Source organism: Phaseolus vulgaris, chromosome 11 (genome assembly GCF_051622355.1).
Source record: "Phaseolus vulgaris cultivar YP4 chromosome 11, ASM5162235v1, whole genome shotgun sequence".
NCBI classification, from domain to species: Eukaryota; Viridiplantae; Streptophyta; class Magnoliopsida; order Fabales; family Fabaceae; genus Phaseolus; species Phaseolus vulgaris.
This window is the reverse complement of record NC_143508.1, coordinates 28,149,091-28,221,179: the sequence shown is the minus strand read 5'-3', so window position 1 is coordinate 28,221,179 and position 72,089 is coordinate 28,149,091. Positions and strand designations below refer to the sequence as shown.

Genomic DNA, 72,089 nt, shown 5'->3' with positions numbered 1-72,089 from the left:
CCAAGAAGTGTGCTGCAATCCTTGCGATGAGAAACCCAGTCTCGATGAAGGAGGTGCAGTAGTTAACAGGGCAGATGGTCGCTCTGTCCAGATTTGTATCAGTTGGAGGAGACAAGGGTCACCCTTACTTCCAGTGTCTGAGGAGGAACAGTAGGTTCATCTGGACCAGGGAGTGCGAAGAGGCGTTCCTCAAGCTGAAGGAGTACCTGGCCAGTCCTCTAGTGTTGTGGAAACCACAACTAGGTACTCCACTCCGCCTATACTTCGCAGTGACGGAGCGGACAATCAGTTTGGTCCTGGTGCAGGAGCAAAACCAAGTTCAGAAGCCTATATACTCTGTGAGCAAAGTATTGCAAGGGCCTGAGGTGAGGTACCAGGCCCTAGAGAAAGCGGCCCTAGCAGTGGTGTTCTCGGCTAGGAGACTTCGCCATTATTTTCAAAGCTTTACAGTGGTGGTGATGACAGACCTGCCAATCCGCAAGGTCCTACAGAAACCGGATGTGGCGGGAAGGATGGTACGATGGGCAGTAAAACTCTCAAAGTTCGATGGGCAATAGAACTCTCAAAGTTCGATGTCCAGTATGAGCCCCGAGGTCCTATCAAAGGCCAAGTTTACGCAGATTTCGTGGTAGAGTTCTCCTCTACAGATGCACACCAAGAGGAAGCCAACTTCCAGTGGGTGCTCTCTGTAGACGGGTCCTCTAACCAACAAGGCAGCGGGGCAGGTGTCATCTTGAAGGGACCGAACGGGCTGTTAAGAGCAGGCCCTACAGTTCGCCTTCAAGGCCAACAACAATCAAGCGGAGTACAAAGCCCTCATTGCAAGCATGATGTTGGCAAAAGAGATGGGAGTGCAGAGTCTATTGGCAAAGAGCGACTCCCTATTAGTCACAGGTCAGGTGAATGGGGAATACCAGGCCAAGGACCCTCAGATGGCTACCTACCTAGGGTTTGTCCAGATTCTGAAGGGGTCATTCGCGGTGGTGCATGTCCCCAGAGAGCAGAATGCCTGAGCTGACTTGCTAGCTAAGCTCGCCAGTTCAAGCAAGGGGGCAGGCAGAGGACGGTCATACAGGAAACCCTAAAGACACCTCGAACATTCACCGCAGATAACTGGGTGGGGGTGCATCAGGTTAGCACGACAAGAGGAGGGGCGAGGAGTCATTGGTCATTGACTCAGGAAACACTGCAAACTCCCAAGGTAAGCCTATATCCAGTCCTAGGGTGGAATCAATGCAGGTTTTTCGGGTCGAAGGAGGAGATACCTGGATGACGCCCTACAAGCGCTACCTGGCTGATGGGATACTCCGGCTGGAACCCACAGAATCCAGGAAAATCAAGAAAAATTCTGCCAAGTACACTCTCATTGACGGAGAGTTGTTCAGACATGGGTTCACCCATCCGATCTTGGTATGTGTAAGCGGAGACCAATGCGTACGGATAATGGCAGAACTCCACGAAGGGATATGTGGGAGTCACATCGGTGGATAATCTCTAACATCAAAGGCCATTCGTGCGGGGTACTATTGGCCAACCGTAAGGGAAGACTGCACGAGGTACGCACAACAGCGCAATGTCAACAACATGCTGACTGGCACAAGGCGCCGCCAGAGCAGCTCAGGTCGATTTACAGTCCTTGGCCTTTCCATACATGGGGAATCGATATCCTGGGGTCCTTTCTTTTGGCGATAAGGCAGATGAAGTACCTCATGGTTCCCATAGAGTATTTCATGAAGTGGATAAAAGCTGAGCTAGTGGCGCAGATCACGATCCACAAGATCCAACACTTTGTGTGGAAGAATATAGTGTGCCACTTCGGGGTACCGAAGCGCTTGGTGTCTGACAATGGCACAGAGTTTGCAAGCCAACAGCTGGGTAAGCTATGCTCAGAAGTCGAAATAAAGCAGGTGTTCGCATCAGTCGAGCACCCCAGACAAATGGGCAGGTCGAGTCTACCAACAGAGTCCTGCTTAGAGGTTTGAAGAGGAGGCTCGAGAAGGCCAAAGGAACCTGGGCAGAGGAGGTTCCTAGAATTGTGTGGGCTTACCACACCACTCCCCATTCCACCACCAGAGAGACACCCCTCAGCTTGGTGTATGGGTCGGACACGATGATTCCAGTGGAGATCCAGGAGAGCTCGCCACGCTTCCAGAACTTCGTGGTTGAAGAGTCCAACGAAGAGAGGAAGGTGAACCTGGACCTACTGGACGAGGTCAGGGAGGAAGCAAGAATTAAAGCTGAAGCATTGAAGAGAAGGGTGGAGTACAAGCACAACTCGAAGCTTAAGCCTCGCCAGTTCCAGGTTGCGACCTGGTGATGCAGAAGGCCTACCCATATCAACTAGAGAACAAGCTGTCCCCCAAGTGGATTGGTCCTTTCAGAGTAACAGAGGCCCTTGGGAATGGAGCATACAGGCTTGAGACGCTGGAGGGAGGCGCGATTCCTCGTACATGGAATGCGACCAACCTCAAGTTTTATTTCAGTTAAACAGTAACATTGTACATTGTTCTTATGGGGCGTTTTTTTTCCCTTATAAGGGTTTTTTAATGAGGTCACCCTATAAATTTTGAATGAAGTATATTCTCAAATTTTTGTACAATACATATACGAACTGTTCCCTTGCGTTAGAGGTCTCGAGAGAGGGAAAGGTAGGTTCGTAGAGAACACCTCCCCCCTCGAGTGAGAACACTAAGGTTGAACGAAATAGTTCACTAGTGAAATCCTCCTTTGCCTTTGAGCGAAGATGAGGTCAGTTACAAACTGTTCACCTTGCGTTAGAGGTCTCGAGAGAGGGAAAGGTAGGTTCGTAGAGAACACCTCCCCCCTCGAGTGAGAACGCCAAGGTTGAACGAAATGGTTCACTAGTTAAATCCTCATCGCCTTTGAGCGAAGACGAGGTTAGTTACGAATCGTTCGCTTGGGTTAGAGGTCTCGGTGGTAGGAAAGGTAGGTTCGTAAAGAACACCTTCCCCCTCGAGTGAGAACACCAAGAATGAACAAGTTTGGTTCACCAGAGAAATCTTCCCTCGCTATTGAGCGAGGATGAGGTCAGATACGAGCCATTCACTTGCGTTAGAGGTCTAGAGTGCGGGAGAGTTAGGTTCGCAGAGAACACCTCCCCCTCGAGTGAAAACGCTAAGGTTGAGAGAAATGGTTCATCAGAGAAATCCTCTTCTAAGAGGTCAGTCACAGGCTATCCCTTGGGTTAGAAGTCTTGGGAGCGGGAAGGGCAGGTTCGCAGAGAACACCTCCCCCTCGGGTAAGAACGCCAAGGTTGAACAACGCAGTTTACAGTTAAATCCTCCCCCGATCCTAAGCAAGGGTGAGGTCAGTTCAGGTTAGTATGCAAACCCCCACTACCTAACGGAATATACGGCAGCATGGGGCAGGGAAGCGTGCTACCTGAGGTTCAAGTGTTAGCCAATGGCGTTGTGAGAAGCATCAGCGCGAGGTACAACAGTTAAGCGGAATAGAAGATCGACATTCAAACAGATCAAGACCAAGGAAGTTAAAGCAGTTAAGAGTTTGAGGCATCTAAACAAGCAAGTTATAAGCGAATAATGCATTAAAAGGAGAATTTTTCGTTGGGAAACAATATACAACTTATGATGGTGGTGCCCTGGGCACGATCTGCCCATCCACCACACGATTCGATGTCACGAAGGGTGAGGCGTCCATTTTAGGGTGCACACAGGAAACCTGAGCAAGGGCGTCCTCGAACCCCGTAGCATACGCATCGACAGCGTCCTAAATCAGCTCAGCCTCACCTTTCTTGAGGTTTTCAGCCTGTTGAGTGAGCTTAGCTCCCGAGCGACCAAGCTGCACTTCCTGACTGGAGGCTCTTTCTTCAAGCTTCGCCATCATTGCCTTAGTTGTCGCTGCTTCCTCTTCCAGCTTCACCACCTTGGTGCGCAAAGGCAAGACCCTTGACTCAAGATCAGTATACTTTTGACCTTTGTCGAAGAGCCTCTTCTTGGTCTGCTTTTCAGATTAGCGGAGGCTGCTCAGTTCCTGCTCCAACACGGTTTCGCGATTGGTGAAGACTTGGACCAGTTGAGCCAGTTCTTCTTTCTTTTTCTCCTCCGCCAGAGCTAAGTCCTCTTGGGCCTTTACCTCCACCAAGGACAGTTGTTGCCTCTTCTTTGTAAGATCAGTCTTGATTCCTACAAAAAGCTTGTTTCAATATGTTTTAAAGAACTAAGTGTTTTTTCCATGCAAAGGGAAAAACAACCGATTAAAGTTTTGAGACAATCGGTTGTTTATCACTTAGCTGGCAAAGGAATTTTGAAATTGTTTTTTGAATCAGTTGTGTAACTGCTGAAACCATTTAACCAGTTAAATTATGGTTTCAACCGGTTAAAAGTAAGTTTTCATAACAGTATTTTGAAAACCTGTTTTAACTGATCCAGTTGTTCAAATCTGCCTTAAATGGTAGTTTTTCAAAGGTTATAAATATAGCCTTCTTTGAAAAGTTTCACGTGAGAGAAACATACAAGTTTTACACTCTGATTTGAGATCAAAAAGAGAGATTACAATCTATTTGTGAAAAGGAGTTTTCAAGTTTAGCAAGATTGCTTTTGAGCTTTGTTGTGATTCAAAAACTTATCATAGGGCTTCTGGTTTACTGATTCCAGGTGTTTTCTACCCTGTCTTAGTTTCTTGTAATTGTTCATATTACATTCTGTAAACGTGTTTTTAAAATCCTGTAAAATTAGTGTGATTCTGGCTTGAGGTGTGTGATGTGTTGAAAGAGTGTGAGTAGGTCTTGCGGTTTCAGGATCACCTCTTTGTGTGTGTTTGTAATATGTGTTTGGTTACATAGTGGAATACTCATTGGTTTGATTGAGGACTAGATGTAGCTCAGGGATTGAGTGAACCAGTATAAACCTTGTGTGTAAATATCTCTCTCTCTCTCAACTCATTAATTGTTTGATATTTTCGTTGCCATAAACAACCGATTAAATCGTGTTTTAACCGATTGAAATTATTATATCTATTTTTGTTAGACTGTTTGATTGACTTGATGGAATGCTTATCTGAGTTGATTGATAAAGGTTCATTCTAAAGTAAAGTAATTGCGAAAATCTTTTAGAAACAAATCACCTAGTGAGAACTAGTGTATGGTATACATCTGTTTTGGTTTAGATTACCCTGTGTTTGTTCAATGAATGCAGGATTCAAAAAAATTATAAACAAAGAACATTCCTAAAAGCATCCCAAGGATTTGTCTCCATCAAATAGGGGGAGATTGTTGAAGATGGGAAGCTTTGATGTATCAAATCCTCATGGAACCTGAAGTTGTGTTGTGTTTTAGGTTTGGTTTAGTTTGTTAGAATGTATGACTTTAAACTAGAGGGGGGCATAATGGTTTAAAGAGGGTTTTCACAAACTTTTAAGTCAAGAATGAAATTACTTCGAGAATAACTTGATTAAGAAATCAGTTTGTCAAAACACAAAGCAAAAAGCACAACACCAAAAAAACAATCGGTTGTTTCGCAGAAACAATCGGTTGTTTATACCAGTTCACAAATATCAAAACTGAAATTAAAGAGTTAAGGATAGAGAGAATGCACACAGAGGTTTATACTGGTTCACTCAAAACCCAGAGCTACATCCAGTCTTCCCATAAACCACTGGGGAATCCACTAAGCAATCAACCCTGGATTACTTACAACACAACCAAAGTAGTGACCTTGATCCCCTCAAGACACACACTCCCTTTGGTCCAGCACAACAACACTAAGAATGCTGATCTTGATCCCCTCAAGAAAACACAACACTTCTCAGCAAAACACACAAAGTTTCTTTCAACAGATACAAAGGATTACACTTGTTACAGAACAAATCTGAAATCAATACAAGATGAAAATCCTATCTCACACTCTTTGATCAATGCAATCTCTAAGCAATTCTCAACTTTTCAAAAATCTCAATCTCTTGAAAAACTCAAATATGTTTTTCTGTATATATTCAAAGTTGTTGTTTGTTATCAAATATTAACAAACTATTGATTGCATTTAAAGATTGGTCAAAGCATTAACAACTGGAGCGTAAACAGTTAGAAAAACATTTAATGCTCAGTCAAAGCACAAAACAGTTTTCTGTTATGGTACCAAAGCAAACAATCGGTTGTTTCCACGATTCAATCGGTTATTTTGGTTTTGACAGCAAGTCAACCATTGAAAACAGTTTTCAACCTTTCTAAAAACTCCTAAGTATAAAACAATCAGTTGTTTCAACAAAACAACAGGTTGTTTTTCACTTAGTTTGAAAAACACTTTTCTTTTAAAAAGATTGAGAATGTTTATGCTTTGGATTCAATCAAGAGTGAATTATACATAAAATCTACCCCAAATCCTAACTAAAAGACAGTCAGCAACAGTAAGCACATCCAGCCTTTCATCAACCTTCAAAGCGTGAAAAAACTTCGTTCAACATAGTTATGGGGTTTAGAATCTTTGTAAGATCAGTTTTGATTCCTACAGAAAGCTTGTTTCAATCTGTTTTAAAGAATTAAGTGTTTTTTCCATGCAAAGGGAAAAACAACTGATTAAAGTTTCGAGACAATCAGTTGTTTGTCACTTAGCTGGCAAAGGAATTTTGAAACTGTTTTTTGAATCAGTTGTGTAACTGCTGAAACCATTCAACCGGTAAAAATGTGGTTTCAACTGGTTAAAAGTAAGTTTTCATAACAGTATTTTGAAAACTTGTTTCAACTGATTCAGTTGTTCAAATTTGCCTTAAACGGTAGTTTTTCAAAGGTTATAAATATAGCCTTCTTTCAAAAGTTTCACGTGAGAGAAACATAGAAGTTTTACACTCTGATTTGAGATCAAAAAGAGAGATGACAATCTGTTTGTGAAAATGAGTTTTTCAAGTTTAGCAAGATTGCTTTTGAGCTTTGCTGTGATTCAAGAACTGATCATAGGGCTTATGGTTTACTGATTCCAGGTGTTTTCTACCCTATCTTGGTTTCTTGTAATTGTTCATATTACATTTTGTAAAATCCTGTAAAATTAGTGTGATTCTGGCTTGAGGTGTGTGTTGTGTTGAAAGGGGGTGAGTAGGTCTTGTGGTTTCAGGATCACCTCTTTGTGGGTGTTTGCAATCTATGTTTGGTTACATAGTGGAATACTCAGTGGTTTGACTGAGGATTGATGTAGCTCAGGGATTGAGTGAACCAGTATAAACCTTGTGCGTAAATCTCTCTCTCTCTCTCAACTCTCTAACTGTTTGATATTTTCGTTGCCATAAACAACCGATTAAATCGTGTTTTAACCGATTGAAATTTTGATATCTGTTTTTGTTAGAATGTTTGATTGATTTGCTGGAATGCTTATATGATTTGATTGATAAAGGTTCATTCTAAAGTAAATTAATTGCGAAAATCTTTTAGAAACAATTCACCCCCTCTTGTTTAAGCTATCAATTCTAACAATTCACACCATATCACCAAAGATTCTTCAATTTTTCAACAAAGAATATGTCCCTAGACAGGAATACAATGAAAGTTGGTAATGGATCAAATATGGTATTCACCATATTGGTTTCACTCATTTCAATTTACCTTATACTAATACAAACCTTGTTTTACATGAACTATTACGCGTTCCTGAAATCATAAAAAATTTGATTAGTGTTTCTAAGCTTGTTCATGACAATATGGTTTATTTTGAATTTTATCCCAACACATGATATGTCAAACATAGGATACCAATCAGATTCTACTTCAAGGAACAATTAAAAATGGCTTATATGTTTTCTCACTTTAAATACATCCACTAATTTTTCTATTAATCATACTTTTTTTTTCTATAAAACCTACAACTCAAATATGGCATATTCTGATTGGCCATTATAGTTATAAAATACTTAAACAATTTTTTCATAAATGTAAGATGCAATGTACTAAAAACATTTAGTTTTGTGATGCATGTGTCCTTGGTAAATTACATCAACTTTTGTTTACCATGTCATTAATTTACCATGTATACTCAACCCTTGCAACTTGTTTAACATTGATTGTTGGGGACCAACTTCCGTGTGTGCATCAAATGGTGCTAGGTACTACATATATTTTCTTGATATACATTCAAAGTATACATGGATCTATCTCATGCATAACAAATCTCAAGTTTTTGTTGCTTTTAAAAGGCTCAAGGTCTTTTATGAAACACAATATGGATACAAACTTAGAAGCGTACAAACTGATAATGTCAAGGAATTTCTTTGCTTACAATAATTTCTTAATGAAAATCGAATTAGGCACAAAATAATATGTCCATATACCCATGAGAAAAATAGAGTTATTGAACATAACATAAACATATTACATATATGGGTTTAACCTTGCTTGTTGTTACATCTCTCCCCATTAGATTTTGCTTTAAGCTTTCATAACAACTACTCATATTATTAATGTTTTACCAACATGTTTTGCATGGTAACAACCTTTATCAAATGCTGCTTAAAACCAAACCTAATTATACTAAGTTCAAGGTGTTTTGGTTATGCGCGTTATCCTCTTATGAGGCCATACAACAAACATAAAGTTGATTTTCGATTTAATCATTGTCTATTTCTTAGTTATAATGTACATAATAAAGCTTAGCTCTACCTAACATCCACTGATACGACTATTCTTTCTTGTCATGTTATTTTCAGTAAAGCAGTTTTTCTTTATATGGAATCGAATAACAAGTTTGTAATTGCTTCTAATACTTCACATGTGCATGTTCATAAAACACCTTATTTAGTTCTTCTTCAAAGTAATGATAATAATTTTAGGGAAACTACTTCTGTCAATCTTCTTGATTTGTCTCATTTTGATATTCAAACTCATTTTTCTCCCGAGTTATCTTCTTGTGATAGTAATACTAATGATTTAACGGTTACTTCTAACACTGATATTTTACTCCTCAACCTCACGCAAATACATCCCTAATGATTACATGTGCTAAAGCAGGATTTCTTAAACACAAAATATATAATACTATTATTTTTACCATATCTCAAGAATCGTCTTTGGTCAAGGAAGAAATCTTCACCCCTTTGGTTTATTGTCATTCATGATGAATATTCAACCCTTCTTCAAAATCAAATATGGACTCTAACCAAGCTTTCTTCAGGTACCTTTTTTATGGGATGTAAATAGATTTTTAAAATGAAACTCAATGTTGACGGGAGTTTTCAGAGACAAAAGGCTCGCATGGTCGCCAAGGGATATAGTCAAGTCGAAGGATTTGATTTAACAAAAAAACCTTTAGTCCTGTTGTGAAACACAATACTATAAAGGTGGTTCTTACTTATGTTGTGACAGCTTAATGACCAATACAGATGTGAACAATGCCTTTTTGAATGGTGAATTACAAGAAGTCTACATGCAACAACCTGCTGATTTTGTGTCACATGATCTTACGCTTGTCTATAGACTACACAAGGCAATTTATTGCTTGAAACATGCATCAAGGTCATGATTTCAGAAACTCAGCTCTACCTTACAACATCCTGGATTTCATACAATAAAGTCTCCTCTCTTTTTGTTAAATTCTCCATCTCCTCTACTATTTTTGTGCTTATGTATGTAGATGAGATCATTATTTACCGATTATTTGTCTCATAAAACCATAATAAACTCTTAAAGGATCTTGGTTCTCCTCATCAATTTCTGGACATAGAAGCCTCTAGGATTAAGGAAGGATAAACTCAATATATCAAAGTTTTAACTAATATGTTTCAATACAATCCTCAACCTTACACGTATAATATCTTTTGTTCACCTTCAGGAAGATGCCTTCAAAAGTAGTTTTTGATCCCTCTTTTTATTGATTAGTGTTAGTCCATGGATTTTAGTTTTCCTAAAATATTTTTTATTTTTTTTCCTTTAAAAGTTGAATAATCATTTTTTGTCCTGGCTTCTATTTTAAAAGATATCAATAATATTCATTTAAGAATTTAAAAATAAAGATATCACGTATTAAATATTAGTTGATCATAGAAATTAGTTACAATAAATTTTAATTTAAAAAAGACGAAATATAAATAAATCAAAATTCACTTACTTTTACTTAACTTCCAATATTTAAGTCTAAAATAATAAAAGATAAAAAAATTACACGGAGTGATTTTTGTTTTGAAGTGGCGAGTTACTTATAAGTGCTACTTCAAATTTAGAAACTTTGAAGAAAATAAAAAATGAAAATGTATGTTTGAAAAACATTATTTGAATGTGCTTAAACAACCATTAAGCTAGTTTAAGGGAAGCAAACATTTTGTAATAAAAGTGTGTGTACCGGCAGGCACCGGACGAATAGATGTGGCCGACCGACCGACCGAACTCATAATAAATGTGAGGGCGCGACAAGACTAAGGTAGTTAAGATACTCCGAAAAATAAGGAATACGCGTGTGAAGAAGATATTTTCCCCTGGGTATTCCGGAGCACGATTGGTAAAACCTATCCATAACCACCCTGAGCCCAAGAGGTAGAAAGCCCATTTAGCAATCCTATAAATACGGTGCTCAAGCCAGAGAAAGGTACGTTTTGATTCACTTACTAAACCACTCTTAGAATCTCATACTTACTTGAGCGTCGGAGTGCCTTCGCAGGTACCCTCCCCCGCCCGACCGAAGGAGACACCAAGAAGGAGCGACCGACCGAAAGAGAAGAAAACCGACACGTCAGCAACTACACTACATCGACCGACCGTGCCTGGGCCCCATCTCTCCACTCAGGTACAATTGGCGCCCACCGTGGGGCCGAGGCAAATCTTCAACTTTTTGAAGATATAATGGTTGCGACAAGAAACAACAACGAGGCTATGGCAGAACAGATGACTATGATTCAAACCCTCCAAGCTCAGATGGAGGAACTGCGACAAAAGGGGATGGAAGACCATCGCCAACATGAAGAAGATAGACGCCGCCAAGAAGAAGAAATCGCCTTATTGAGAGAGCAGAATGCACGGCTCCAGCAACAGGTCGATAATCCCGAACAAGAAGGCCAATCCCATATGGCCGACCGAACCGCCTCTCTCATACCTACACCGACTAATACCAATCCTGCTTTCAGAGCTGAAACAGTCGAACGAAAGTCCAGTAAAAGGGGTCATCCTTTTACCGACGAAATTATCACCACACCACTTCCTGACAAATGGAGAGGTCTCGCTATTAAACTCTGTGACGGCTCGACCGACCCGGATGAGCATTTAAATGTGTACAAGACGCAAATGACTTTGTATACCACAGATAATAATGTGTGGTGTAAAGTATTCCCCACGTCCCTTCAGGGAGAACCCCTTACTTGGTTTACAGAGCTGCCTCCGAACTCCATTGACGACTTTGACATCTTAGCTGTAAAATTCTCCACTCAATATGCCACCAGCCGACCGGATCACATGTCCTCCATGTCTCTCCTAGCGGTACAACAAGAAAAACGTGAATCTCTCAGAACTTTTCTAGATAGGTTCAACAAAGCATGCATGCACATCCGAGGACTCAAGCAGGAAGTTGCATTGCACCATTTGGTCTCGGCCATCCGGCCGAGCCGTTTTACTGAAAGTCTCATCAAGAAACCGCCTCAAGACATGGAAGACCTTCGAACTCGAGCAACCAAATTCATGCAAATCGAAGAACACATCGATTACCACCAACGGTTCAAAACCGTCGGATCTGGAGTCCTCAAAGATCAAACCCCGAACAAAGAAAGAGAAGTCGAGACCGAACGCACCGCCCGAATCACTCCAAGATCCGACCGGAGCAGAGGAGGCCGAATCCCCAGGTTTAACAGTTATACCCCCTTAACTGTGCCGAGGGGACGAGCCCTAGATGAAGCACTACAAACAGACTTAATTCCGATATTGAAGCAATATCAAACGCCACCGAATGCAGACACCGCTAAGCATTGTCAATACCATCGAAACTTCGGCCATACGACCGAAGGATGTCAGGCGTTGAAGGACAAAATCGAAGAGCTCATTCAGGCTGGTCATTTGAGACAGTTTGTTAAGAGGACAAGAAATTCAAGATCCCCACCACGGAGTACCGACCGTACATCTCGTGGTGTCGACCGGTCGTACCGTAACGATTACAAACGCCGAACCGACCATAACCAGGCTTCGCGGAAACGCAGTGAAAGCCCCGTTCGGCGTACACGCGCCCGCAGCATAAGTCCCGACCGAAACACCCGCCCTCGCCAACGAGTCCGCGAAGTCATCAACATGATTGCTGGACCCGTTAATTTGGGCGAACCGAACCACGAAGCTAATTATATAGCTGGAGGCTTTGCCGGTGGCGGGTGCTCAAATTCCGCCCGAAAGAAACATCTCCGAGACATCCAGTCCGCTCATGTTACCACAAGGAGGCGTCCACACATACCTCCGATCACCTTCACTGACGATGACTTTACAGCTATAGATCCAGCCCAGGACGACCCTATGGTAATCACTGTCGAAATTGACAAGTTCACAATTGCCAAGACCTTGGTCGACCAAGGTAGCTCAGTCGACATATTATACTGGGAAATCTTCAAAAAAATGCGCATTCCAGAATCAGAAATTCAACCCTATAACGAACAAATTGTAGGGTTCTCAGGTGAACGGGTCGACACTAAGGGGTATATAGACTTGTATACAACCTTCGGTGAGGAAGACGGTCTCCACAAAACAATAAACGTACGATATCTGCTGGTTAACGCCCAGACTTCTTACAACATCCTGCTCGGTCGGCCGTCTATCAACAGGTTAAAAGCCATTGTCTCCACCCCACACTTAGCCATGAAATTCCCTTCGGCCACTAACGACATTGCAACCATCCATGTCGATCAAAAAACTGCTAGAGAATGCTATGTCGCAAGTTTGAAAAGTGAGCCAGCTCGACGACTCTATACAACCAATCCGGACGACCGAGTCCCGCAAAAACGAGGGCGTTCCCCCACACGGCGTTTCGGACGACACATGTCCCGTCGTCAGATGATAGCCCTTGTTGACCTCGACCCTCGCATGGACGATCCCCGTATGGAAGCAGGAGAAGACTTGCATCCATTCCCGCTTCGCGATGATTGCCACACTACGCACATCGGTACTTCGCTGAAACCGGACGACCGAATGGCCATCGGGACGACACTTGTTAAAAATTCCGATCTTTTCGCCTGGACGGCCGCTGATATGCCTGGCGTAGACCCACAAGTTATCACTCACCGATTATCACTGTATAGAGAAGCTAAGCCAATAGCTCAAAAGAAAAGACATCTAGGCGAGGAACGACGTCAAGCCGCACGTGAGGAAGCCGACAAATTGTTACAGGCTGGATTCATTTGGAAGGCCCATTACACCACCTGGCTAGCCAATGTGGTTATGGTGAAGAAAGCGAACGGAAAAGTATGTGTGTTGACTACACAGACCTCAATAAAGCTTGCCGAAAAGACTCGTATCCTCTGCCTACCATTGATCGTCTCGTTGACGGTGCAGCCGGACATCACATCCTCAGCTTCCTTGATGCCTACTCTGGCTATAATCAAATCCAAATGCACCCGGCCGACCGAAAGAAGACGGCCTTCATGACTGATTCCGGCAATTTCTACTATGAAGTTATGCCCTTCGGACTCAAAAATGCCGGAGCCACTTATCAAAGACTAATGGACCACGTATTCCAAGACATGATTGGTAGGAATGTTGAAGTCTATGTCGATGACATCGTCGTCAAGTCCGACTCATGCAAACAACATATTGCCGACCTAAAAGAAGTCTTTCAGGCCCTCCGCCAACACCAGATGCGACTCAATCCTGACAAGTGTGCGTTCGGCGTCGAGGGGGGGAAGTTCTTAGGTTTTATGCTAACTCATAGAGGCATAGAAGCTAACCCCGAGAAGTGCAAAGCTATCTCCGAAATGCGAAGTCCCAACTCCATTCAGGAAATTCAGAGACTTATCGGCCGACTCACCGCACTATCCAGATTTGTTCCTAAACTCGCCGAACGAACGAGACCCATCGTCCGACTACTGAAAAAAGCATCCCACTTCGAGTGGTCGACCGAATGTGAGGAAATTTTCCTCGATTTGAAAACTTTTTTATCTACCCCGCCGGTCATCCAGAAACCGGACGCACGAGAACCCATCATAGTCTACCTCGCCGTTTCACACGAAGCCGTCAGCTCAGTCTTAGTGCAAGAAATTAATTTTGAAGAACGGCCGGTTTACTTCGTCAGCCGCGCCCTTCATGGCGCCGAAATCCGATACCAGACGATCGAAAAGGTAGCCATGGCCCTCATCATTACCGCCCGACGAATGCGTATGTATTTTCAGAATCATCGGATTATTGTTCGGACAAATTACCCTATTGTAAAGATCCTCACTAAGCCAGATTTAGCCGGACGAATGATCGGTTGGACGATCGAACTATCCGAATTCCATATTCAGTACCAACCACGAGGAGCGATCAAGTCGCAAGCTCTCGCCGATTTCGCAGCTGAACTCACTACTTCTTCAGCCGAGACCGAACATTCATCATGGATCTTATATGTTGACGGCTCCTCCAACGAGAGGTCGTGCGGCGCTGGAGTTGTTTTGGAAGGCCCCGGCGAGATTGTCATCGAGCAAGCCCTCAAATTCAACTTCAAAGCTTCAAACAATCAGGCCGAATATGAAGCCATATTAGCCGGTCTACGTCTCGCTCAAGAATTAGAAATCACTAAGTTAATTTGCAAAAGTGATTCCCGGCTTGTCATCGGTCAGCTTAACGACGAATATGAAGTCCGAGAAAGCTTTTTACAGCGATACTATCACTTAGTCAAACAGTCGATGAGCACCTTTTCTGAAATTTCTATGCAGCACGTTCGACGCGATCACAATACCCGCGCGGACGCCTTGTCCCGGTTAGCAACCACGAAGTGTAAAGGAATGCATCGGTCGGTCATCCATGTTACGCTTGCACGCCCAAGCATCGACCTACAGGAATGCCTGGCGACCGACACGGAATCTACTTGGATTACCCCAATCAAGCAATATTTACTCGACGGCACATGTAGTCCTCTCGGCGAAAAAACCATGAAGCTGCAGGCCGCCCGTTTTGTCTTAATCGGCGACGACCTTTATCGCCGAGGTTATACCCAACCACTCCTTAAATGTTTGACACCAGACCAAGCTTCCTATGTCATCCAAGAATTGCACGAAGGAATTTGCGGAACTCACTCCGGCGCACGGACAATGGCTGCCAAAGTATTCCGGGCCGGATACTACTGGCCGACCGTCCAGGGTGACTGCACCAATTTCGTCCAAAAATGTCTTAAATGCCAAGAGTTTGGCACTTTGTCCCATCAAAAGCCTGAGGAACTCCATTTTATGTTATCACCTTGGCCGTTCGTCCAATGGGGTATGGACATCATTGGTCCTTTCGCCCCCGGTAAAGGCCAGTGTAAATTCTTACTAGTCGGCATTGATTACTTCACCAAGTGGATCGAAGCCGAGCCCCTGACTGCAATCACCGCCCGCAATGTTCAAAATTTCGTATGGAAAAATATCGTTTGCCGCTTCGGGCTTCCACAAATCATCATCACCGATAACGGTCGGCAATTCACCGACCGAACGTTAGCTGAATTTTACGAGAAACTCCACATCAAACACATCGCTAGTTCAGTCGAACATCCGCAAACAAACGGACAGGCAGAAGCTGCAAACAAAGTCATTTTGAACGAACTGAAGAAACGTCTCGGCCCAGCAAAGGGCAACTGGACTGAAGAACTCTTAGAAGTCTTATGGGCATATCGCTGTACTCCTCAGACGACTACACAAGAAACGCCGTACAGCCTAACGTATGGCACCGAAGCTATGAACCCCGTCGAGATTGGCGAACCCTTGATCTTGATCTAAACAAGGAAAGCCTCTCGGTCGGCCTCGATCTCATCAACGAACTCCGGGACAAGTGTACAATTAGAGAAGAAGCATGCAAAATTCGGGCGGCCAGACGATACAACTCCAAAGTTAAACCAAGATTGTTCCACAAAGGCGACTTAGTATGGCGAATGCGGAGCAGCGCTCGGAAGGAAGGAGGCAAGTTCTCCAGCAATTAGGAAGGACCTTTCCGCATAGCAGATACGGCAACCGGTGGAGCCTATTATTTAGAACATTTATCTGGGAAGGAAATACCGAGAACGTGGAATGCCACGCATATCAAATTTTATTACAGTTGAACTTTAATAATAAAAGTGCACTCTTTCCTCGCTCGGTCGGTTTTTCCCTAAGGAGGGTTTACGACCGGGAAGGTTTTAACGAGGCACTAAATTAAAATCTAAATCTCCTAGTCCTTTACTCAATTCATATCTCGTTCGGCATCATAGGTATTTAACGAAATCAGAATTATATCTGCCTCATTCGGCATCAGAATTACTATGTAATCGGATTTATATATGCCTCGTTCGGCATCAGAATTATTACTTTTAACGTAGTCAGAAATGTATATGCCTCGTTCAGCATCAGAATTATTACTTTAACGTAATCGGAATTATTTATGCCTCGTTCGGCATCAGAATTAATCGGATATATATGCCTCGTTCGGCATCAGAATTATTACTTTAACGTAATCGGAATTATTTATGCCTCGTTCGGCATCAGAATTAATCGGATATATATGCCTCGTTCGGCATCAGAATTATTACTTTAACAATCGGAATTATTTATGCCACGTTCGGCATCAGAATTATTCAATTATTTATGCCACGTTCGGCGTCAAAATTAATTTATTTATGCCTCGTTCGGCATCCGACTCATTTATGTCGAGTTCAGCATCAGAATTAACTTACTATAACGAAATCGCAATTATGTATTACTCGTTCGGCTTCGCATTGTTACTAACAGAATCAACTACACCCCGTTCAGCATCCAAAATAAAAATCTACAGCATACAACCAAGGTTCAAGTATAGCAATCCGATCGTTCAGCAGTCAAATATTACATCCAAAATAAAACCATTGTACTATGCCCACATGCCGGGACCAGCAATTATCTATGTAATGGTCATTAATTCTTCAAATGAGGCATCCGGCTGTGGTCCCAGAGTCTCTGCCTCAGCCTCCTCATTGTCACCAAGGTTGGTCGGCACAAGCTTTCCATCAACCACTAACTTCTCAATATCATACCGGTCGTCCTCCAGGGGCGTACCGTGCAGACAAGCCACTTGTTGGATGTCTAGCCGGAAGTATTCTTCGCTAATGCGAAGCATAAAGTCCTGACACTTAGCCACTTCCGTCTTTAATGCCTCCTCCCGGTCGGCTCCTTGTTTCAGTTGCGCCTCAAGGTTCTTTGTAAGTTCCTCTTGCGCTTTTAAGGCTGTCTGCTTCTCCTCCAATTGAACCTTCAACCCCTCTGCCTTCTCGGTCGACATCTTAGAAGCTTGAGTGGCCTCGGTCACATCCTTCTTTAACCGAGGAATGGTAACGGTCGTCACTCTCTCAAGCTCTTCAACCACCGTCCGGCTTGCCATGAGCGCCCTACTTTGCAACTCTAATGTTTCCACCATCAATTTAGTTGTTGGGATGGTGGCAAAAACCTCACTCTCTTCGGCAGTCAGCTCCGCCTGCAAGTGAGCCGCTATATCTAGGCCGACCGCCAACAGCGTTGGCTCCGAAGCCGTACGGGATGGCCCAGCTCGGCCCTCACGACTTCCCTTCGGAGGCCGAGCCCTTTTCTTTGCAGCAGCCGAAGCACCCGCCGCAGTAACCGTTGTGGATGGCACAGCTGCCAATGGCCCGGCCGTACCGATAGAGGCCGACTGACCATCGCTGCCCTGGCGTAGCTTATTCATGTACTCATGCAAAGAAGCGTCCGCACGACTCATGATTTCTGCAAAACACACAGGAATTAAACACTATTAATGAAGTTATTCAGTCAAACCGAATTTACAATTACATACCAATAAAATCCACCCAGGGGTCGGACGACGCATATAACGAAATTATCTCCCTCGTAGGTAACTTGTGAGGGAGTTGGTCAAATACCACCATGACGGCCTTATCCAAATCCGACAGAGCCATACGAGAACTCGCGTTAAGCACAGTCGGATCCTGGGTCCAATGGAATGGAAACTTAGTAATACCATCATTATAAAAGTACTCTCGGTCGTCCGGCTCTACGAATATCTTGAAATATCGTTCCTTGAAATTCTTGTAGGACGTGGTGAAGGCCGCAAACCGCACACATCCCGGACGGCTGGTCAATGACACCCAACTTACAGGGTTGGACGAATGTGTGTTATAATAAAATAAAAACACTTCCGCTCTGGGCGTCAAGTCAAACAGTTGACACACCATTCGGAAGGCCTGCATGCACGCCCACGCGTTCGGATGAAGTTGGGTTGGTGCTATGTTGAGAAACCGTAGCACATCCATTGTGAACTCATCGAACGGCAACGTTACTTTCAAATCAACGAATAACGTACTATAAACATAAAAGAAATCTACCGGAGCATTCTCCCTTCCATGGCAGACACGGTCGGTGTACCCACATATTTCAGCAATGAGAATATCTGAAGGTAAACCCGACCGCACTACGGGGGCCCTAACTATCACTTTGTCAAGGTCGTCCGGTTTCTTAAAGACAGTGGGTGTGTTCCTAACACTCATATCTACCCAGTCATAGCTCGGACCCACAGATCCACTCGTACTTTCGTCACTTCCGGACGATGACTCCCCACTCTCACCCGACTCTCTACTCCCTACCCTATTTGAAGAAAGTTGCGACATAACTAACCTTTCGTTCACAAATTAACACCTCGGTCGGCAACTATGGTTCGTACGGCGCAATAACTCGCAATGTAGACGCTGCAATCGGAGCAACTCGGATGCCGAACTCAACGAAACGTGATCTCTTTGCAACTGGGAACGCTATTTATAGCATTTCCCTCTCACCCCCATTCGTTAGATTCCCTCTCATCCTACGACCCATATCAGCCGGAATTCGAAACGTCATTTAATCCACACCGCCGGATTCATCTCCGCCGTCTTCGACCAAAAGCAAATGTCCCATCATACCGTTACATTTAATGCCTGACACCTCGAAAGACCAACCATTACGACTCTTCGGCCTTTGTTCACCTCGAGCCTGGGGGGGCAAGTGTACCGGCAGGCACCGGACGAACAGAAGTGGCCGACCGACCGACCGAACTCATAATAAATGTGAGGGCGCGACAAGACTAAGGTAGTTAAGATACTCCGAAAAATAAGGAATACGCGTGTGAAGAAGATATTTTCCCCCGGGTATTCCGGAGCACGATTGGTAAAACCTATCCATAACCACCCTGAGCCCAAGAGGTAGAAAGCCCATTTAGCAATCCTATAAATACGGTGCTCAAGCCAGAGAAAGGTACGTTTTGATTCACTTACTAAACCACTCTTAGAATCTCATACTTACTTGAGCGTCGGAGTGCCTTCGCAGGTACCCTCCCCCGCCCGACCGAAGGAGACACCAAGAAGGAGCGACCGACCGAAAGAGAAGAAAACCGACACGTCAGCAACTACACTACATCGACCGACCGTGCCTGGACCCCATCTCTCCACTCAGGTACAGTGTGTATGTTATATATATATATAAACAGAATATCAGTTAAATTAGAGGAAAAGTATTGTGAAAATGAAAAATACAAAACGTACGTACTGATTTTGTCATAAATTTGCAGCGTTGCTTACAATTGACCATGATTTTCCATCTTACCGTTGAGATGTGACAATGTTGTCTCTCAAACTCGCGTCCCTTTCATTTAATATCAAAGGTTAAGTAGGTCCCATCTTAAGAAAAAAAAGTCACGATGGAGTTTTGTTTTTACAAATTTTTCTATATACAAATAATTTTCTAAAACTTTTCAGTTTTTATACTAATATTGCTTAGATTAATACTCCTTCAACTGATAATATTTTATTCATAGAACTTAAATCTGTCATATGTGAAAGATTCATAAATATAGTATTTTAAGATTTTAATTTTTTTATTAGAAAAAAATTAAATTATGAAGCACTAGGACGCTCCAAGTTCTATATAGAAGAAAAGATAAAGTTAATGAGTATAAAATAGTGAGGTCAAAGCACAACTAACCTAAAATTATTAAATAAAAAATAATTTTAAAAATTAAAGTAATTAATTATCCTGTTAACTAATTAAAGGCTATTTTATAAACTAAAAAATTATTGATATCAAAATTAGTTTTTATTATTAATAAAAATTTATAAAGTAATTTTTAAATTGGTGTCTAACTATTAATTATTAAAGTTTTAGCTACTAATTACTTATGTTTTTAATTAGTTTCTATTAGTATTAATTTATAATCTAAAATATTAGTAGTTAAAACTTTGATAACTAATTTAAATATTTATTTAAAAATTATTTTATAATATTTTATTAATAATAGAAATTATATTAAATATTAATAAATTTTTAATCTTTAAATTAATATCTAATTTAGTCACGGAATATAGAAAATAGATTCTAAAAATCTGAAAACTATGATATATACTAAATATTTAGACCTCGCAACTGAACTTAAAAATTTTTCAAAAAGTTGTAAAAATAATGGAAAAATTTGTGACTAATTATTTTTTTTCTCTAAATTTAATTATTATTTAATGATTTTTTTTAGTGTTGCTTCTAACTATAGAAACAAACATCCACAGTCGTGCAGAGCAAACATGCAGGGACCAAAAAATTAACACTTTAACTCGTGCCATCTGAGGTGAGGGAATGCAACCCTGACAACCTAGAAGAAAGGCTAAGTTTTGGGTGTTGATAATAAGGGAGTGTGCAACCCCTCTACAATTCAAACCATGTCTGATTTTTGCTCTTTAGCCGTGCTACCCTTCACTGCAAAACAACATAACAAAGACACAAAATAGAATGTGCAGTGAAATGAATATTGAATTGAACAACATAACAACCTTTTAAAGAAAATCATATCAGACTAGCTTTCCTACTATGACATTTGTTCACTGATATACTAGATAAAGCCGCATAAAGTAGTAAACTGACCATCCCAACTCGGAAATCTATTTGAAGCCTTAAGAGGTTGTCACAAACTCTCCACTCTCCCTTACATTCCCTGGCCTCAGAAATAACCCACTAAATATTTAATGCACAATTGTGGACTAAGACACCAATTCGAGTAGGGAAACTTTGCTTTCGAAATCTTATTTGTGATTTAGATCTAGGTTTTTCCTTGAGCTACATTAAAAACCTCATCATGGTCCAAAGAATAAATTCCTAAAGACAATATTATTTGTATGAGTCTAGTTTGACCATACAATATCTACCCACATGCTCTTCCATAAATTGTTGTCTACTATCAAACTCGGTATAGAAAACTGGGATAGATGTTTCCAAGCAGAGTTATGATGTACTGATTTTATTCCAACACATTTATCACATAATTTCCAAATCTTCCAGGTTATTGTGCATTTAAAAAATAGGTGTCGTATTGGCTCCACATCCTTCCCACACATTACACAAAGAGGGTCATAACAACACGTACTCCTTTTAACAAATTGTCACATGTGGCAATTTTATTGATAATTACTCTCTAGAAAAAAAATATAGAGTTAATGGTATAGCCTTAATACTCCATAAATCATGTAATATATCAACATCACCTCTCACCAAAGTATTTCCAATATTATTATACGATGACTTGACAATATAAATATTAGTTTTACTATCCTTCTAGGTTTAGGTATATTTTCTTCCTTTCTGGAGAGAACATTCTAACTTCCACTCTCTACCTCTCCTGCGACAAATAATCATATTCCTTAAATTGCTTTCATTAGCTCATGAATTTTCATACATCTAAGGGTATTTATTAATAAGAGAACTCTCACTCACCCAGTTATCTTCCCAAAAACTAATATGGTTCCCATTTCCTGAAGTTCAAACTATATTATTGTTAAATCATTTATAATTATTCCACTACAAGAAAATCATGAAATAGAAACCAATTTTTAGAGACCAAAATAATTAGTTGCAATAGTAACTAAATTAGAGACCATTTTAGAAACTAAATAAAAAATTGGTTTCTAAATTAGTTTCTATTATTGTTAAATAGTTTTTAAATTGGTATCTAATTAGCAACCAAGGTTTTAGAGACCAAATTTAGAAACTAAATAATTGGTAGTTAAAACCTTGGTTGTTAATTAAATACCAATTTATTTAGAAACTATTTAACAATAATAGAAACTAATTTAGAAATCAATTTTTTTATTTAGTTTCTAAAATGGTCTGTAATTTAGTTACTACTGCAACTAATTATTTTGGTATCTAAAAATTGGTTTCTATTTCATGATTTTCTTGTAGTGTTCCTTTGCTATACTCTTTCCTTTGGTCTCTACCCTACTAAGACTCAAGCTTGTGTTCTTTATTACTATCTAGGATTCTTCAAGATCCATTTTGAGTCTAACACTTCTTTCCACAACCTATCTTTTTTTGTCCTCAATCTCCACTTCTAGTTTCCTAATAAAGTTCGATTAAATGTATCTATATCTCTTATCCGTAGCCCATCTTCCTCTTTAGATTTGTATATATCCCCTTATTTAACACATGCAATTTTCTCAGTACTATGTCCCTAGACCTAATTAAGTTCTCTTTGAATTCTTTGGATTTCACTCCTAACTTTTGAAAAAATTTTAAACATAGGCATCAAAAGCAAGACAACAACTGTAGTAACTGATTTATCAGTGTTACTCTTCCAACATAGGTTAGATTTTTTCCTTCCCACTTGTTAAGCCTTTTTTTATGTTGTGTATCATACCACTCCAGAAGTGACTTTTTATGTGATTTCCTCTTATCGGGACACCCAAATATGTGAAAGGGATAAACATTTGACTATAATTGAGCAATACTGAAAATGTGTTAAGGGTGCATTGCTTTACTCCAATTCCACCTAGCTTAGTTTTTGAAAATTACCCTAATCCCATATGCTAACTCAAATATACGAAGAATTCTCTTTATGACCATTAAAGTTTATATTTATTCCTTGTAGACAAACAAGGGGTTGTCTACAAAATACAACATATCTACCTCTACTCCTTTGACTCCAATCTAAAATCCATGTAACCTACCTTTGGTTATAGCCTTCCTTACTAAGCTTGTTAGGCCCTTAACTACAATCATAAACAAGAAAGGAGCAAGGAGGTTTCCTTTCCCAAGTCCTTTACATGGAATAAATTGATTTGTAGGACTCCCATTAACTAAAACTGATATAGATGAGACTTCATGAATCCTTTAATTCATATGATCCATTTTTGACAGAAATGTAGGGAAATATTATCTGGGTGATGAAGGTTAAATTGTTACCCGATATCATGGGGTAAAATATCACTTGAAAGATAACTTATTTATGGGAGTTGTTTAATCATCATCATTCATCATTGACAAATGTAATTGAGAGGGCATTTGGGGTTTTGAAAAAAAAAAAAGAATTCCTATATTGGGTAGTGGTACTAAAGCCCACTATATTTTTGATATGTCAAGGAGCATTGTATTAACATGTTGCATCTTTCATAACTTTCTTTGTAGAGTGGATAATGACCAAACTTTGGTTGATGAAGTTGATAAGGAGTTGATGGATAGACAGAATGATAGGTCTACTACACAAGATCTAAATGATGATTATCGGGAAGACACTAATTTAAGGCACATGATAGCCTAAAAAATGTGAATTGATTGTAAAAGACAAGAAATAATTATGTTTTATAGTATTTATTGTTGTATTATGTAGTGATTGTTGTTATATGACTCATGTGTGACCTTTATTTACAAATAAATTTTTAATTCATAAATATTTGTAGTTAATTGTTTACATCCGCGAATTTTTTTTTACAAAGTTTGAAAATATTCAATTTTCAAATATTTCTATTTTATAAACACATTAACACATTAATTACATTAAAGTGATTTCAATTTATTCAATTTAAAATTGAATGTTAAATTATCCTATTTTAATTATCAACTAATATAGAAACTTATTTTGATTTAAAAAAAAAAAACAAGCTACAATTGATTTTAATTATTAGTTTTAGTGCACAGTTACAATTTCCTTTAATTTTCATGCAAATATTTGCAATTAAATTCCCATTGTAATAAGTCGTTTTGTAATTTGTTTTATAACTAATGGTTATTATTACATGCATTTTATATAGGTAATAATTTCAAAACCTTATTCACTAAAATTGATCTTTTTCAAACCCCCTAATGAATGCAAGCACGAGTGAGTTTTGGATGCATTTTCATGTGGGTAGCATTTGTAGTGATTGTGCTTATACAAATACATTCCCCTTCACATGGTCCTCTTCCCAAAAATTAGTCACTTTTATTTATTACATTGCCTCATATATAATCATAATAGTACCAAGACAAGCACAAACTTGATTCTTTGATTGTTGAACCATACCCCCACATAGTCCAACCTCTCTTTTCACTTCCATTACACATACACTATCTTTGGCTATGTCAAATTTTAAGGGCATTGTAGTTTCCCATGACTTTGTCCGTCCTTGGTTGCATGAGATAACCTTTATTTCCCTCTAAAGTTTCACCGCCACAACTACAATAAATACTCCCCACTTTCTTATTTCTAGGGTAGAATGTTGTAGTGCTGAATGACTTATTTCGAGGGTTGACTTACAAACTTTCGGACAACATTGTTTGTACTTCGATCATCAAATAACCTTCTCTATTCCAAGTATGTACACATACTCTTATCAACATGCCCTTTCAAATTTTTTTCCACATTCTTAAAGTTAAAATAATTTGTATACAATGTTATGTATACATCCAACCGTAGTTTTTCTTTAACCAATGATATATATAAACTATATTCGTATTCATAAATTCATTCAATATAACACATGCATCCTTTGTCACTATCAATGTAATAGCCAAATGTGTTATCTATATGCAGATTCAGCCCCAAAATCAATTATGGTTTTGTTCTTGCCGGTTGACTTGCCCGTCAGTTGATTCTGGTGACAAGCTCTAGTTTTATCTATCTCTTTGCGAATCTATCCTATCTCTTGTTGTTCTGGAACGTAGATCTGTTGAAATAGAGGGGACACTACCTTTTGATTGCATTCCGACGATCGAGTCAGTAAAGGGCTTATAAGAGTTTAAGAAGTAATAAGTTTTAGTCTTAGAAACTACGTACCTTTATAAAGGATCTCAAGCCCTTTCTATAACTTACCTCTTTTAACAACTTTCCATCACGAGAATCTAATCTCAACTGAAAACATACTCAACAAGAAAATATTATGTTCAAGGGCATACCCTCACGGTGTTGCAACAGAACTGAATCTTTCCTCCAGAGAGTGCATAAAATAATAACAGAATAAGCACCAGGATACCAACTCATGTACCAACATCAGGTGTCCAGTCTGTTTACGTAGGCACTCTCTCCGTGGTGCTATGCTACTTTTCATTATTCATACAACCTAACCTTTACGTGCCCTAAAACACATGGGCTTAGGTTTAGAAGAAAAACACTTACTTGACCTAGACTCCATACGCACTAAGCACACCCCTAGGTCCACAATTACCCTTCGCTAGCCGTTTAGGTTTTACGTGCGAAGGATTACCTTAATTATACAAAAATGGACTTACTCATACAATTGGGGCCCAATGTCATGGCCCGTTATTCTGGCCCAAGAGTCGAGCTGACCTGTCTGCACCATATGCCGAGGTCCTACCACCGAGTGCTGAGTTCTGAGTGCTCTTATCTAGTACAGGTTCCATGCATAATTGGTTATGGTTAAGCACCTAATCCATTATAGGCTAGACCATAATTGATTATGTCCTACGCCATAACTGATTATGCAAGGAACCATAATCAGTTATGGCACTGAGGCATTGTGTGAAAAAAAAAATTCAAACATGCATGTATGATTCCTTATTGATGAATTAAAAGACTACTCATTTACAACCAAAGGAGATTACATATTTTCATTACAAAAATATTAAATAATGAATTAATTTGTTTAGAGAACTTCAATTTCATTGACCTAATTTTTTCTAGGTCAAACATGTCTTCCTCATCTTCTAGGCCAAAGAGACAAATGGGTCCTTCTTCCTTACGAAGGGTAAGGAACCTTCAAAGCTGATATCCCAACCCCTCATCCTTTTCCCCATTTGTTAGATCACGAACGATATTTTTCAAATGAAAGAGAAATGAAAAAACATTACGCCGATTATGAGATTACAACCTTTGTGCAGCCAAAGTTAATTGATTTTTTGTTCTTTGTTATGGTTGGTTTTACATTTCTTTAAGTTTTGTCTTTTCAATCACTGGATAAATTCATGTCATGAAAAGGTCAATACTACGACGATCTTGTAAAGGTCTTCTACGCATATTTGAAACTTCTCAACACTGACGATTTAATCATAGAGGTATTGAAGAAGAATATCTCTAGATGATTGGAATAATGTTGCAAACTTGAAATATGACAAGGATCATCCTTTCGATGAAATGTTATGACCGTAACTTTGCGCTCGTTCATGGAAGAATGTAGGAAGTTTAACTATAAATGATAGATTATTACATTACGTATATGTCCATATTCTCTGTCCACGTGGCAATAATTACACATAGCTACTACAAGATGATGTCTTCATGATGTGGGTCATGAAACATAACATTATCATTAATTGGTCATACCATATCATTCGCCATATGTGAAAATGCAAGTCAAATGGCATGTTTGTACCTTACGCTCTTTTGATAACTCGTATACTCTTTCATAGAGGCTTCAATTTGAGGTTGGGGGCTAACTCTACTCTGGCCACATTTTTTCAATGTGAAATATTTAAAAATATTGAATTTGGTCAACATAAATGGTGTATGGTAGCATGACACTAGTAACCATGGTTCATATAAAACCATCACATGCAAGCTTAAACTAAAGACAAACCTAACCAAATCAAAACTAACTCAAAGAAAAGGAGCCAAGAATGAAGTTACTCTATCTGAGATTTTGATCGGGCAATCTTGTAGAATTCACTGCCAGGAATCCGATCGTGAAACTGATAAGCGAGGAGGTTAGAATCTTAGAGAGAAGGCAGAGGAAAAAGAAAATGGAATTTTTAGAGAGATGATGTTTTCTTTAAAATGAAACCTGAATAACTGGGTTTTTATTTATATACTATTTTAAATTCAATAATAAAATATTCAGGTGTCATTTTAATTATACCACTTCTACTCTAAAACTATTTTTCTCTATTCTTACAATGGTATAAAAACACGTAAGATGTTACTCTTTTAATATGTTAGTTTCTTAATTTTAGGATTTAGGTTTACGTGGTTTTAGGAAAATTTAGTATCGATAAAATATAGCTAATTTAGGTTGACAAATGTAATTAATAAGGAAATTGAAAACTAAAAACCTCACTTAAAACTAAAAAATTCACGCAAAGATGAAAATTTATTGTAATTAAATGTTGTTAACTTAAACTAAATCTTCTTAAGTTACCTTATGAAAAGTTTTTGGTAAAGGTTTAAGTAACCAATAAATAAAAAATAACATAAAAGAATATGTTTATATAATATATACATATATTTTAATTTTTATGAATATGAATTTTTTTTGCAATTTCAATTTAATTTTAAATTGAAATCTTATTTTTTTACTTAAAGATAAATCATTTTAATTAATTTTTAGTTGCAATTGTTTAAAAGACTCTTTAAGATTTAATAAAATTAAATGAATTTGTGATCGAACACCAAATTTTATATGAATAAAATGAGAAGTACATAGATAATGGAAATGTCATAATCTAATTTGGTTGAACAATTTAAAAGATTGTCTTTCTCTGTAGACAAGACTGTGTGGTGGTTTTGAGGGTCCGGATAAGATATTTGCCAGATCTCAAATCAAAACAACTAGGAATTTTTGTCCCCTAAAAGTTCAAAAACGCAATAATTTTGTCTTAAAATATACATATACTTCTTATCAAACTAAATTTCATTATTCACTGAAAAAAAATACTAATTTCTGATTATCTTTTTTTAACCAAAACATAAAATAAAACAATTTTTTCTTTTGTTCTTTGTTCTTAGATAAAGTATATCTGAAAATGAATGTCCAAATTAGTTTTAATCATTACTATTGAATATTACTGTTTATTCCCTAAACACTTCAATTATATACACGCTAAGCAATTTCTTTGATTCTATTTCCCAGAAAAATTTATTGGCCACTCATAAAATATTACAGGGTTCTTTGTTTTCGTTTTTTACCAGAATTTTGCAGACATATTTTCATCCCCGATCCCCATTTCCTTACACGTTATGCTACTGAAAGCTATAAATAAAATTATTGATTTCATTAACATTTTGAAATAATATAAACTATTTATATATTTTCTTAATAAAAATTCAATTAATATTGTTTCAGCTAGGGAAATGGGACTAAAGAACTATTGAATGGTTTCGTCTTCTTCTTTTTTATCGGTCGGCCAGTCCATACTTCAGCTTTCTCCTTCAGTCTTCCTACTGCTCCTTTAGGTTTCGGTTGCTCAGTTTCCTAAAGAATGCCGAATGGGGGGGGTACCTGCAAAAGATACTCCAATGCTCAAGTTAGTAAAGGGCGCTCGGTACTTGGATGTATACAGTAATTAATGACGTACCTTCTTCTTGGAATGTGCGCTATTTATATTATTACAATGAGCTTACCTTGTTGGGACGAATTAGTGAAGTGGACCTTGCTTAGAGGTGTATTACCTAGTTCTCAATGGTGGTTTAGCTTTACTGACCTTAATTGAGCGTTAATGGATCGAGGGTGTTGGTCGTCCTGCTCGGACGTGAATATTTTTGTCGGCCCATCGCATGGACCGAGGAGTGGGTCATGCCGTTTGGCCTATACTAGTACACTTGCTCCCCAAACTCGAGGATATTTGGATCCAAAGAGTCTTGAAGGAGTTCTAAGTCAGCCAGTCTTTTGGTTTGGGTGTGATGATTGTGGTTATCGATGATTGATGTGACGTTGACGGCGGTTGACATGACCCGCATTGATGAGGGGTTTTTTGGGCGGGAGCTGTTAAGGACCGTTGGATTGAAGAGATCTAACGGTTGAGATGGTTGCAACGTTTCGCCTTCTTAGACCCTTGAAGGCTATAAATAGTGGTCCCAACAGTGCTGAGACACTTCACTATTACTCAAACATTTGGTTTGAGGACTTAACAGTTGCCTTCTTCTTAGGTTGTTGTGCCTTCTGCTTTTGTAAGGTTAGTCATGTCTTCTTTGTCTCAGCCTACGTCTTCTTCTTCTTTGGCTTCTCGTCCCCCTCGTTACCCTCATCCTATATGCTCTTCGTCCCCTTCTTCCTCCTCTACTTCTTCTTCCTCTACCTCTTCTTCTAAGTCTTCCACGACCGAGCCTCTATCAGTCGGGGAAATCCAAGTGTTGTCCCCCGTGGAGGTGGTTAGGGATGAAAACCCGGGCGGTGCTACTGATCGCTCGGGCGTCAATGAGCAGGTCGTCTCCCCACCATAGATTGACTCGGGTAACCAGGATCACATCTGTTTACACGACTGAAACCTCTGTCAGTGAGTTTTTGGAGAAGTTTCCAGTTTTGAAGGCGGATGCCAACCGTTCCTTCTTTCGGGTTGAGCCATGCTCATCGGCTGAGACCATCTGTTGCAGTCAATCTCCATTTGAGTCGCCCTTCTTCTATATGTATGCTTGTCTCTTCTTGGACTTGCATGTGTCGTTGCCTTTTGACGACTTCACGGTAGGTATCCTTAAGATACTCAACATGGCACCTACCCAACTTCATCCCAATACCTGGACGTCCATTCAAGCCTTCCGCTTGACATGTGATATTTTGCGTTATCATCCCACTCCTTCTTGTTTTTTAATTTATTATACGTCCCACCCGTCCGAGCGTGTTTTGTGGCATTCACTAATCAGTCGGTCGGGTAATGTAATTTTTAGCCCTTTCTCTGCCTCATACAAAAGATTCAAAGAGCGTTTTCTCAAAGTCTTTCTCTGCCCGGCGACAATGCCATACTTCTTTTATGCATCCAGTCGGTCTATGTTGTTGAACCAAGTGGTGTTCATGTTTTGAAGAATCCAAATCCTTTGAAGAATGTTGAAGCCTCTGCTATGCTTGATGTTGTTGTGCTGGTTTAAGCTTTGTTCTGGGGTAGTTTATATGTTGTAATCCATTCTGTAATTAAATCTAAAGCATTAGCATTCTCAATCTTTGTGAAAGTAAAATGTTTTCAAACTAAGTTAAAACAACCGATTGTTTTGTCGAAACAACCGATTGTTTATACTTAGATGTTTTGAGAAAAAGATTGAAAACTATTTTGAATGGTTGAACTGTTAAAGTACCAAAACAACCGATTCATTCGAGGAAACAACTGATTGTTTGTTTTGGGACCATAACAGAAAAATTGTTTTCTCTTTAACTGAGCTTTAAATGTTTTAACTGCTTATGCTCTAGTCATTAAATGCTTTGACCAATCTTTTAATGCAATTTAAGAGTTTGTTAAGATTTGATAACAAACTACATCTTTGAAAAAATTCAGAAAAGCAGATTTGACAATTAAGAATCTTTGACAAAGTTTTTCCAAAGAGTTTTTTCAAAGTGCTGAGATTGCTAAGAGTTTGTGATTAATCAAAGTGTTGGAATAGGATTTTGCTTGTATTGATTTCAGATTATCTTTTGTTACAAGTGTAATCCTTGTACTCTGTTGAATAACTTCGTTTATGTGTTTGCTGAGATTGGTTGTGTGTTCTTGAGGTGTTCAAGATCAACAATCTTAGTGTTGGCCAGGGAGAGTGTGTTTCTTGAGGTGTTCAAGGTCTTTCTCTTGGTTGTGGTGTAAGTGATCAAGTGGTGATTGCTTAGTGCATTTCCTCAGGGTTCTGAGAAGACTGGATGTAGCTCTGGATTTGGAGTGAACCAGTATAAACAACTGTGTACAATTTCTCTATCCCTATCTCTTTAAATTCAGTTTTGTCAATTAATAACTTGTATAAACAACCGATTATTTCGGTAAAACAACCGATTGTTTTTCTAGTATTGTGCCTTTGCTTTATGTTTTGGAAAACTGAATTCTTAATCAAGGTTTACTTGAAGTATTTTTCATTCTAAGCTTAAAAGTTTACTAAAATCTTTCTTAAACAATTCAGCCTCCCTCTCGTTTAAGGCCATAAATTCTAACAATTGGCATCAAGAGCTTGGTTCTTGAAAGTTATTCAAGTTGTTCAAAAATCTTTTTTATGGCTGGAAAACTATCTTTTGCGGAAGGTGCTTCAATCTACAAACCACCTTTATTCTGTGGATTGAATTATAAGTTTTGGGAAGCAAGAATGAAAATCTTTATTGAATCTATTAATCAAGGAATTTGGGATTCAATTGAGAATAGTCCTTACATTCCAAAGTTCAGAAAGGATAATTCTTTCATTGCAAAACCTTTGTCCAAATGGACAAATGATGAATGTAAGATGGCCCAGCTTGATCGGTCTGCTCAAAACATTATAGCTTCTGCACTAGATACTAATGAATTTTTCAGGATATCAAAGTGCAAAACTGCTAAGGAAATGTGGGAGACACTCAAGGCTGCTCATGAACCAAAGGAAGCAATGACAAAAAGTCAAGCAAGAAGGAAGAGAAGGCAAAATAAGAAAAGCCTCAATCTTTGCTTAATGGCCAGAAGGGAGGATGACTCAAGTAGTCAAAGTTCATCAAACTCTGAAAATTATGGTCAATTACTTCAAGCCTTTCAAGAAACGCATGAAGAAGCCAACCGATTGGCTCTCTTGAACAATCGATTAAAAGAAAAGAACAGCTGGCTTGAAAACAGAGTAAAGGCACTGGAAGAGGATTTAGAACATTCAAAAACAGATTTTGAAAATCTGGAAATCATTTACAAAAACTCCTCTTGCAAGTGTGAAACTCTAGTTTGTGAAAATTGTGAAAATCTTGAAAAGAATGTCCACTATCTTGTTAAAACAGTGGATAAGCTTTCTAAAGGCCAATCCAACTTTGAGAGTGTTCTAGCATCTCAAAACTGTGTTTTTGGAAAATCTGGATTGGGTTTTAATCCACAAAACAAACAAGATAGATTTTCAAAATCATTTTCGAAAATGCCAGAAAAGCAATCGATTGGACCATCGAAACAACCGATTGTTACATGCTTCTATTGCATGAAAAGAGGTCATTCTGTGAGGTTCTGTAAAATCAGAAAACATGTTGTTCCTAAAGGTCTTATGAAGTGGATTCCTAAGAGAAATAAAGCTTTAATTGATGAGTATAAACCAGATGGACCCACATTCCTAAGGGGACCAAATCTTTGTACTTGAAAATCTCTTTTGTAGGAAATCTTGGAGGAAAGCAAGCAACTATGGTATTTGGATAGTGGATGCTCCAAGAACATGACAGGGGACAAATCAAAGTTCCTGTGTATCTCCTTTAAGCAAGAAGGTCAAGTCATGCCTATAGAGTATACAACAAGAGGTTGATGACTGTAGAAGAATCAGTTCACGTTGTCTTTGATGAGGTAGACCGCAGAATCAATCAAATCCCAAAGACCAGTGCTGAAGAAGATGAACAGAGCATCAGTTTGGAGAAGCTGGAAATCTGTACAGAAAAAACAACCGATTTATTCGCAGAAACAATCGATTGAAATTCTGCAACAAAGTGAGCTGCCCAAGGAGTGGAGGATTCCTAGAGATCTGTCAGTGGATAACATCAAAGGGCAGATAAAGGAAAGTGTCTCCACACGTAGCTCCATCTCAAACTTCTACAGGCACACAACTTTTGTCTCTCAAATTGAAGCAAAGTCAATTGAGGAAGCTCTCAAGGATGAGAAGTGAGTTGAAGCTATGCATGAAGAGCTAAATCAGTTTGCAAGGAATGAGGTATGGTTTCTTGTCCCTAAAACTAATGAAATGAATATTATTGGTTCGAAATGGGTTTTCAGGAACAAGCTAGTTGAGGATGGTGTGATCACAAGGAACAAAGCAAGGTTAGTTGCCAAAGGCTACAATCAAGAAGAGGGCATAGATTATGGTGAGACCTTTGCTCCTGTTGCTAGATTGGAGGCTGTGAGGCTGCTGCTGGCCTTTGCATGTATGAGTGGTTTTAAACTCTTCCAAATGGATGTAAAGAGTGCCTTCTTGAATGGCTACATCAATGAGGAAGTCTATGTAGATCAACCACCGGGCTTTGAAGATCACAAGTATCCCAACCATGTCTTCAAGTTGAAGAAAGCTTTGTATGACTGAAACAAGCTCCAAGGCAGTGGTATGAGAGGCTTAACAACTTTCTGCTATCTCATGGTTATGAAAGAGGAATGGTAGACAAGACTCTCTTCATCAAGAAGTCAAATGCAGAAATAATTCTTGTGCAAATCTATGTTGATGATATCATCTTTGGTGCTACACAAGATAGATTGTGTGAAGAATTCGTGGCTGCAATGAAAGGTGAGTTTGAAATGTCTATGATGGTTGAACTATCTTTCTTTCTTGGATTGCAGGTTAAGGAAACGAAGGATGGGATCTTCTTAAGTCAATCAAAGTATTGCAAGGAGATTCTCAAGAAATTTGAAATGGAGAATTGCGAAGAAGCAAGCACTCCAATGCCATCAAGCTGTTACATGGATGTTGATGCTGCTGGAAAGAGTGTAGATCAAACAAAATACAGAGGTTTGATTGGATCTTTGCTATATCTAACAACTAGTAGGCAGACATCATGTTTGCGGTGTGTCCATGTGCAAGATATCAAGCAAATCCTAAAGAGTCAAACTTCAACGCTGCTAAAAGAATTCTGAAATATCTCAAAGGAACATCATCTGTAGGAATATGGTATCCTTCTCACTCTCCAATACATTTAATTGGTTATTCAGATTCTGACTTTGCAGGTTGTAAGCTAGATAGAAAGAGCACAAGTGGCACTTGTCACCTTCTTGGCTCAAGCCTAATCTCATGGCATAGCAAGAAGCAAGCATGTGTTGCTCTCTCTACTGCTGAGGCTGAATATATAGCTGCTGGTAGCTGCTGTGCACAGGTTCTATGGCTCAAGCAACAACTTGCAGATTTTGGTTTACAAATCAGCAAGGTTCCCTTGACGTGTGATAACAGAAGTGCCATCAATCTCACCAAAAATCAGAGGACCAAACATATTGAGATAAGACATCATTTCATCAGGGATCATGTACAAAATGGGAACTGTGAAGTGAAGTTTGTGGAGACCAAACTGCAATTAGCTGACATTTTCACAAAGCCTTTATCAAAAGAGAGGTTTTTCTTCTTAAGAAATGAGTTAGGTATTCTTGATCTTAATAATCTCTCTTAAATCTAATTTTGGTACATGCTAAAGTCTATTTGTGAAGACAAATAGGGGGAGAATTAATTGGTTCTTGTATATCTTTGTCTGATACTGCATAAAATGTTAAAATCTTTGATATGAAAGTGTTTTATGCTGCTGCTGATAGAAACAACTGATTGTTTCGTGTAAACAACCGATTGGTTATTATGTTTCATGTTTAAAAGAGTAATAAACTGACTTGCTGCTGTAAGAAGCTTTGGATAGTATAAATGCTTTTTTTGTAGGAACTGCTTCATATTTAATCAGATCAAACACACGCACCAGGGATTTGTCTTCATCAAATAGGGGGAGATTGTTGAACCAAATGGTGTTCATGTTTTGAAGACTGGATGTAACTCTGGATTTGGAGTGAACCAGTATAAACAACTGTGTACAATTTCTCTATCCCTATCTCATTAAATTCAGTTTTGTCAATTAATAACTCGTATAAACAACCGATTGTTTCGGTAAAACAACCGATTGTTTTTCCAGTATTGTGCTTTGGCTTTATGTTTTGAAAAACTGAATTCTTAATCAAGGTTTTCTTGAAGTATTTTTCATTCTAAGCTTAAAAGTTTACTAAAATCTTTCTTAAACAATTCACCCCCTGATGAGAATCAAATAAAGGAGGCTTTTATTAATGGAGGAAGAGGACATCCACCCTCACATTTGAAGTTCTTCCTTTTAGTCTTCTCAAAATTAAAAGAAGACATAAAATAAAGATGAGGCCCAAGCCCAAAGACCAAGCCCAAACCCAAGAAGGCCAAAGCCCAAAGAGCCCAAGTCCATCCCATGAGGGGCAAGGCCAAGCTTTGAAATACTCTTGTATAGTTTTAGGAGGTGTGATTATTAAATAAAGGAGTGTGAAAATGTAAAATAAAGTCACATTGTCCATGTGACTTAGGAGAGTGGTGTAGGTGTAGTTTTTAGGAGGTGTCATAATAGAAAAAGGTCACACCTCCCATTTGACTTGTTTTTGGTGGGAATTTCAAATGAGTTTATTTGAATTTTCCCACCTATTTTTCAGCACCTCTAGGCTATAACTAAAGGTGCTTAGCTTGTACAATTCAGATTTGAATTTATACTAAAGAAACTATACTCATTTTTTGAGAGAGCATTGGAGAGCTTTGTGCCTTTTTCACTAGTCTTATCTTGATGGTTCCATGGTTACCTCAAGTGGCGGCTTGCACACTCATCTAGGAGTCTCCATCCTTCTAGTGGCGTGATCATCCAACCACACATCCATCTTCATGAGCTTTCTCCTCTCCTTCCTTCCTTCTCTTTTGATATTCATGTTTTAAGCTTGTGTTCTTGTGTTTTGGTTCGCTAGTTCATTTTCCAGCAGCTGTTCTTCTTCTTTTTCATGTTTTGGTTCGATGCTTTTACATTTCCAGCACTCCTTTTCAGCTTTCTTGCCTTTTAATTCATTTTAATCAGTTCAATTCTGTTCTTAGCCATTTCTATTCGGTGCATTTGCTTTTCCTCTCATTTTGTTCGGTTCAATTTGACAATATGTGGAACTTCCATGAGTTTGTATTTGGTGCTAGTTTTGGTGAGTTCTTGACTTAGAACATTGATCCAATTCTAAGAAAAAGTGCCTAACTATTGTCCTACTCAAGTAGATTCCTAAGAATGTCAAGAATCATTCTCTTCTTTGCTATTGGAATCACATCACCCCCTCTCATTTAAGGCCATAAATTCTAACATATGTTTCCCATGTCTAGGACTAGGAAGCCTTTAAATTTTTCGGAGTGGCCTCGGCTGACTGAGAGTGCCAAGGAGCTAGAGATACTTTCTTTATTTGATGGGCTCCCGAGGAAGCTTCCTACGCAGAGGCTGATGATTATGTATTCTAAACCGACTCGCTGGGCCACCTTTTATGGTAAGCTAGCTTTTTGCTATATTCTCGGTCGGTCATTGTTTTGTGAAAATAACTGTTTCTTTTTGTTTAGGAAATCATGATCCAAGATGCCCCTCGCTCGAAGGGATTACTAGGCTCCATCAAGGAGAGAGCTGCAGGTCGTAAGGGACGACTGAGTATTAAGTCTCTGGCTACCGACAAAGGCTCGCTTTGTGTTGGTCCCTCAAGCAAAGGTAAGAAGAGGCCGAGGGAGGGGTCCAACATTGCCAGGACAACCCGGTCTCCTGGAGAGATGCCGATGCCGCCACCTCTTCGTTAGTCGCGGATCCGCACCGACGAATTCAACTGGCCCATCCCCTCGCCATCTCCCGAACGCACTAGAGAGGTTCGCATGTCACCCCTGTCGGTACTCGGGAGGTGACTTGCAGCTTTCAAGAGGATTTAAGATAAGTCTCTCGGTGTATGAAGTGACCCGCCTGAAGAAGGATCTCGAGGAGGCCGCCCATAGGAACTCGGTGCTGGAGACCGAGGTTTCTGAACTGAAGACTGAGAAGGGAGTGGTCGAGGTGGAGTTGGACATGAACTTTGAGGAGACTTTGGAGCTGCTCAACCAAAGTTTCCTCAAAGTCGTTTGACAGGCCCACGTCCTCTACAACGGCCCACTGTCTTCAGGTGAATTTGACCCTGAGTGTGAAGTCTTTGAGGGTCGGATTTTGCGAAGGGCCGAGGTGAGTGCTTTGGAGAGCGTGGCTCAACCTGCGCCAACCAAGGGTGCTGAAGGTGAAGATCTCTAGGTCTTTGTTTTTAGCTTTTTTCATCCTTCGGTTGGGATGTGACATTTTACCGCTTTTCCCTCGAGGCCGAGGTGTGGTCTCTTCCTTCTCTTTTTATGAATGAAATTGTTTTAAATGTTATTACCATTCGGTCGAACAAGTAATTAAGTTAAAATTTAACAAGTTAAGCCATTGGTTGGTTACTCATAAGAGTTAAATAGGCGGTTAGCCTTTGTTCGTAATCTAGTTAGGGTTATAGACTTGGTGTTGGCAAGGTATGTCGATTAAGCGTGTGATGTATCGGCAGGGTATGCCTGTTAAGGCTTCATCTAGACCAAACCAAGTTAGGAGGTCTCGGTAGGGTATGTCGATTAAGGTTTCATCCAGACCGAACCGAGTGTGTGAGGTGTTGGCAGGGTATGCCTGTTAAGGCTTCATCCAGACTGAACCAAGTTAGGTGGTCTCAGTAGGGTATGCCGATTAAGGCTTTATCTAGATCGAACCGAGCATGTGAGGTGTTGGCAGGGTATGCCCGTTAAAGCTTCGCCAGACCAAACCAAGTTAGGCGGTATCGACAGGGTATTCCTATTAAGGCTTCATCCAGACCAAACCAAGTTAGGCAGTCTCGACAGGGTGTGCCGATTAAGGTTTCATCCAGAACGAACCGAGTGTGTGAGGTGTTGGCAGAGTATGCCTATTAAGGCTTCATCCTGACCAAACCAAGTTAGGAGGTCTCGACAGGGTATGTCGATTAAGGCTTCATCCGAACTGAACCGAGCATGTGAGGTGTTGGCAAGGTATGTCTGTTAAATCTTTGTTCAGACCAAACCAAGTTAGGCGGTATCGATAGGGTATGCCGATTAAGGCTTCATCTAGACCGAGCTGAGCGTGGGGTATTGTCAGGGTATGCCTATTAAGGCTTCATCCATACCAGATATAGTTGGGCGGTGTCGACAGGGTATGCCGGTTAAGGCTTCATCCAGACTGAACTGATGCTTCACAGGTGAAATCAGATTGTAATTAAAGAGAACCGCCTCATTAAAACCTTTCCGACCAAAAACCCTCCTTAGGGAAAAAATGTCGGGTGAGGAAAGAGTGCGTAAATTTTATTTCCTTAGCTGTAGTAAAATTTGATGTGCGTGACATTCCACGTCCTCGGTACAATTTTTCCTGAAAGCCACTCTAAGTGGTATGACCCCCAACTGCGACTTCTCGGACTCAAAAAGGTCCTTCCCAGTTGGACGAGAACTTCCCTTCACCTCTCCTCGCGTCGCTTCTTATTCTCCAGACGAGGTCTCATTTATGGAAGCTCCTCGGTCAGACCTTCGTGTTGTAGCGTCTTGCCACTCGAAGCTTGCATGCTTCCTCTCAAATTTTGCTGAGAGGCTTTCCTCATTAAGGGTAAGGTCGAACATCTGTCTTCGGACGGTAGGCTTGCCTACCTCGACCGGGATCATTGTCTCGGTCCCATACGTTAAATTGTATGGTGTCTCTTGCGTGGTCTTTTGGGGGGTGCATGTGTACGCCCATAGGACTTTTATAGCTCTCATGTCCATCGACCTTTCTCCTTGCCGAGACGCTTCTTTAACTCATTCAGGATGACCTTATTGGCAGCCTCGGCTTGCTCGTTGGTCTGGGGATGCTCGATCGAGGCCGTTATGGACTTGATGCCTAGGTCGACACAAAAATATTGGATCCCTTGGTCAATGAATTGTCATCCGTTATCCGTTATTATTTTGTTCGGTATACCGAACCAACACACAATACTTCGCCACACAAAATTTTGCATTGGTGCTTTGTGTAAACGGGCGATGCTGTTTCGAGCGGCATGGTACTACCATTGTAGTAGGGATTCCTTCACCTCAAACTCCCCCTTTATCTGGCCAACCATAACCTGGAGTTGCTTAAGTTTAACCCAGCGAGTGAGGCCTCGTACTCGGCCTGGTTATTGGTCGTCTTGAACCCAAACTGGAGTGCTTGCTCTAAGAGGAGGTCGCCCTGTCCTTCCAAGACGACTCCTGTTCCACATGTTCTCTTGTTTGAGAAACCATCGACATAGAGCATCCACCCTACCGAGAGGTCTGGCAATGAGGTGAGCTCGGTCGAGAAGTCGGCTAGGCACTGGGACTTGATGGCACCTCTTTGTTGGTATTGGATGTCAAATTCAGAAAGCTCGACTGACCATCCTATCATCCGTCCTGCAAGATTGGGTTTAGATAAGATTTTAAAGATGGGGAAGTCGGTTCTTACCGTGATGAAGTGGTTATGGAAGTAAGGGCACATTTGTCTTGTTGTTAAGACGAGGGTGAGAGCCACCTTTTCGATCATCTGGGACCTCGTCTTCTCCCTCCACTTCCTGCACTAGTGCAACAATGACCGCCTCCTCGGAGACCACTAGGTACACAAGGATACGTTGGTCGGGCCTCTGCTACTGAATGACCACTGGCGATGCCAGAAAATCCTCAGCTGCTTGAAGATTTCTTCACACCTGTCGTCCCAACTGAACTTGGCCGCCTTTCCAAGTAGCTGCACCATTGGCTTCGTTCGTTCGGCCAGGCGGGGGACGAACCTGGAGAAGGTTGTTAAGCGCCCTAGGAGCTGCTGCAACTCCTTTATGTTCTTCGGGCTCCGCATGTCAGTAATGGCCCGACACTTGTCAGGGTTGGCCTCTATCCCCCTATGGGTTAGCAACTCTGAACGTGCATTTTCTGGGGTTGAGCTTCATGTCAGCCCCTCTTAGGGCCTTGAACACCTCCTCAAGGTCTTCAACGTGTTGGTCAAACAAGTCGAACTTCACAACGATGTCGTCCACGTATATCTTGTACATAAGGCGTTGGTAGGTTGCCCCAGAGATCTGGAGGTCGAACGGCTTGACCTCATAGTAATAGTTGGCATCGACCGTCATGAAGATCGTCTTCTCTTTATCCCGAGGGTGCATCCTTATCTGGTTATAACCAAAGTAAGCATCCAGGAAAATGAGAATCTTATGGTCGGTTGCTCCATCCACTAGCCGGTCAATGTTGGGGAGTGGATACGAGTCCTTCGGGCATGCACTGTTCAGGTTTCTATAGTCCACGCACATCCTCCAATTACCGTTCGACTTGGTGACCATGACCACATTGGCCAACCAAGTTGTATACCGAGCCTCGCGTATGAACGCTGCCGATATAAGCTTCTCGGACTCTGCTCTAGCTGCGAGACGCTTTTCATCGCCATAATCTCTCTTCTTCTACGCGATCGATCGCGCCTCTTTGAACACTAATAGCTTATGAGTGATGTTGTCCGGGCTTACACCCGGCATATCAGATGGTGTCCACATAAACAAGTCTACATTCCTCTTGAGCATGGCATGCATTATCTCGGCCTCAACAGCTGCCATGGTCGTGTCGACACAAGTACTGTGCTCCTCATCCAAGAGGGGTACTCGTCGTAACTCTTCTCTGGCCTCCAGCCTATCCTCGGTCGTTCTGGGATCGAGGTCTACCAAAGCAATCGTGGGTTCCACAGGCATTGGCTGGACCTCTCGAGGAGAGTTGTGTCTTCGAGAAGACTTACGCTTGGGGGAACGGTCGTTCCTTAGAGGCTCCACTCTAAGGCTCTAGGCATAGCATTCCCTTACTTCCTTTTGGTCGATATGGATCGTAAGGATGTCCTCCGATGGTGAAGGGAACTTCATCGCCAAATTGGGCGTTGATACGATCGCCATTAGTTGATTGATGGACGATCGTCCAAGAAGGATGTTGTAGGAGGTATTTGCAATGATCACCAAATTTTGAATCTTGATAGTCTTGCAGCTCTTCCCCTCGCCGAAGGTGGCGTAGAGCTCGAAGTAGCCCTTGGTACCCACTCTCTCACCCGAGAAGCCAACCACATGGTCATCGTATGAAACCATCTCGACCTCGGGTATCCTCATAGCGTTGAAGGTCTTCCAGTAGAGGATGTCTACTGCGCTTCCTTGATCTACCAACGTCTTTCTAATGGTGACTCTGTCAATATTGACCGATATCACCATGTGGTCGTCCTACCGATAATCAATGCCCTTAAAATTATCATTGTAAAAGTGATAGGTGGCATCCTCGGTCGGAATATCACTGCATTTACCTGATGTAGCGCCTTAAGGTGTTTATTCCGGGCACTGTTCGTACTTCCTCCACCAGTGAATCCACCGGCTATTGTGTTAATGATCTCTCGATTTCCCCCTCTCTCGACCTCCCGAGGGGGATCATCTCTTCGTGGAGGGTTGTCCCTCCTAGACTGTCGCTCGTCTCGGCGATCTCGGTCATCCCGTGTTCTTGGAGGTGAACGCATACTTTTAGCGGGCTTGTCCCTGCGAGGGGAATGCCTCGCGTCTCGGCTACCCCTAACGAACCGGCGCGGTGCCTGGCTTGGATGAGCTCGTCGATCTTATCTTTAAAAGCCTGACACTCTTCTGTAGAATGCCCACTGTTCTGGTGATACCGACACTGCTTTCTTCTTTCCATATTACTTGGGTTGGCTGCCTTCCTGGGATGAGGGATCAACTCGACATTGAGCGCCTTGTCCAGGATTCTTCCCCTTTCAACCATCAAGGGGGTATATCTCGAGAACCGGCTTCCCCGGTTATCTCTGCGTCTATCGCCGCGGTGGCCTAATCGGCCTTGGCATTCTTTCTCATCCTTATTCTTCTCCCCACTAGCTTCGGCAAGGGCATGTTTGCGAAACTCCCTCAGCTCCTCCAACTGCATGAACTTAGTTGCTCTCTTCCTAAGTTCGTCAAGGCTAGTGGTTGGCTGCATGCAGAGGTTGTCGGTAAACGGTCTCAGTCGCAGAGTTGCTAACATGAGATGCATGGCAACATCCGGGCTAAAGTTTTGTACGCTTATTTCCATCTTTCTAATCCTGTCAATGAAGGTTCTCAGCAATTCTCCCTTTTCCTGGCGAAGGCCCACTAGGGCGATGGAGTTCAGATGATGCAGCCTGCTGGTGGCAAACTGGGTCTCGAACTTCAACACCAGTGTGGTGAAGCTATCAATAGAGTTGGGTGGGAGCTTGTGAACCAACTATGGACTCCTCCCTTCAGGGATGTAGGAAACACTCAACACAACACTACATCGTCTGAGGTGTAAAGACTCATATGGGTGGTGTAGGCATCCATATGCTCATTCGGGTCGGTGGTACCGTCATATCGGTCTCGGCGTTGGTGAAAGGGTGTCGACGGGACGAATCGAAGGTGACATTCGTCCTGGTCGACTTGTTCAAAATGGATTCGCCATCAATTTCATGAGTGGGAACCTTATCCTTGCTCTCCTCAACCGGTCTCGGGTTGCGAGGAGAGGTGTAGGACCTGACGACAACGTTGGTCAGCCCAGCAGATGGTCCTCCCTCCACCAACCTCCTCTTCATCTCTTCATTCTCCGCTCGGAGAGCCTACATCTCCTTCTCGTTCTTCCTCATTCTTTCTCTTCATCTCGGCCATCTCTCTCTGCAGAGACAACAATGCTTTGGGTTGATACCGAATGGGGGGGGGGGGGGTGAGGGGTACCTGCAAAAGGTACTTCGACGCTCAAGTTAGTAAAGGGCGCTCGACACTCGCTTGTATACAGTAATTAATGACGTACCTTCTTCTTGGAATGTGCACTATTTATATTATTATAATGGACTTACCTTGTTGGATTGGATTAGTGAAGTGGACCTTACTTAGAGGTGTATTACCTAGTTCTTAATGGTAGTTTAGATTTACTGACCTTAATTGAGCGTTAATGGACCGAGGGTGTCGATCTTCTTGCTCAGACGTGCATATTTCGGTCGGCCCATCGCATGGACCGAGGAGTGGGTCATGTCGTTCGGCCTATACCAGTACAAATATAAGAGTAATTTTGAAAAAAAAAGTCTTATATTTATTTCCTAATCATTTAGTTTCTTTCTATAGTTTTTATACCAAAATAAAAAAAAGGAAAAAGGGTGAAGGTGAAATAGAAGTAGGATGCTAAATAACTCTTTACCATGAGCATGGGCATAACTTAGTTTGATATTAATACAGAATACTTGAATTTATTGAATATGCTGGTATTGATATTTTTTTTTAAATTGAGTATAAGAATATAATGAATGTATACATTATACATTTTTTTTAAATTATTAAAATAATTTAATTATTTATGGTCTTGTCGGTTGACTTTCTCGCTGGTTGACTTCTGGTGACAAGCTCTATCTCTGTTTGTCCCTTCCTGAATCTACGTCTTTTCACGCTGCTCATGGCTCTGTTGAAACAGAGGGTGCCCTACCTGTTAATTGCACTTTGACGATCAAGTCAGTACAAGGCTTATAAGAATTTAAGAAGTAGTAAGTTTCAGTCTTAGAAACAACATACCTTAACTTGGGGTCTCAAGCCCCTTTTATAGCTTGCCTCTTGTAACAACTTTCTCTCACGAGAATCTAATCTCAACTAAACGCATACTCAACAAGAAAATACTCTATTCAGAGGTACACTCTCTCGGTGCTACAACAGAACTGAATCTTGTTGAACCAAGTGGTGTTCAAGCTTTGAAGAATCCAAACCCTTTGAAGGATGTTGAAGCCTTTGCTGTGCTTGGTGTTGCTGTGCTGGTTTAGCTTAGTTCTGGGGTAGTTTATATGTTGTAATCCACCCTTTGATTAAATCTAAAGCATAGGCAATCTCAATCTTTGTGAAAGTAAAATGTTTTCAAACTAAGTTAAAACAACCAATTGTTTTGTCGAAACAACTGATTGTTTATATTTAGGTGTTTTGACAAAAAGATTGAAAACTATTTTTAAAATGGTTGAACTGTTAAGAACCAAAACAAACGATTGATTCGAGGAAACAACCGATTGTTTGTTTTGGGACCATAACAGAAAAACTGTTTTATCTTTGACTGAGCTTTAAATGTTTTAATTGCTTACGCTCCAGTCATTAAATGCTTTGACCAATCTTTTAATGCCATTTAAGAGTTTGTTAAGATTTGATAACAAACTACATCTTAGAATAAATTCATAAAAAATAATTTGACAATTAATCTTTGACAAGTTTTTTGCTAAGAGTTTTTGAGTTTTTCAAAGAGCTAAGATTGTAAAGAGTTTGTGATTGATCAAAGTTTATGGAATAGGATTCTGCTTGTATTGATTTCAGATTTTCTTCTGTTAGAACTGTAATCCTTGTATTCTCTGTGAAACAAGTTTCCTTTCTGTGTTTGCTAAGATTGGTTGTGTGTTCTTGAGGGGATCAAGATCAACAATATTGGTGTAGGTGTGTTGGCCAAGGAGAGTGTGTTTCTTGAGGTGTTCAAGGTCATTCTCTTGGTTGTTGTGTAAGTGATCAAGTTGTGATTGCTTAGTGGATTTCCTTGGGGTTCTGAGCAGACTGGATGTAGCTATGGGTTTGGAGTGAACCAGTATAAACAACTGTGTACAATCTCTCTTTCCCTATCTCTTCAAATTCAGTTTTGTTATTTTATAACTGGTATAAACAACCGATTGTTTCGGTAAAACAACCGATTGTTTTTCCAGTATTGTGCTTTTGCTTTATGTTTTGCAAAACTGATTCCTTAATCAAGGTTTTCTTGAAGTATTTTCATTCTAGGCTTAAAAGTTTATGAAAATATTTCTTAAACAATTCACCCCGCCTCTCGTTTAAGGCCATATATTGTAACAATTGGCATGAAGAGATTGGTTCTTGAAAGTTATTCAAGTTGATCCAAAAATCTTTTTTCTATGGCTGGAAAACTATCTTTTGAGGAAGGTGCTTCAATCAACAAACCACCTTTATTTTGTGGATTGAATTATAAGTTTTGGGAAGCAAGAACGAAAATCTTTATTGAATGTATTGATCAAAGAATTTGGGACTCAATTGCGAATGGTCCTTACATTCCAAAGTTCAAAAAGGACAATGCTTTTATTCCAAAACCTTTGTCTAAATGGAAAAATGATGAATGTAAGATGGTCCAGCTTGATCGGTCTGCTCAAAACATTATAGCTTCTGCACTAGATACTAATGAATTTTTCAGGATATCAAAGTGCAAAACTGCCAACGATATGTGGGATACACTCAAGGCTGCTCATGAACCAAAGGAAGCAATGACAAAGAGTCAAGCAAGTAGGAACAGAAGGCAAAATAAGAAAAGCCTCAATCTTTGCTTCATGGCCAGAAGGGAGGATGACTCAAGTAGTGTAAGTTCATCAAACTCCTCAAACTCTGAAAATTATGGTCAATTACTTCAAGCCTTTCAAGAAACACATGAAGAAGCCAACCGATTGGCTCTCTTGAACAATCGGTTAAAAGAAAAGAACAGCTGGCTTGAAAACAGAGTAAAGGCACTGGAAGAGGATTTAGAACATTCAAAAACAGATTTTGAAAATCTGGAAATCATTTACAAAAACTCCTCTTGCAAGTGTGAAACTAGTTTGTGAAAATTGTGAAAATCTTGAAAAGAATGTCCACTATCTTGTTAAAACAGTGGATAAGCTTTCTAAAGGCCAATCCAACTTTGAGAGTGTTCTAGCATCTCAAAACTGTGTTTTTGGAAAATCTGGATTGGGTTTTAATCCACAAAACAAACAAGATAGATTTTCAAAATCATTTTCGAAAATGCCAGAAAAGCAATCGATTGGACCATCGAAACAACCGATTGTTACATGCTTCTATTGCATGAAAAGAGGTCATTCTGTGAGGTTCTGTAAAATCAGAAAACATGTTGTTCCTAAAGGTCTTATGAAGTGGATTCCTAAGAGAAATAAAGCTTTAATTGATGAGTATAAACCAGATGGACCCACATTCCTAAGGGGACCAAATCTTTGTACTTGAAAATCTCTTTTGTAGGAAATCTTGGAGGAAAGCAAGCAACTATGGTATTTGGATAGTGGATGCTCCAAGAACATGACAGGGGACAAATCAAAGTTCCTGTGTATCTCCTTTAAGCAAGAAGGTCAAGTCATGCCTATAGAGTATACAACAAGAGGTTGATGACTGTAGAAGAATCAGTTCACGTTGTCTTTGATGAGGTAGACCGCAGAATCAATCAAATCCCAAAGACCAGTGCTGAAGAAGATGCACATAGCATCAGTTTGGAGAAGCTGGAAATCTGTACAGAAAAAACAACCGGTTTATTCGCAGAAATAATCGATTGAAATTCTGCAACAAAGTGAGCTGTCCAAGGAGTGGAGGATTCCTAGAGATCTGTCAGTGGATAACATCATAGGGCAGATAAAGGAAGGTGTCTCCACACGTAGCTCCATCTCAAACTTCTACATGCACACAAATTTTGTCTCTCAAATTGAAGCAAAGTCAATTGAGGAAGCTCTCAAGGATGAGAAGTGGGTTGAAGCTATGCATGAAGAGCTAAATCAGTTTGCAAGGAATGAGGTATGGTTTCTTGTCCCTAAAACTAATGAAATGAATATTATTGATTCAAAATCGGTTTTCAGGAACAAGCTAGATGAGGATGGTGTGATCACAAGGAACAAAGCAAGGCTAGTTGCCAAAGGCTACAATCAAGAAGAGGGCATAGATTATGGTGAGACCTTTGCTCCTGTTGCTAGATTGGAGGCTGTGAGGCTGCTGCTGGCCTTTGCATGTATGAGTGGTTTTAAACTCTTCCAAATGGATGTCAAGAGTGCTTTCTTAAATGGCTACATCAATGAGGAAGTCTATGTAGATCAACCACCGGGCTTTGAAGATCATAAGTATCCCAACCATGTCTTCAAGTTGAAGAAAGCTTTGTATGGACTGAAACAAGCTCCAAGGCAGTGGTATGAAAGGCTTAGCAACTTTCTGCTATCTCATGGATATGAAAGAGGAATGGTAGACAAGACTCTCTTCATCAAGAAGTCAAATGCAGAAATAATTCTTGTGCAAATCTATGTGGATGATATCATCTTTGGTGCTACACAAGATAGATTGTGTGAAGAATTTGTGGCTGCAATGAAAGGTGAGTTTGAAATGTCTATGATGGGAGAACTATCTTTCTTTCTTGGATTGCAGGTTAAGCAAACAAAGGATGGAATCTTGTTAAGTCAATCAAAGTATTGCAAGGAGATTCTCAAGAAATTTGAAATGGAGAATTGCGAAGAAGCAAGCACTCCAATGCCATCAAGTTGTTACATGGATGTTGATGCTGCTGGAAAGAGTGTAGATCAAACAAAATACAGAGGTTTGATTGAATCTTTGCTATATCTAACAACTAGTAGGCAGACATCATGTTTGTGGTGTGTCCATGTGCAAGATATGAAGCAAATCCTAAAGAGTCACACTACAAAGCTGCAAAAAGAATTATGAAATATCTCAAAGGAACATCATCTGTAGGATTATGGTATCCTTCTCACTCTCCAATACATTTAATTGGTTATTCAGATTCTGACTTCGCAGGTTGCAAGCTAGATAGAAAGAACACAAGTGGCACTTGTCACCTTCTTGGCTCAAGCCTAATCTCATGGCATAGCAAGAAGCAAGCATGTGTTGCTCTCTCTACTGTTGAGGCTGAGTATATTGCTGCTGGAAGCTGTTGTGCACAGATTCTATGGCTCAAGCAACAACTTGCAGATTTTGGTTTACAAATCAGCAGGGTTCCCTTAATGTGTGATAACACAAGTGCCATCAAACTTACTAAAAATCAGATTCAACACTCAAGGACCAAACATATTGAGATAAGTTATCATTTCATCAGGGATCATGTACAAAATGGGAACTGTGAAGTGAAGTTTGTGGAGACCAAACTTCAGTTAGCTGACATCTTCACCAAACCATTACAAAAAGAGAGGTTTTTCTTCTTAAGAAATGAGTTAGGTATTCTTGATCTTAATAATCTCTCCTAAATCTGTTTTTGATACATGCTAAAGTCTATTTGTGAAGACAAATAGGGGGAGAATTAATTGATTCTTGTATATCTTTATCTGATATTCTATAATCTGTTAAAATCTCTGATATGAAAGTGTTTTCTGCTGCTGCTAATAGAAACAACCGATTGTTTCGTGTAAACAACCGATTGTGTATCATGCTTTATGCTTGGAATATGTAAAAATCTAACTTGCTGCTGTAAGATGCATTGGGTAGTGTAAATGCTATTTTTGTAGGTACTGCTTCAGATTCAATCAGAACAAACACAAGAACCAGTGATTTGTATTCATCAAATAGGGGGAGATTGTTGAACCAAGTGGTGTTCAAGCTTTGAAGAATCCAATCCCTTGGAAGGATGTTGAAGCCTTTGTTGTGCTTGGTGTTGCTGTGCTGGTTTAGCTTAGTTCTGGGGTAGTTTATATGTTGTAATCCACCCTTTGATTAAATCTAAAGCATAGGCAATCTCAATCTTTGTGAAAGTAAAATGTTTTCAAACTAAAACAACCGATTGTTTTTGTGGAAACAACCGATTGTTTATACTTAGGTGTTTTGAGAAAAAGATTGAAAACTGTTTTTAAAATGGTTGAACTGTTAAGAACCAAAACAACCGTTTGATTTGAGGAAACAACCGATTGCTTGTTTTGGGACCATAACAGAAAAACTGTTTTATCTGTGACTGAACTTTAAATGTTTTAACTGCTTACGCTCCAGTCATTAAATGTTTTGACCAATCTTTTAATGCAGTTTAAGATTTTGTTAAGATTTGCTAACAAACTACATCTTTGAATAAATTCAGAAAAACAGATTTGACAATTAATCTTTGACAAGTTTTTTGCTAAGAGTTTTTGAGTTTTTCAAAGAGCTGAGATTGTAAAGAGTTTGTGATTGATCAAAGTTTGTGGAATAGGATTCTGCTTGAATTCATTTCAGATTATTTTCTGTAACAAGTGTAATCCTTGTATTCTCTGTGAAACAAGTTTCCTTTCTGTGTTTGCTAAGATTGGCTGTGTGTTCTTGAGGGGATCAAGATCAGCAATCTTGGTGTAGGTGTGTTGGCCAAGGAGAATGTGTTTCTTGAGGTGTTCAAGGTAATTCTCTTGGTTGTTGTGTAAGTGATCAAGTTGTGATTGCTTAGTGGATTTCCTCAGGGTTCTGAGGAGACTGGATGTAGCTTTGGGTTTAGAGTGAACAGTATAAACAACTGTGTACAATCTCTCTTTCCCTATCTCTTTAAATTCAGTTTTGTTATTTGATAACTGGTATAAACAACCGAATGTTTCGGTAAAACAACCGATTGTTTTTCCAGTATTGTGCTTTTGCTTTATGTTTTGAAAAACTGATTGCTTAATCAAGGTTTTCTTGAAGTATTTTCATTCTAGGCTTAAAAGTTTACGAAAATCTTTCTTAAACAATTCATCCCCCCTCTCGTTTAAGGCCATATATACTAACAAATCTTTCCTCCAAGGAGTGCATAAAATAATAATAAAATAACCACAAGGGCACCAACTCATGTATCAACATCAGGGGTCCATTCTGCTTACGTGGGCACCCTACTCATGGTGCTACACTATCTTTCGTTATACATGCAACCTAACCACTACGTGCCCTAAAACACATGGGCTTAGGTTAAAAGAAAACATTTACTTGACCTAGACACCACATGTTCTAAATGTACCCCTAGGTTCACAAATACCCTTTACTTGTAGCCTTATGCTTACCTATAAAACGTTATATCAATTATGCCAAGATGGGTTTACTAACTAAAATGGACTCAACCACATGGCCCATTTTACTGGCCAACAAACGAGTTGACCTGGCTACGTCATGCACCGAGATCCGACCCCGAGCATTGAGCCTTGAGCACTTTGTCCAGTACACAAGCCCCTCAGACTCTAGGTGAGCTTGCCTAAGCGAAGAGTCCTTCGAGTGCTCTGGCAGCTGACACGACGGTTTCTCAGTGGGTAGGTGATAACCCAGTAAACCTCAACTAGCTTAAGCCAATGCATGTCCCGTTACTTAACTTAGTAAACCTCGACTAGCTTAAGCATAATAACTACTATAAATGTGGACAACTCGTCTCTTTATCTAACTCATCTCTACATTAAGAAATCAATGTTCAATCAAGGCATGAAAAGCCATGTGGTTCCCAAAGAACTAACCTTTTGCTAAGGATGATTCATCTATCTTTTTAGGGTATCTAACTTAGATAGTGATTTACACCTCGAGTTAACCACTATTTATCATAAGCATAAGCAGACAATTCCAAATCATTCCACAAAGCGTCTGAACTCGAGTGTCACTCTCAGAACAAGCTACCCCAACTTACCATACTCTTAGACAAATTATCCACAAGGCGCCTTGCTCGGGTGATCGATCGCACATCGAGTTAGGTCGTCTTACCTTGCTCTGAGCAAAACAACTTAGTCATAGCGAATCAAACTATAGAGCACTCATGCTCAAGTAGTCGTACTGACACCGAGCTAGGTCGTCTTACCATGCCAACAAATAATCACCCTACTCACAGGGCGCCTACTCGGATAATCATTCCGAGACAGGTCGTCTTATTTGTCAATAGATAATCAACTTACACATAGGGCGCCTGCTTGGATAATCTTACTGAGACAGGTCGTCTTACCTGACAGTGGATACTCAGGACACCTGCTTGAAAAATCATACCCAATCAGGTCGTCTTACATGACAATAGATACTCAGGGCGCCTACTTGGCTAATCTCACCGAGACAAGGTCTTCTTACCTAACAACAGAAAATCAACTGGGCGCCTACTCGGATCATCTTACCGAGGAAGGTCGTCTTACTTGACTTCAGACCAAACAACTTCAGCGTGCTTGAACTAAGAATCTTACCAGGCAAAGTACGTCTTACTTGACATCAGGCCAATCTTTAGAGTGCTTGAACTCAGAATCTTACCAAGCAATGGTTGTCTTACCTGACTTTAAGCAAAACAATCACAGAGCGCCTGGACTGACAATCTTACCGAGCAAAGGTCGTCTTACCATACCTACTGTTTACCAATTCAGTGTGCTTACTCGACTAGCCGAGTTACGACTTACCTGCCCATATATAGCCAATTTACTTGGAGGGCACCGACTCGAATAGTCTTACCGAGAAAGGTCGTTTTATCTGCCAATAGATAATCGGTTTACGCACTGAGTCAATTTCTAAAGAATCATCTTCGCTCGGATCATCTAACTTGGATGTTGGCTTACACACCAAGTCAACTCTTAAACAATGAGCATTTAACTCGGGTGTTGGCTACACACCGAGTCAGCTTTTTAAACAATCACCTTTGTTTAAAGCATCTGACTCGGGTGTTAGCTTACACACCAAGTCAACTCTTAAACAATCACCTTTGTTTAGAGCATCTAACTCAGGTGTTGGCTCACAGACCAAGTCAACTCTTAACCCATTACCTTTGTTTAGAGCACCTGACTCGAGTGTTAGCTTACACATCAAGTCAACTCTTAAACTAACACCTTCGTTGTGCATTAGTACCCCACAGGGTTAATCTCAACTTTCATTTGCAGAGCGCCCGAGCTCGAGTGGTTTTACCAACACCGAGATGGGTCGTATTACCTGCCCATAAATGAACAATTTTTTCGCACAACGCCTACTCAGATATTCTAATCGAATGAGGTCATCTTATGTGCCTTTAGCCAAATAATCTTAGTTACAGCTAAACATGATTCAGGGCACCTGAACTCATAATCGTACTGAGAAAAAATTGTCCCATTTGAATCATCATGAACTTCAGAACACCTAGACTTACGGGGGTGTCCTAATTATTCACGTGCCATGCATGCAGGCTTTCCTTGGAAACCGTAACCCTTACGGGCCTTAGTGCCTCCAGGGAACACTTACTTGGCGTACCCGAATGTACTATACACACCCCATACATGATCCTCTGGTGATTTAGGTCTTTCTGGTATCTGGGTGTTAACTCATGTTAACTCATACTATCTGTGGGACCTAGCTTATGTGGCCCATTATTACTGTCAGACCACCGAGGTTTGATGTCGACGTCTGATGTCGACCTCTTTAGTCGATGTCCGAGGTCTAGCCAGTACACAAGCCCCCAGGCTCGAGCTGTAACTTGTTTCAGCGAAGAGGCTAAGTGATTGCCCATGGTGACCTACGTGGTGCTAGAGTGACGGGACATGAACAGTGCACCGAGGTGACGTTTCACCATACTTTTTAACCAGCATACACGTGGCAGGATCAATGACTAAGACTCGTTGCCGCTTGCGCTTCTTCGTTTACGTTAAACCCCTCAAAACCCCTACGCTCCTTCACTCTTTCATTACTTCTCTTAACATTTCTCGAACATTTTCTTCTCTCAAACACTCTCTCTTCCTCCTCAACCACTGTGACCCTTCGAAACCTAATTGCTCAAAGGTATGTTCTTTACTTTATGATCACCCCTGCTTTATGATTCTAATGCTCATAACATGCTATAACTGTTATGGGACTGTTTATGTTTTATGCACTTTACATTTTACGCTCTTGGTTCGCGCATTCTTTGCTTTACTTTCTTTTGAATTTTTGAGGCGCACCAACCCTTTCTCTAAACTCTGCCTTTTTCTTCCTTTTTCCATCAACTTCTGTAGCTTTTCTTCTCGAGATGGCTCGAACAAAAACACTCCAAACCCACCTCCTTTTATTACTACATATCTTTATATTGTTGGGCTCCTAAGAGCCTTCTAGCCTAGACCAACCAAATCACTTCCTTTAAGGACATAGAGGCGTATAACGAAGGCGAGTCTGACGAGAAATATTGCATTTTCGAGAGGGAGCACGACAGGTTCGTGAAGGTCATGCCTTGCAGGAAAGGCGAACCTGTGTGCGTTGACGACTGCGCAGACCCAGAAGATCCCTTCTTCTTCATGTATTCCACCACCTTTAAAAGGCTCAAGCTTCGCCTACTATTCACCGGGTTCGAGCATGCGCTTCTCACTGAGGTCAACGTGGCCCCTGCCCAGCTGCATCCCAATAGCTGGGCATTCGCCAGGGCCTTTTCTATTTTCTGCAACCACTATGGCCATACGCCATCGGTGGATGTTTTCCTATACTTCTTCGAAGCGAAGAATCCAGGGAAGAAGATGTGGATGAGCTTCAATGGAGTTGTTGGGAGAGTTTTGATGTCCCTCTTCCAGCAATCGTATAAGGGCTTCAAAGGGAAGTTCTTCAAAATAGGGTGCAGCAAATTCGACCCCAACCTGCTGGACGGGTTTCCTCTCTCTTGGGTGGAGAAACTAGGGCTCAAGAAACGTAGGTGCCTTGAGGACCTAACCCCTCGTGACCAAGAAACATGCGAGTTTTTCTCCAACTTGGGGGGGTGTTTAGCACCGCTGAGTTGATCAAGCTCGAGTACAGCCCCGGGCCCCTTAAGGTTTATATTGGTATTCCCCTTTCCCCTGCCTTTGCTTATCTTTATTTGTGTGTTGTGTTGGTTCAGTCTCTTATGTATTGTTGTTTTCTTATTCAGAGATGGTAATGAACGCTGAGAAGAGGAGGCAGCTAGCTGCTGTGGCCCTCCAACTTAAGGCTGCCCCTGGCCCCTCTACAGTTGATGTTGCAGGAACTTCTGCCCTAGGCAGAAGGGAATAGCTAAGGCCACTGCCTCTGAAGACGAGGAGACTTGCTTTGGCCTCGTCTTCAAGAGGAAGAGGAAAGTTGATGTTGCAGTTCCTGCGGCTTCAAGCTCAGATGACCGCACCCCTTCCTTCAGGGAGCACCCCCCTAGTGCCTCTTCCCCTTGTGACCTTGTGGTACAAGAAAGTGGGGGGAGAGTGCCGCTGGGGCAATCATGGCGCTCCTCCTGCTGACGCGGTCGCCTTCCTCCAACGGGTCCTTCAATCCTTCCGAGATCAGGAGAGGATGGAGAGCATGGATGAAGATCCCCTACAAGAGCACGCAACCAAGTGTCTTGGGGACTTTCTCGTTGTGTCTAGCCTTACCATGACTAAGATGCAAAAGCTGAAGGAGGCAGCTAGCCAAGACGCCCTCCAAATCAAGGGGCATAAACACTGCGAGACTACCCTTTATCTAGAGGCGGCGGATCTTCCCAAAGCTGAGCAAGCGACTAAGAAGCTCCTCTTCGAGAAGTCTCAGGAAGTTATAAGGGTTTAGGGTTTAGGAGCAGCCGCCTTGTTTGAAGACGCAGGTGGAGCTTACTAAGGGCGCCGCCTTGTTTGAAGATGCCATGGCTCAAGTTGCCTGTGTGCATCCTGGGGTGGATCTCTCCAAAACTGGGCTGGCGAGAAGGGTCGCAGATGGTCAGCTAGTGGATGCTGACTCTTGATGACTTCTCTTGTAATTATCTGACAGTCTGATGAACAATTGTCATTTGTAAATATATATATATATGTGTGTGTGTGTGTGTGTGTTTCTATCTATAAAATGTTCTTTTACTTTGAACCGCTCCTTTTTGGTTTTAACTACTTTGCCTGTGTTGAATTAGTCTAACAACGTTTTAGGCCCTTTCTAACTTAGATAGCACGCTTCTTTACTCACTTGACCTTAACCTTTCTTCATCGTCTTAGGGTAGAGGTGGTGCTTGCTTGAACTATTACTTCGCCCTATCCTTTGTCAAACAAAGATAAGGGAAATGTCGCTCTCGACCTTGGCGTATAAGGGCAAGGGAGATCTTTAACTATGAACCACACTGTCCTCAACCTTGTTCTACAAGACAAGGGAGAGGCTCACTTAGCTGGTATCGACCTTTCCACATAGGGGTAAGGGAGATATATAACTGGGAACCATACTTACCTTGCCTTACGAGACAAGGAAGGGGTTCCTCTCTCTGACCTCACTGTAGCCGTATAGAGGCAGGGGAGAATTTTAACTGGTAACTGTTTTGTTCTCGACCTTGGCGTTCCCACACAAGAGGGAGGCTCACTAAGAACCATGCTATTCCCAATCTTGGTGTTTCTAACCCAAGGGAGATGTTTACTTTGCTTATTGACCTCGTTCTTGTCATATAGAAGCAAGGGAGAATTTAACTGGAACCATACTGTTTTCGCCCTTGGCATTCTCATGAAAGAGGGAGGCTCACTAAGAACCATACTATTCCCAGTCTCGGTGTTTCTAACCCAATGGAGAGGTTCATTAACCACTGTACAACAAATTTACAATAAATTTTCAAAGATATGTCTTTTAACTAAAAACTTTATTGGGTGACCTCGTTAAAAAACCCTGATAAGGGAAAAAAGTATCCCCTAAATTGTGTACAATGAAACAATTAACTAATGTAAAAACTTTAAATTTACTTTGTTCCAAGTTTGAGGAATCGTCCCACCTTCTAGGGTCTTGAGCTTGTACGCTCTGTTCCCAAGCGCCTTTGTCACACGGAATGGACCAGTCCACTTGGAAGACAACTTGTTCTCTAGCTAGTACGGGTGGGCCTTTCGCATCACCAAGTCGGCGACCTAGAACTGCCGAGGTCTCAACTTGGAGTTGTACTTGTACTCCACCTTTCTCTTCAAGGCTTCAGCCTTGATACGAGCCTCCTCCCTGACATCATCCAGTAGGTCCAGGTTCACCTTTCTTTCTTCGTTGGATTCTTCCACCACGAAGTTCTGGAAACGTGGTGAGCTCTCCTGGATTTCTACAGGAATCATCGCGTCCGAACCATACACCAAGCCTAAAGGGTGTTTCCTTGGTAATGGACTGGGGAGTGGTGTGGTAAGCCCACACAATTCTAGGAACCTCTTCTGACCAGGTCCCCTTGGCTTTTTCCAGCCTTCTCTTTAGACCTCTAAGTAGAACTCGATTGGCACACTTGACTTGCATGTTTGTCTTGGGGTGTTCGACTGATGCAAACACCTTCTTTTATCCCAAACTCTGTGCACAACTTGCCCAACTGTTAGCTTGCAAACTGGGTGCCATTATCGGACACCAAACGTTTTGGGACTCCAAAGCGCCATACTATGTTCTTCCACACAAAGTGCTAGACCTTGTGGGCTGTGACCTGTGCTACTGGCTCAGCCTCTATCCACTTTGTGAAGTACTCAATGGAAACCACGAGGTACTTCATCTGTCGAACTACTAGAGGGAAGAACCCCAGAATGTCGATCCCCCAGGTATGAAACGGCCATGGGCTATGAATCAATCTCAGCTCTTCTGAGGGCGCCTTATGCCAATCAGCATGTTGCTGGCACTGCTGGCACTGCTTGCACCGCTGTGCATACCTCGTGCAGTCTTCCCTCATGGTTGGCCAGTAATATCCTGCACAAACGGCCTTTGATGAGAGAGCTCAACCACCGATGTGACTCCCGCATATCCCTTTGTGAAGTTCTGCCATAATGCGCGTGCATTGCTCACCACTTACACATATCTGGGTAGGGTGAGTATACCATGTCTGAACAAGTCCCCGTCTATCAGGGTGTATTTGCTCAAATTTTTCTTGACTACTCTGCCCTCTGTGGGTTCCAGCGAAAGTATCCCATCAGCCAAGTAGCCTCAATAGGGTGTCATCCAGGTCTCGCGCCCTTCAACTAGGCAAACGTGCATTGACTCTTCCCTGGATAACGCGTACGTGTTTATGATGTGTGTTTTTAGTGTTTCTTGAGTCAACGACCGGTGACTTCTCTTAACACCTTCTGAGGACCTTATCTGCTGGACTTCTTGTTGGACTTCTGTTGTGTTGTCCGTGGTGGTTCGAGGTGTCCTCGAGGTCTCTTGTATGACTGTCCTTTGTCTGCCCCCCTTGCCTGAACTGGAGATTGGAGGGGGAGCCCAGTTGACAATGTACTGTTCTCTGAACAACGTTGAGAATTGATCAAACGAGGTAATGTCCGTCAGGAAGACTGACGAACCAGTCCAACGCTGTGCCTGACAACGTACTCATGAACAGTTTACAGTGCATGGCGTCAGAGCATCCTGAAAGCATCATCTGGGTGTCGAAAGCTGTGATATGGGCCTCTGGGTCCTGTGCACCTGTGAAGGTGACCTTCGGGCCCATGAAGGTGGCTGGTATCACAATGTCCATGATCGCCTAAGAGAATGGCATGGGGCAAGCCTAACTGGTGTGGCCCGAGCTCGCTTATCCACCGCACGTTCCCCCACTTGCTGCAAACTCCTGCGCAGTTCCTCATTAGTTCCACGCAACTCTTCATTGCTTGCATGTGACGCGGCCAAGTCGACCTAGAAGGGATCCTGATTGACTCTGGACGCTGCTACTGCCTACTGAAGGGCATGTATGGACTCCATGAGTTGTTGCATGGTGACGTTGTTCCCTCCTTCTGGGGCAGCTGATCCTTGCCTTGTGTTCCTTATGTTGTTGGGTGGCTCTCAACACGATTGTGAATGGGACCTAGGTTTATTGGGCCCCACGATGGGCGCCAAATGTTCTCGCCGATTGACTCAGCCACCGTTGACTTCAAAGGCAGATGGTGGCGCCTCATATCTACTGGTGGTTTCTACTCTCTCCTTGAGTAGCGGAAAGTGGCTCCGTTGAAACAAAGGGAGCCCTACCTGTTGATTGCACTTCGACGATCAAGTCAGTACTGGGTTAACAAAAAGTAAAGTACGTAAAGCAGTTTCAGTCTTAGAAACGGCGTACCTTTTCTAGGGTTCTTACCACCCTTTATATAGGTTGTATCTAGGTCAACTCCCTGTCCCACGAGGATCTTTCCTTTAGTGGAATTATGGTTACTGGTGAGGCATCCTATGATGCGTTGCACAAGCTTAGCGCAGCCGCAACATAAGACTTGCCTGTTCTGGAGTGCAATCTCTCTAACAATATAGCTGCCAGGGTACCAACTCATGTACCAGTGTTGCGGCGCCATCTGTTTTATGGGTGCCCTAATTATTCATGTGCCATGCATGCAGTCTTTCCCTGGAAACCCTAACCCTTACGGGCCTTAGTGCCTCCAGGAAACACTTGCTTGTGTCGTACCCGAATGTACTATACACACCGAGGTCCGATGTCGACCTCTTCAGTCGATGTCCGAGGTCTGGCGAGTACAATAATGATCATGATAACAATATCACAACAAATTTAAATGATAATTAGTCATTCACGTCATCTTCAAAATAACATGATAACAGATTTACACATATCCGTTATTTCAATAATAATATGATAACATATTGAAACAATAATAATTATATCTTTCATCTTCAGACTAATATCACAACAGACTTAATAGATAATAGTCATTTATGTTATCTTTGGAATAACATGATAACAAATTTACATATATATGTTATTTGCATAATAATATGATAACAGATTTACACAATAACAATGACATCTTTTTATCTTCAGAATAATATCACAATAGATAAATCTTTATCTTTTATCTTTAGAATAATATCACAACAAATAAAATATCTCTTTATCTTTTATCTTCAGAATAATATCACAACAGATATAATATATCTTTATCTTTTATCTTCATAATAATATCACAACAATAAAATATCTCTTTATCTTTTATCTTTAAAATAATATCACAACAGATAAAATATCTCTTTAACTTTTATCTTCAGAGTAATATCACAACAGATAAAATGATCTTTTATTGTTTATCTTCAAAATAATATCACAACAGATAAAATATGTCTTTATCTTTTATATTCATAATAATATCACAACATATAAAATATCCTTTATCTTTTATCTTCAGAATAATATCACAACAAATAAAATATTCCTTTATCATTTATCTTCATAATAATATCACAACAAATAAAATATCTCTTTATCTTTTATTTTCAGAATAATATCACAACAGATAAAATATTCCTTTATCTTAATTACCTTTTCTGGGCTGACCAACATCTGAGTCGAGCTCACGACTCACCTCTTGGGCTCAAACACTGAGATGACCTCCCCCAAACACTTGGATCGAGATGACGAGCTCTCCTGCATAGTACACATGCCCCCGGTCTTACCTACCACTAGGTAATCATTTCCTCACGGGGCGCCCATACTCGAGTGTCGTACTGCCACCAAGCTAGGTTGAATTACCGTGTTCTAATTCAAGTAGATCAATAAAACTTAACCATCACATTGTTCAAAAAGAAAGCATTAAGCAAGAATACCTTAGCTAAAATACAACTTGAGGTTTGCCACATTCCACGCTCAAGGAATGACCTCAACTGGTCATCCTTGGCTTCTTCGTTTTCCGCTTGGAGGGCTCTCATGGTCTCCATGATATTCTACAAAGTGAGGTCCTCGCTCCCTTCAAATCCAAGTGAACCTTGCCTCGTGTTCCTCATTACATCAGAAAACTCAAACACAACTGTGGATGAGATCAGGTTTTACTGGGCCCCACTGTGGGTGCCAAATGTTTTTGTCGGTTGACTTTTGGTGACAAGCTCTAGCTCTGTCTATCCTTACCCGAATCTGCCCTACATAGAGGGGGCCCTACGTATTGATTGCACTTCGACGATCAAGTCAGTACAGAACTTATAAGAATTTAAGAAGTAGTAAGTTTCAGTCTTAGAAACAACGTACCTTAACCTGGGGTCTCAAGCCCCTTTTATAGCTTACCTCTTTCAACAACTTTCTCTCACGAGAATCAATTGAAAGCATACTCAACAGGAAAATATTTTGTTCAAGGGCACAATCTCTCGGTACTGCAACATAACGAAATCTTTCCTCTAGGAAGTACATAAAATAATAACAAAATAACCACAAGGGCACCAACTCATGTACCAACATCAGGGGTCCATTCTACTTACGTGGGCACCCTACTCATGGTGCTACACTATCTTTCGTTATACATGCAACCTAACCATTACATGCCCTAAAACACATGTGCTTAGGTTAAAAGAGAACATTTACTTGACCTAGACACCACATGTACTAAACATACCCTTAGGTTCACAAATATCGTTTACTAGTAGCCTTATGCTTGCCTATAAAAGGTTATGTCAATTATGCTAAGATGGTTTTACTGACCAAATTGGGCTCAACCACAAGGCCTATTTTACTGGCCTAACAGCCGAGATGACCTGCCTAAACCATGCACCGAGATCTGACCCCCGAGCACTTAGCCTTAAGCACTCTGTTCAGTATAATTTAATATTTTATTTTATAATTTATACTGTGATTTCTATGTTAGTTAGTAGAATGTAAAATTTTGTTTTTCCTTTTTATTCTCTTATTTTGAATACAAATCTATTTTTTTCTCTTTCTATGATTTTTTTTTTTGTTCTCTTTCTATCTTCATCCTTTTGAACCTCGTTTTTTTTTATAACACGATCACGTTCCTGCACCAGTTGGAAGATTCTAAAAATCATCTAAAGCCTCTGGGTACTATACTTTTTACTCATTCGATATTGTAGTTATAGAGAACATAAAGCCCATATAAGGGAAGCTTTTTAAGTCCTAGTTAGATAGTTTAATATAAAGTCTTTTTCTGGTGAAAATTTTGTAACGTAATTTTTTTTACATTCTAAGATTAAAGTTCTTGAGTTTGATGTTCTAAAATAAAGCTTTTCAGCAATAAAATGAAGAACATATGTGGAGATTGAAGAACATTGGATGCAATTTGTACTTGCAAGACGTGCTCGGATCTTTATCCCAAACATTTAAGTGTAGTAACTCGGTTAGACAGGCCATGTGAGAAATACCCAATAAGGCTCAGGGTACGTATGGACCCAATTACATGTTATGAGGTCAGCCTAGATATTTGGCAGTCCATATGGAAAAGATTATTAGAGTAAAAACATCTGAAGGAATAAATGAATTAGTTAAAGCGTATATATATATATATATATATATATATATATATATATATATATATATATATATATATATATATATTGTTCCCGCCGGTTGACCGGGATCGTCTTTGCGCGTGGCTTGTCCTCGCGAGCTAGGGCACCTTCGTTATGCTCCGTCCGTGATACCCGAAAAGAAGTGAAAAAAGGGACGCCCTAGCGGCCATTTGCACTCCGACGATTAAGTCAGCTAGCGAGAAACATCAAAGGTGACACACCCTCTGAAGGTGGTCGAAAGTATCTGTGCTGGAATACTAAAACTGGGTTGCCCTAATTGCCTTGTGTTCACAATGGGTGCGCAGCAAAAGCAAATAGGGTTTGTGTTCTGTGTAGGCTCCGAGAATTAGGTCAAAACTCAGTCCCCTTTCAAACGTCCCAAGGTCTCCTTTTATACACCTTTCGCATTTAAAATGCGTTAAAGCGCATTGAAAGCGTATAAAAATATTCCTTGGAACGTTCGAATCTTAACTGAATTAGCATGTACCTTGGAAAACTTTCACTGAAACATTTAATGAGCACGTGCTAATTACCACGTGTTCTTCTGACTTGATCGTTACTCTGTGCGGAGGGCCTCACAGCGTCGTAACCCAGCTAAGGGTTAATCCATTGTGTGAGCCCTCCTTCCTTGGAGTGCATCTGGCGCGTGAGGTGACCTTCTGGGCGCCAACTCATGCGCTCTAAGCTCGAGTCACTTGCCCTGGGGGTGTATCTACCTTTCTCTCGTACCACGCACGTGGTTCTCCCCTGGTCGTGGCCCTGTCATGGGTCGTATCTGTCCTAGGGTGATGTGATTCCACTAGCCATATAGAGAATGATTCTTGACATTCTTAGGAATCACCTTGAGCTGGACATTATAGAGACACTTTTCTTAGAGTTGGATCATTGTTCTAAGACAAGAACTCACCAAAAACTAGTACCAAATCCCAAACTCATTTGGATGCTCCACATATTGTCAAATTGAATCAACAAAGAGAGGTAAAATTGAAAGGACAGAACAAAATTGAATTAGCAAACATATGAACCGAACAAAAGTGTAATTAAAAGACAAGAACAGAACATAGGTGCTGAAAAAAAATTGAAAAGCCGAACCAAACAACTCAAGAACACAAGACAACATGAACAATTGAAAGAGAAGGAAGGAAGGAGAAGAGAGTGCTCATGAAGATGGAAGAATGTTGGATGATCTCGCCACTAGAAGTGTGGAATGCTCCTAGATGAGAGTGATGCCGCCACTTGAGGACTCCAATGATCCATCAAGATAAGACTAGAGAAGAAGGCTCCAAAAGCACTCCAAAGTTCACTCAAGTGAAGCCCAACCCAAGATCAAGCCTAATGCCTCGAGGAAGGATCCTTCCTTTGGGCTTGATCTTGGGTTTGGCTTCATTGGAGAGCTTTTGGAGAGCTTTTGGAGCCTTCTTCTCTAGTATTATCTTGATGGATCATTGGAGTCCTCAAGTGGCGGCATCACTCTCATCTAGGAGCATTCCACACTTCTAGTGGCGATCCCCTCATCTGGGCGACGCCTCTTCTTGGCGACGTCTCATCTTGGTGGCGCCTCAAGTTTTCGTCTTTGTTTCTTTAACCTTTGATCTTATATGAGAAAAAAAAAACTAGGGCAAAGATATCTTAAACTTCTCTTTTCTTTATTTGGGTGACCTCATTAAAAAACCCCCGGGAGGGAAAAAGAGTGTCCCCTTTACAAACTTCAACTGGAATAACATCAACTGAAATAAAACTTTAAATTCGCCGGATTCCAGCTACGTGGGATGGGGCCCCTTTCTAAAGTCTCTGACTTATACGAACCATTCCCTTTGGCCTTGGCTATCCTAAACGGTCCAGTCCACTTGGGAGACAACTTGTTTTCTAATTCGTAGGGGTGGGCCTTCCTCATGACCAGATCACCAACTTGGAACTTTCGCAGCTTCACCTTGGAGCTGTACTGACGCTCCACTCTTCTCTTCACGGCCTCAGCCTTAATTTTCGCTTCTTCTGTAGCTTCGTCTATCAGGTCCAGGTTCACCCTCCTTTCTTCGTTGGATTCTTCCGCCACAAAGCCCAGGAAACGGGGCAAGCTCTCATGGATCTCCACTGGGATCCTGGCGTTCGATCCGTACACTAAGCTGAAGGGTGTCTCCATGGTGGAGGATTGAGGCGTGGTGTGGTAAGCCCATACAATCCTTGGTACTTCATCTTCTCACACCCCTTTAGCCTTCTCTAATCTGCGTTTCAAACCCCTCAACAAAACTCTGTTTACTGACTCGACCTGCCCATTTGTCTGGGGGTGTTCGACCGATGCAAACACCTGCTTGATTCCTACTTCTGCACAGAGTTTCCTCAACTTTTGGCTCGTGAACTGGGTGCCATTGTCTAAAATGAGACGCCTTGGTACCCCGAAACGACACACAATGTTCTTCCAAACAAAGTGTTATACCTTGTCCACGGTGATCTGTGCCACTGGTTCGGCTTCTATCCACTTGGTGAAGTACTCGATGGCAACGATCAAGTACTTCATCTGCCTTATCGCCAATGGGAATGGGCCTAGGATGTTGATCCCCCAAGTATGGAAAGGCCATGGGCTGTATATGGATCTCAGTTCCTCTGACGGTGCCTTGTGCCAGTCAGCGTGCATCTGACACTGCTTGCAATGCTGGGCGTATCGTACACAATCCTCTCTTACTGTTGGCCAGAAAAATCCTGCACGTATTACCTTGGATGCGAAGGATCTTCCTCCCACGTGGCTCCCACAAATACCTTCGTGGAGCTCAGCCATTATCTTGGTGCACTCGTCGCCGCTTACACATGTCAAGATAGGGTGCGTAAACCCATGCCTGAACAATATCCCGTCTACCAGGATGTACCTTGCGGCGTTCCTCTTAATCTTCTTGCCCTCTTCTGGTTCTGCTGGGAGAATTTCGTCCACTAGGTATCACCTGTAAGGGGTCATCCATGTGTCGCCTTCCTCCAAAGCACATATCCGTACGCCCCTTTCTTCTTCTGGCGAGGCCGCATAAGTACTGATGCAGGGTGCCTTTGCCGTATCTTGGCTCAGAGAGCGATGACTCCTTGGTTTTCCTCTTGTTGTACTAACATGAAGGACGTCCACCCTGTTGTCTGCAACGAACTTCCGCGGCGTCTTGAGGGTCTCCTGTATTACGGTCCTCTGCCTTCCCTCCTTGCCTGAGCTGGCCAGCTTGGCAAGCAGGTCAACTCTGGCATTTTGCTCCCTGGGGACATGCACCAACTCAAACGCAGCGAAGGCTCTCTTCAACACCTCGACGTACCTTAAGTATGCGGGCATTTGTGGGTCCTTCGCCTGATACTCCCCTATTACTTGTCCCGTAACCAATTGTGAGTCGCTCTTCGCCAAGAGGCTTTGCGCCCCCATCTCCTTGGCCAAAAGCATCCCATTGATTAGCGCCTCGTACTCCGCTTGGTTGTTGCTTGCTTTGAAGGCGAAGCGTAAAGCCTGTTCAATCAACACTCCATTAGGCCCCTCCAAGATGATCCCAACATCGCTCCCCTGCTGGTTGGAGAACCCATCCACGGAGAGCATCCACTGTGACCCTAATTCCCCTTCTTGGGGGTTTCCCCCTGGTGACAGCTCTGCCACGAAATCTGCATAGAGTTGCCCTTTGATGGATCCCCAGGGCTCGTATCGAATGTCAAACTCCGACAGTTCCACTGCCCAGCGAACCATCCTCCCAGCCACGTTTGGCTTTTGGAGCACCTTCTGGATAGGAAGGTTTGTCATTACCACCACTGTGAAGGTGTGGAAATAGTGGCGAAGCATTCGTGCCGAGAATACTACTGCTAGTGCCGCCTTCTCTAGTGACTGGTATCTCAGTTCTGGGTCTTGTAAGGCCTTGCTCACGAAGTAGATGGGCTTCTACACCTGGTCTTGTTCCTGGACAAGTACAGAGCTAATGGCCCACTCAGTCACCGCAAAGTACAAGCGGAGGGGGACGCCTACCTGTGGCTTGCAAAGCACAGGTGGCGTCGCCAAGTACTCCTTCAACTTGAGAAACGCTGCTTCACACTCGTTTGTCCATGCGAAACGGTTATTCCTTTTGAGGCACTAGAAGTAAGGGTGGCCTTTCTCTCCTCCAGCTGACACGAACCTCGATAATGCTGCCATTCGCCCCGTTAGTTGCTGAACTTCTTTCACTGAGGTTGGACTCCTCATGGCGATGATGGCTGCGCACTTGTCAGGATTTGCTTCTATCCCTCTTTCCGTGAGCATGAAACCTAAGAACTTCCCTGCCTCCACACCAAAAACGCATTTTTATGGGTTTAGCTTGAGGTGATACTTTGATATGGTAGCAAACAGTTCTTCCAGATCAACTGCGTCTTGTCCTCTCTCGTGCGAAGTTATCACCATGTCATCTACGTAGACCTGCACGTTCCTTCTCTGCATGGGTGCCAGGACCTTATCCATCAGCCTTTGGTAGTGGCGCCTGCATTTTTCAAACCAAACGGCATCACCTTATAACAGTAGCTGCTCGTCTCTGTCATGAACGTCGTTTTGCTTTCGTCCCTGGGATGCATCCTGATTTGGTTGTAACCTGAGAACGCATCCAAGAAACTCAACATCTTGCAACCCGAGGCGTTATCCACTAATGCGTCAATGTTGGGCAGTGGGTACGAATCTTTGGGGCATGCTTTGTTCAAATCTGTGAAGTCAACGCACATCCTCCACTTCCCATTCGCCTTCTTCACTAGAACTACATTGGCGAACCACTCAGGGTATTGTATCTCCCTGATGTGTTCAGCGCTGAGCAGCTTCTGTGTTTCTTCCTTCACGACGAGGCATCGCTCCTCGTTGAACTTCCTCCTTCTTTGCCTCACAGGGCGAACCTTTGCGTCCATGGTAAGACGGTGGCACAAAAAATCTGGGTCAATACCCGGCATATCTTCCGCAGTCCACACGAAAGCATCTAAGTGGCGCGAGATTACTGCAGCTACCTCTTCTTGTTCACCTGGGCTTAGAAAGCGTCCTAATTTGAACGCCTTACCCCCTATTTGTCTTTCTACTACGTTGCCTTCTGGTCGGGGTTGCTCGTTCTGCACATTCTCTGCAAGAGACCCGTTCGTGGAGTCCTCTTCCATCAGCGTCACCCCAACGGTTGCATCGGGCATCGCCTCCTCTGGCTCTTCTTCTGTGGGCGAGGCGTCACGGTATCTTCCTTATGTACGTGCGTCTTCCACAGGCATCACCCCTATAGGTAAGGCATCGACAGGCGGGGACTTTGCGGGCGTCGCCTCTTTCAATGCTTCTAATTCTACTGGCGAATCTGAGACAGGTGGTCGTTCAATTACCATGACCACACTCCTCTTTTTTAAACTGCTCTCACAGCACTTTCAAGCTTCTTCCTGGTCTGACTTGATGACTATCACCTTGCCGCTAAGATCTGGCAACTTCATCTTCATGTGGTGAGTGGAGGGTACTGCCCTCAATCTGTTTAGGGCGGGTCTGCCCAACAAAATGTCATAAGCTGAGTCGGCTTAACCACCAAGTACCGGATGCTTTCGGTACGCGACGCCGTTCCATCAGTGAACGTCGTCCTCAGCTCCAAGTAGCCACGTACCTCTACTGGGATATCTGCAAATCCATACAAGCATCCAGTATAGGATCTCAAGAGGTCAAGGGATAACTGTAGCTTGTTGAAAGTTATCCAGAACATGACATCTACGGAACTCCCCTGGTCGACGAGGACCCTATGTACCTTCCTTCCTGCTGTGACCACTGAGATGACCATGGGGTCGTTGTCGTGTGGGATGAGCCCTTGTGAACACGAGGTCTGATTCCCAAGGGTCGCCTGGAAATTTGTCTGCAATTGAACTTACTGACCTCACATACCCCTTACGTTGAGAGGCAGTGGGCCCTCCTCCAAAAAATCCACCAGAAATGGTGTGAACCTCCCCATGGACTGGTACCTCGTGTGCCTGGTCCTCCTCTGGCGTCGCCGGGGCTATGGTCGTGGTGGTCTCAGCGAGATAATCTTTCAGGAAACCATTCTTCACAAGCTCATCCAACTGATAGCCCAGCGCCAAGCAGCTGTTAATATGGTGCCCAAATGCATCATGAAATTCGCACCACAATTCCTTGTGAGGTCCCAGTACCTTGTCAGACTTCACTGGCGGCCTTAACTTGTCAGCTATGTTGGGCACAACGATGAGGTCTTTGAGTTCTACCACAAAGTTGTGCCTTGGCAGTCTATTTGCCTCTCTCCTTCCTTCTGCTTGGCCCCTAGGCTGGGTCCTCCTCGTCTCATAGGTGCGCTTTCTGTCTGGGTTTCTTCTCTCTGTGGCAGCTTCATGAACTCTAGCGGGTTGTGTGCGTATCTGCGCTCTTGGTCGTGCAGGTGCAGCAGTCGTGCACTTCTCGTACGCCTCGCCTTCTGAGGCAATGTGTTCTACCGCTCGACGCCTTACTTCAGCAAAGGTCTTGGGGCGACTGCGGTTAAGCGATTTACTAAAAGATTCAGGACACACCCCCTTCCTAAATGCGTACACGATCATGGGCTCGTCTGTGGTACCCACCTTCACCACTTGTGCCCCAAAGCGGCTTATGTACTCTTTCAGGGTTTTCCCTTGGTATTGCTATACGTCGAAAAGGTCATACGAAATTGGGGCTGGGGCCCTGTTGGCTAAATATTGCTCCCTAAATAGTCGTGAGAGCTGTGCGAAAGACGTGATGTGACCCTCTGGGAGGCTGATGAACCAATCCATAGCCATCCCAGTCAAAGTGCTCATAAAGAGCTTGCACCTTACGGCATCAGAACCGCCAACCAACATCATCTGCGTGTGGAACGCAGTGAGGTGCGCCTCATGATCCTCCATCCCTGTGAAGGTTACCTTGGGCCCCGTGAACGTGTTGGGGATCGCTGCCTCTAGGATCGCCTGTGAGAATGGTGTTGTGAATTTTCTAGGTGGGGAGGCAGTCTCAGGCTCATCTACATCGCGCCATCCACGGCGTAACTCCTCGTTGGCACGGTGGAGCTCATCGTTTCTCGCTTGAGAAGCTGCGAGATCAGCCTGCATGCGCTGTTGCTCCGCTTTCGATGCTGCCATTGCTTCCTGCAGCCCTTGCATCATGCCTGCAAGTTGTTGCATGGTCATCTATTCACTCCTGTAGCGCGCAGTCTCATCTTCCTGACTTTCTGGAAGCCTTCTTAACTTATCTGGCTTTGAGAACTGGAACTGAAAAACTTGTGTAGTGGGACTGATGTTTTATATCGGCCCCACGGTGGGCGCCAAATGTTCCCGCCGGTTGACCGGGATCGTCTTTGCGCGTGGCTTGTCCACGCGAGCTAGGGCACCTTCGTCATGCTCCGTCCGTGATACCTGAAAAGAAGTGAACAAAGGGGCGCCCTAGCAGCCGTTTGCACTCCGACGATCAAGTCAGCTAGCGAGAAACATCAAAGGTGACACACCCTCTGAAGGTGGTCGAAAGTAACTGTGCTGGAATACTAAACCTGGGTTGCCCTAATTGCCTTGTGTTCACAGTGGGTGCGCAGCAAAAGCAAATAGGGTTTGTGTTTTGTGTAGGCTCCGAGAATTAGGTCAAACCTCGGTCCCCTTTCAAACGTCCCAAGGTCTCCTTTTATACACCTTTCGCATTTAAAATGCGTTAAAGCGCATTGAAAGCGTATAAAAATATTCCTTGGAACGTTCAAATCTTAACTGAATTAGCGTGTACCTTGGCAAACTGTCACTGAAACATTTAATGAGCACGTGCTAATTGCCACGTGTCCTTCTGACTTGATAGTTACTCTGTGCGGAGGGCCTCACAGCGCCGTAACCCAGCTAAGGGTTAATCCATTGTGTGAGCCCTCCTTCCTTGGAGTGCATCTGGCGCGTGAGGTGACCTTCTGGGCGCCAACTCATGCGCTCTAAGCTCGAGTCACTTGCCCTGGGGGTGTATCTACCTTTCTCTCGTACCACGCACGTGGTTCTCCCCTGGTCGTGGCCTTCTCATGGGTCGTACCTGTCCCAGGGTCTCCCAGCAGTGGTGTGGATACTTTACGAGTCAGGTTACCTCCTACTGGTACTAGAACTTATGGCCCTGAGGCAACCTTTCTCTTTTCTTTGTTACTGTTCTGAACTATCGAGGCCCGAAGCCTTCTTGCGATGTCTTAGCTTGGTGCTTTGTCTTGGCGACGCCTTAACCCGGCGACGCCTTTACTTGGCGATGCTTTAACCTGGCGACGCCTTTCTTAGGCGACGCCTTAGCAAGGCGACGCTCCCTATTGGCAACGCATTAACCCGACGGTGCCTCAGGCGGTCAATCTGTTGACTTTCTTCCTTGGGTCCCACGAGGGGCCCTTTTACACGTTGACTTTGACCTTTGGTCCACGTCCGGGGACGAGACGGTACATATATATATATATATATATTAAATGCAAATAAAAGTTGTTAGGAATGATATGGCATTGTATCCAAAAATAAAACGTTAACATAACTTACTTACTGTTTAAATTATATTGTTATTATTGAAATTATATTCTTGTTGAAATAACATTCGGGTTGAAGACAATCGTTGAAGGAATGTCTATAAAAGGGGTGTAAGACCCCGAGTAAAGGTAAGCTTTTCTGAACCCTACACTGATACAGATTAATAGTTTAAATTCTCTCACTGACTTGATCGTTGGAGTGTGATCAACAGGTGGAGCCCTTTCATCACAAAGCATCTCCGGCTCTGTTCAGCACCCCAAGCAAAGTCGTTTCAGCCTAGAGCTCACTTCCAAGTCCTACCGAGGTCAGCAGGCGAGAACATTTGGCGCCCACCGTGGGGCCCAATAAAACCTGATCCCACCCACATTTGTGACTGAACATTCCAAGTGATGAGAAACACGAGGCAAGGACCATTGGGATAGAAAGGAAGTGATGCCTTAGCCTTGCAATAAATCATGGAGCTCATGAAGGCTCTCTAGGAGGAAAACGAAGAATATCGACATGAGCAAGAGCGAATTCGAGAAGAAGCCAAGGCCGAGAAAAAGCCCAAGCCGATCAAGACCAACTAAGAATTGCAGAGGAACTTGCACCGACATGGTCGACGTCCCACTAGGGAACGTTTCCCATATTTGTCATCAAGGGATGACCCCAAGTCGTTCTCTCAGCAAATCATGAAAGAGCCTGTGCCACCCGATTATATCATACCCAATATCATTTTTTTCTCTGGTGTAGAAGACCTTGAAAGTCATTTAAAGGCGTTCAGGGCTCAAATGATCATCTCTAGGGGGTCAGATGCAATCTGATGTAAGATGCTTATGGTTTAATGGAATTCCGGATGGTCACATCACCTCTTTCCCTAATTCTCTAGAATGTTTAAAGATCAGTTCTCGGCTAATAAGGTAAACCCCCCACGATTGTGTGATCTCTTCAATGTCAAACAAAGGGAATGAGAGTCTCTTAAGGAATACTTGAACAAATTATATGCAATCTCAGTAAGACTTGAAACTCAAGATGAAGAGATGATGGTCGCTACTTTCGTACAAGGGATGACAACAAGCCCGTTCAGTGTTTCATTAAACAGGAGTCCGGTGGAGACGTTATCCGAGGTGTATGAATGAGCTACCGTCCATATCGAGGTTGAAGAGTTCGTGCTCAGGAAAAACGATAGCTCACAGTCGAAGCAGCCGAGATCGTTTTGTTAGGGACAATGAAGCATCCACCGAGAAGAGAACAAATCTGAGGTATGTATCGTATGTTGCCAAGAAAGACTAACCTAAGATAAAGACCAGGGAGGAAACAATTATTAGATTCATCTTTTGAGTATCCTGTAAAGAGCTCGTAAGCATGGTAGGGGTAGCGGATAAGCTAAAGTTTCCACAAAAGACATATCAACTCTTGGGATCATGAAGAGATGCCTGGTGCGACTTCCACAGGGCCTATGGGCATAACATTGGGGCTGAGCCTCCTCCCACTGCTTGGGAGCTTACGGTTTCATGTTCTATTTCACTCCCCGATGGGGGTTCTTTTCACCCAATGCATAGCCCTAAGTTATCAACTGGCTAATTTAGTCAAAGTGGGTTTCTTGAAGGAATACCTCGAGGTCAACCAGGAGGAACCAAAAGGAGAGGCTACGACCATGGATCAAACACATGAAACTCCAATCCATGGGGATTTGAATACCATCGCAAGAGGATTCTCTAGAGGTGGAAACTTGGCCTCCAAAAGCAAACGATATGCGTGGGTAGTGATGTCGACTTCTGATGTGAGTTAAATTAGGATTGTTCATTTTATGGTGTGACACTTTACTTAGATTGAGAGTTTAGGAATTTAAGAGTGAAGACCTTAGGAAAATCCCCACTAAACATTAACTTAACCAAGTGGTTAAGTAGATGTGAAGGTTCATTTCACAAAGGCAAAGATCAAAAGATAAGATATGGTGAGAATGGATGCAAAACTCAATTGATAATGAAAAAACTGAGAGCAAAACAGTGAAGAAAAGAAAGATAATGAACATAAATGGAAGGCGAAAATGATGGAGAATGGAAGATGAAAACTTATGGAAAAGGAAAGTGATGATCACACCACTTGATGGGTGGTAACAATCAAGATAAGTGGAAGGCTGCCACTTGAGAGTTTCATTCTCATCAAGATAATACCAAGGGAGAGAAGATAACACTCACTGAAGCTCACACAAATTGTGCAGAGTTTCTTTACTTCATTCAATTCAACATGAGAAATACAAAGGGTGAGGCCTCCTATTTATAAGAAAAGGAGCCTTGGAGAACAAGTAGTGAGGGTAGAAAAGGAAGACATAAAGTGGTGCGACCTAGGTCATTGACTATGGTCAATGTCGCACCATAAGCCTAATATTCTAGAAGCTAGGTTAAATTTCCTTCCCTACAAAGCTTCATGAGCTAGAAAACTAGGCACACCCCTCCATTTTGTGCTAAAAGACACCTACTCTACTAAAATTACAAGTGAAACCAAATGATGCTTAACACCCAAAGTTTGTGCTTTGCTCCTAGTGATCCTCTGAGGTATGGTAGGTGTTGAGGTCATGGTTGGAGAATCTTACTCGGGCCCTAGGTCTTGGGTCATGCTCCTTGTCGTCCTCCTCAGAGGTTGGGCCTGGTCAGTAGGCGCCTTCTCTCCTAGGTCTTCATCAGCTTCGCAAGAAACCAGGTGGAAGTACGAGGATACATTGAGCTGAGGACAAACTTCTCTAATGAAAATGCAGTCAGGAAGATTACTGTCAAATACATCGTTGTCAATGCATCTTCTGCATACAAGTTGCTCTTAAGGCAACCTTCCTTGAATAGGTTGGATGCAGTAGCCTTAACCACACACATGAAGATGAAGTTTCCCTCGTCGGAAGGAAGGATAATCACGATTAAAGCCGATCAAAAGATGGCACGAAAATGCCACGAGAGCAGTTTGAAAAAACATAAGGGAACCTACAGAACCACCATCCAACCAAGAGAGTCAGGATGGATAGTATAGGCAGACATCAGCGATGAAAGATGACCAGGGACTGTTGAAGAAGTGCGAGAGAGGGAGATAAAAGGGAAGATATTCAACCTCGGCACATCGCTTTGCAAAAT

General features: G+C 41.8%; 3 protein-coding genes across 3 annotated transcripts; 2 read left to right on the top strand and 1 right to left on the bottom strand.

Annotated features, from left to right (window-relative positions):
* The first annotated feature begins 74 nt into the window (after positions 1-74).
* On the top strand, positions 75-1,018 carry LOC150023148 (uncharacterized). Its single transcript, XM_090297737.1, has 2 exons — positions 75-370; positions 466-1,018. Exons 1-2 carry the CDS (start codon positions 75-77, stop codon positions 1,016-1,018), a joined length of 849 nt encoding a protein of 282 aa, XP_090153863.1.
* Positions 1,019-10,789: 9,771 nt separating this feature from the next.
* On the top strand, positions 10,790-13,633 carry LOC137835425 (uncharacterized). The gene is made up of 2 exons (XM_068643932.2): positions 10,790-13,375; positions 13,586-13,633. Exons 1-2 carry the CDS (start codon positions 10,790-10,792, stop codon positions 13,631-13,633), a joined length of 2,634 nt encoding a protein of 877 aa, XP_068500033.2.
* A 26,921-nt stretch (positions 13,634-40,554) lies between these two features.
* LOC137835445 (uncharacterized) lies at positions 40,555-64,285 on the bottom strand. Its single transcript, XM_068643966.2, has 3 exons — positions 63,816-64,285; positions 41,267-41,960; positions 40,555-40,977 (listed from the first exon to the last, which is right to left on the bottom strand). Exons 1-3 carry the CDS (start codon positions 64,283-64,285, stop codon positions 40,555-40,557), a joined length of 1,587 nt encoding a protein of 528 aa, XP_068500067.2.
* Between the last annotated feature and the right edge of the window lie 7,804 nt (positions 64,286-72,089).

Coding starts and splice junctions, on each gene's coding strand:
- LOC150023148 (XM_090297737.1), top strand. CDS start 75: ATGGTCGCTCTGTCCAGATTTGTATCAGTTGGAGGAGACAAGGGTCAC. Junction 371..465: donor TTGCAAGGGCCTGAGGTGAG/GTACCAGGCCCT, acceptor TGGTGATGACAG/ACCTGCCAATCCGCAAGGTC.
- LOC137835425 (XM_068643932.2), top strand. CDS start 10,790: ATGGTTGCGACAAGAAACAACAACGAGGCTATGGCAGAACAGATGACT. Junction 13,376..13,585: donor TGAAGAAAGCGAACGGAAAA/GTATGTGTGTTG, acceptor TCTACTATGAAG/TTATGCCCTTCGGACTCAAA.
- LOC137835445 (XM_068643966.2), bottom strand. CDS start 64,285: ATGACAAACCTTCCTATCCAGAAGGTGCTCCAAAAGCCAAACGTGGCT. Junction 41,961..63,815: donor CAAATGCCCGCATACTTAAG/GTACGTCGAGGT, acceptor CTCTATTGATAG/CTTCACCACACTGGTGTTGA. Junction 40,978..41,266: donor CAGGGACAAGCCCGCTAAAA/GTATGCGTTCAC, acceptor GATTATCGGTAG/GACGACCACATGGTGATATC.